General features: G+C 35.7%; 2 protein-coding genes and 1 pseudogene across 3 annotated transcripts; all 3 read left to right on the top strand.

Annotated features, from left to right (window-relative positions):
* The first annotated feature begins 38,926 nt into the window (after positions 1 to 38,926).
* LOC141720574 (putative methionine--tRNA ligase) lies at positions 38,927 to 41,928 on the top strand. Of its 2 annotated transcripts, none has more exons than XM_074523064.1 (8): positions 38,927 to 39,180; positions 39,275 to 39,340; positions 39,511 to 39,639; positions 39,749 to 39,880; positions 40,018 to 40,138; positions 40,403 to 40,638; positions 40,806 to 40,907; positions 41,445 to 41,928. In XM_074523064.1, the coding sequence occupies exons 1-8, from the start codon at positions 39,079 to 39,081 to the stop codon at positions 41,673 to 41,675; spliced, it is 1,119 nt and encodes a 372-aa protein (XP_074379165.1). In that variant the 5' UTR covers positions 38,927 to 39,078; the 3' UTR covers positions 41,676 to 41,928. The 2 variants fall into 2 exon arrangements, with proteins under 2 accessions (XP_074379165.1, XP_074379164.1); XM_074523063.1 differs by having other exon boundaries at positions 39,511 to 39,642; positions 39,740 to 39,880.
* Positions 41,929 to 42,475: 547 nt separating this feature from the next.
* On the top strand, positions 42,476 to 51,140 carry LOC141720573 (uncharacterized; annotated as a pseudogene).
* Positions 51,141 to 53,631: 2,491 nt separating this feature from the next.
* LOC141719322 (RPM1-interacting protein 4-like) lies at positions 53,632 to 58,196 on the top strand. Its single transcript, XM_074521693.1, has 3 exons — positions 53,632 to 53,751; positions 56,651 to 57,211; positions 57,823 to 58,196. Exons 1-3 carry the CDS (start codon positions 53,632 to 53,634, stop codon positions 57,943 to 57,945), a joined length of 804 nt encoding a protein of 267 aa, XP_074377794.1. The 3' UTR covers positions 57,946 to 58,196.
* Positions 58,197 to 72,089: the final 13,893 nt, after the last annotated feature.

Below are 72,089 nucleotides of genomic sequence, written 5' to 3'. Positions count from 1 at the left end.
TGCGTTACAGGGATTGTAACGCGTTCCTGTAATGCGTTACAGCCCGACTGTTTACATTAAAATTGATTTTCTGGGAGTTTCGTAACTCCGTTTTAGGCGTGCAATATACCGTTGGATTCGTTTTTCCGAGACGGATCTAACGGAGTGATCAATTTTAGTTTATATAAAATTTTTGAACTGTTTATATTTCCGGAAGTGTTTTAAAGCCGTTTTTAACTGTTTTAACTGCTTTTAAATGCTTTATGTGATGCATAGAGATGTATAATGCTTAGATTAATGTGCTAGATGATATAACATGCCTACCTTGATGTTTATTCATGTTGATATATGTGATATATGCTTAGTTTATCATGCGATGATAGATTTAGGTGAACTTAAATGAACATAAGGCGTTTGTTAGACAATCTAGTATAGTGAAATTGTTTCATAACCTTAATAACAATATTATGAATACAATCATGAGATTCTTGTGTTTATGAAACACGTAATTGAATATGAATTTCGATATGAGAGAAATGATGATTCTGTCAACAACAGATTTCTATCTGTAAGAAAGGGTTATTAAGTGACGCCTCTTGACAATGCTCCACCCGATCTGTGAATCATCTGATTATTGATTATTGATTTGAAATATTTAATTTAAAAGGAAGAATTTCTTTATAATATGATTATGATTGTAACGTAATATAATCCCTCTAAAATTAAATAATATCAAGTAGTAATTGGCCAATGACACAACGGGCTTGTGTCGGTCATAGCCTTCCAACATGATAGAAAGTAGTTCTTATTTTTGAATCATTGTCGGTTCGTGCTACAGCCGAGGGCTTTGATTTCAAAATAAGAAATACTTGTCTATTACATAGAGATGTGTACATTGAATAAGAATCTAAAGGTCGGTACGTGCTACAGCCGTGGGCCTTTGGGGACTGATTCAAACTGTACGGAATGTTGGGTTAGACTTGACTTAGAATATTGAGTTTGTCGTGCTACAGCCGAGACTCAATTATTCAAGAGGCTAAAGTTTGATTAGGGAATAACATAAGATGTAATTGACAAGAGTTGTCTGCCTATTGAACATTACATGGCGGTTCGTGCTACAGCCGGGGTTGTGTAATGGAATGTAGGATCCCTATTCCCACTAGCATTATGAATGCTTAATTTTTCACGTAGGGGGTTGAATAAATTAGGTAAACTAGTGGGAGCCACTTATGAATAAAGACCCGATTCATATAGTATTTTGAAATGAAATTGATTATTTGCTAAGTGTTGTTATGTGTTTATCATTTACAGATTTACTTTGTACGTTATGTCTTCTGCACTATCACTCAGGAGTATACTGGATGCTCACAAATTGATTGGTCCTAATTATGCTGACTGGCTTCGAAACTTGAGAATTGTTCTCAGGATTGAGAAGCTGGAATACGTGATTGACTCACCTAAGCCTACTGAACCTGCTAGTGATGCACATAATGATGAACATGTTGTGTATCATAAGTGGATAGATGATGCAAATGTTGCTCAATGCATCATGCTAGCTTCCATGAACATTGAGCTACAGAAGCAACATGAGCATATGGATGCTCACACTATCCTCATGCATCTACAAGAGTTGTATGATGTGGCGGGGAGGACAACTCGATATGAGATATCGAAGGAGTTGTTCGGTTGTAGGATGTCTGAGGGATCATCTGTGAATGACCATGTACTTAAGATGATCAATTTGATTGAACGTCTTGGACAACTTGGTTTTGCCATGGATGGGGAGCTAAGCCAAGACTTGGTCTTGCAATCGCTTCCGAGTTTGTTCTCGCAGTTTGTTGTGAACTTTCACATGAATAAGTTGGATGTCAGCCTGCCTGAACTCCACAACATGTTGAAGACTGCGGAATCGAATTTTCCCCCTAAGAAGAGTTCTGTTCTTCTAATTGGTGAAGGTTCCAATCCTAAGAAAAGGAAGAGGAACTCTTCCAAGAAGAAGAAAGTAGGTGAAGAAAAGCCGGTTCCACCAAAAGCTAAAGACCCCAAGAGCAAAGTTGTTTGCTTTCACTGTAACAAGGTGGGGCACTGGAAGAGGAACTGCAAGGTTTACTTTGCAGAATTGAATAAGAAGAAGGGTAGTGAGACTACCGCTTCTGATTCAGGTATGTTCATGATAGAAGTGAATATGTCATTAAATTAAATTTCTACTTGGGTATTAGTTACCGCCTGTGGTTCTCAAATCTGCAATTTGTTGCAGGGACCAAGGAGAAGTAGGACTCTTGAGGAAGAGGAGGTGATTCTACTGATGGGAAATGGAGCAAGAGTTGCTGCTGAAGATGTAGAATCATTTCATTTACATATGCCTACGGGCAAGACTATTATTTTAAATAATTGTTATTTTGTTCCCTCGATTGTGAGGAATATTATTCCATGTTTGACTTGGCTGGATTTTCATTTATTATTGAGAATAATGAATGTTCTATTCTTAGAAATAATATTCTTTATGGACGTGGTGCTTTAAATAATGGTCTGTATTTATGTGACATAATTTACTTCAGATTGAACAAACTAATAAAAGAAAAGGGATGATGAAAATCTCACTTTATAGTGGCATTGCAGTCTCCATTTAGTAGACATGGAGAGAGGACTGCAAATTTGCTAGGAATGGTACACACAGATGTATGTGGACCAATGTCTACGCAAGCCATGAGTGGATTTTTATACTTCATTACTTTCATAGATGATAGATCTGGATTCGGATATGTGTTTGATGAAACACAAGTCCGAGGCCTTTGAAAGGTTCAAAGAATATAAGTATGAAGTGGAGAAACAACCAAACATAGTATTATAACTCTTTGATCAGATCGAGGTGGTGAATACTTTAATGGAGTGTTTCTAGATTATCTCAAAGTAAATGGTATAGTCTCCCAGTGGACTCCTCCAGATTGGTATCTGAAAGGAGAAATCGAACTTTGTTAGACATAGTTCGGTCCATGATGAGCTATGCAAATCTTCCAGTATTCCTATGGGGTTATGCATTGGAAACCTCAGCATATTTACTGAATATGGTGCCTTCCAAATCTTTTCCTCAAACTCCGTATGAGATATGGAAAGAAAGGAAATCGAGTCTTAAACACGTTAAGATTTGGGGATGTCCAGCTTATGTCAAGTAAGTTGACCCAGATAAGCTGGAATATCGATCCGTAAAATGTAGTTTTGTGGGATATCCTAAAGAGACTTTAGGGTATTACTTTTGCACCGATCATCGGGTGTTTGTCTCCAGACATGCTACCTTCTTGGAAAAGGAGTTTATCCTTGAAGGAAATAGTGGGAGAAAATTAAACTTGATGAAGTTCAAGAAGCACAAACTACTACGGTTCAAGTGGAAACACCTGTTTGACTGAACAACCTTTTGTGGAACAGCCCATTCGTAGATCAGGGAGAGTGTCTCGCCAACCTGAGAGGTAATATGGCCTTGTCATTGAGAATGACAATGAGTTGTCGATCATTGATGATGACGACCCTGTGACCTATAATGAGGCTAAGAGTGGTGTTGAATCAGAGAAATGGCATAGTGCCATGAAATCCAGAATGGAATCTATGTATACGGTATACAAAAGATAGATTATAGCAGATGGCCAGGTGGAGACCTATAAGGCCAGGCTTGTGGCAAAAGGATTCAAACAAAGGCAATGGATTGACTTTGATGAAACCTTTTACCTGTAGCCCTGTTAAAATCAGTTCGGATTTTGCTTACGATTGCTGCTTACTACGACTATGAGATCTGGCAATTAGCCAGATGGTTTTCTTTCCAAGAGAAATGAAAACCTAGTGTGTAAGCTGCTGCGAACCATATGTGGTTTAAAGCAGGCCTCTCGAAAGATGGAACATTCGTTTTGATGAGACAATCAAAGAGTTTGATTTTATCAAAAACGTGGATGAACAATGCGTCTACAAAAGGGTTAGTGGGAGCGCAGTAACATTTCTTATATTGTATTGAATTAGAGTTGACACACATAACAACATAGCAGACACATTCATAAAGCTACTTTATGAAAGACACTTTGATCGTCATAAAGACAATATAGGTATTAGATACCAGAGTGATTGGCTTTAGTACAAGTGGGAGATTGAAAGGAATATGTCCTAAGTCCAATCATGTATGAGGATTTAGGAATAACTTTTATGTAATCTGTTTTGATTTCATTGATATTAATAAAAGACTTGTTTTGTTTTTATTACGGGCTTTATTTATTTAAGTGTTTAAATAAGATATACCATAGTTTAGAGTAAAGCTTTTTATGGATTATGATGAGATCATAATAGTGAGACCTAAAAAGATGATAACTCTAAACTTAAATAGTTCCTGGTCATAGGATTACTAACTGGTAATTAATAATCCGCAAAGATCGGTACATACTATGCTTGCTTCATTATGAAGGATGTTTGTTCTCATTGACATTTGTGTGGTGACACTATAGCTAGTATGTAGGTGCTTATTATAGAATAAGTTCACTGAACATGACTCGCACAGCTGAACAACTGATGGAGTTCACTCACGTGTCAGCAGTTGTTCACATAGTGATAGTTGTACAAGTATCCTTAGACTTGAGGTCATCATAGTCATCTTGTGTACACTGAACTATGCTTTGGTTTAGTTCTTAGTCTCCAGGGACAATTATTAGGGCTCTTCTGGGTATAGGAATTTGTACACGAAGATAGTGTATGATCAATAAAGGATCTACCCCTTCCAGTGAAGGAAGCGAATGTTCAAGGCTGATCCACTTATGCTAGTTCAGGAATCTCTGGCCAGAGTGAATGAAATTAGAAAGGAGTTTCTAATTTGCATAGAACTACGCATAGTAAATGGTAAGCAGGTGATTAAATTAGATAGGCTTGACACGAGATCCATGCCTTGTATTTAATCGGGACATTGTAGGGTAGAAGGAGTTTATTGTACGGTAACTATTCACTGAATAGGTTCTTGGTATTCTAAGCAGTGAATTCATATTATCCGGATAGTCGCGATATGCTGAGAAGTATCCCTCACGATGTAGAATAAATGTGATTAATTAATTAATCATATTTAATAAATTAGAGAATTTATATAAATAATGATAAAATAGTTTTATTATTATTTATTTCTACTACCGGCTTAATATTGAACCTACAGGGTCACACCATAAAAAGAGAATGATTTTATGGTGGAGGAATTAATTAATAATGACTAATAATTATTTATTTGTGAAATAAATAATTAATTGGCAAATTTAATAATTGATTAAATGAGATTTAATTGATTATAAATTAATTAAGAAAAGTTCTTAATATTATTAATTAAGGATTTAATTTTTGGAAATTAAATCAAGAGAGAGAATTATTTCTAAAGTGTTTAGAAAAAGGATTAATAATTAAAAGGTGTTTTAATTATTAATGAGAATAATAAATGGGATAATAATAATAATATTTATGGGAAAATTTCAGCTGAAAATTTTGCCTATAAATACACTATTATAGACCCTATTTTTATTGGAACCGAAGAACCCCAAAAACCCAAAAAGTTTGGAAAACCCAATTCTCTCCACCTCCTTCCTCCTCCTTAACATCGTTTTCTTGGTGGATACCGGTGGAGTGCTTCACACTTGAGGAGCAACTGCTAAGGATCTCTTATCGTTGTCTCCGAATTATTTTAAAGGTTAGATTCGATCCCTCGAATTTTTATTCACGATTTATATGCTATTATTTGGATTTTATATGTATAAAAAGTGTTTTGCCATGCCCCCGCTGTGATTAAAATCCAACAGTTAGTTCATGATTTGGGTGAGTCCGGTATGGTCTTGCTTGAGAAGTTTCGAGTGATGTCTGTGATTGAAAAGCTCCCTAAGTCTTGGGAAGAGTTTGCTCTCTCCCTGAAAAGACAGAAAGGAGAGATCACATGGACTAACTTGATGTTGGACATCTCAGTACGGGAGCAGCACAAGTCCAAATAGGGACATGTGTTGCCTATGGAACATGGGAGCTCGAAGGTAAATGTAGTGACTGTAGGATAGAAAAAAAGGTAGTCACTAAGAAGGCTAACACTAAACCTGACAAGAACAAGGCTAAGAAACCAAAGGCGAACAAACCATGTTGGTCTTGTGGACGGGTTGGTCATTGGAGCAAAGACTGTCCAAGTAAGAAAGCTAAGAAAACTGGAGTGGTAGCTCAAGCAAATACTGTGCTTGGACTTGGAACCACGAGTGGGCCAGTAGCTAACATGGTCATTGGTGAGGTTGTTGCCTCTGGAACCGATGACGAGTATGTTACTTACAACCTTGTACTACTTTCCACTTATCTGTCACATGAGTGGTTGATTGATACTAGAGCTAATGTATATATTTGTGCTGATGTTAGCTTGTTTGTATCTTATCAATAGAGTCATGGAGTGACAGTGACGATCGGGAATGCTAGTGTTGCACAAGTGCTTGGAATAGGAAACGTGGACTTGAAGTTTGCTTCTGGGCGGATTCTATCTCTCACTAGAGTGTATCATGTTCCCTCTATTCGTAGAAATATTATAAGTGGAAGTTGTTTAGTTAAAAACGGCTTTGAACTTTCTTTGAAGTGTAATAAAGTAGTTATTACTCATACTGGTACATTCTTTGGCAAGGGTTACTTGTCTGATGGTTTGTTTTTAATAAATATTGAACCCGTTTTGGGTGGTTTTATTAATGATAGTGTTGCACCTTCTGTTAATTGTGTAGAATCATCTGATTTGTGGCACTTACGACTTGGTCATTTAAATCTTGGTGCTCTAAAGAATATGTTGAATTTAGAGTTGATTCCAAAGTACGCCATTGATAAGAAATCTAAGTGTCAAGTGTGTGTAACTGCTAAACAAACAAGGAAACCTTTTCATATTGTTGTTAGGGATTCAGACTTGTTAGATTTAGTGCACTCAGACATATGTGAATTTGGTGGTGTGTTGACCAAAGATCACTGTAGATATTTCATTACCTTTATAGATGATTGTAGTAGATATTGTTATGTTTATTTGCTTAAATATAAGAATGAAGCACTAGATAAATTCATTATGTATAAAAATGAAGCTGAAACATAAATTGGCAAAGTACTTAAACGTTTGAGGTCTGATAGAGGTGGTGAGTATACGAGTACCTTGTTTAATGAATTTTTCGCAAACAATGATATAGTTCATGAGGTTACTCCACCATACACACCTGAGTCTAATGGGTGGCAGAACGAAAGAACAGAACTTTTAAAGACATGATTAACAGTATGATAATTAATTCTGGGTTGCCTAAGTACATGTGGGGAGAGGCTCTGGATACGGCTTGCCATATTCTGAATAGAGTCCCTCTGGAACATATGGACAAGACACCATATGAATTATGGAGAAAGCGTAGGACAAGTTTGAGTTATCTTCGTGTGTGGGGGTGCCTTGCTAAGGTGCTTTTCTCTGAACACAAGAGAAAGAAACTGGGTCCGAAAACTGTTGTTTGTATCTTTCTGGGCTATCTTGAAACCACAACTGCTATGAGATTTTTAGTATTAAAATCTGACATAGATGGTATTGTGGCGAATACGATAGTTGAGTTTCGTGATGCAACTTTCTTTGAGGAAGTATTTGCAATGAAGACTGGTATATATTTGGGTAGTTCTGAGAATGATCCCACTCACACATCAAGTTCTATTCCTGATCATGTGGAAAAGATGATAAATGTGGGGGTGGATCCTGGTAGTAGATCTACTCCTAACAAAGTAGAGGAACCTAGAAGGAGTAAGCGTGCAAAGGTAGTCAAGGACTTTGGAAGTGACTTTATCACTTACAATGTCGAGGATGAGCCTTTAACTTTTCGTCAAGCCAAGGATTCTTCGGAGTCAAGGCATTGGAAAGGCACTGTAAAGAGTGAAATTGACTCAATTGTTTCAAACGGAGCATGGAAGTTAGTTGATCTCCCTCCAGGGTGTTCTACTATTGGATGTAAATGGATTTCAAGAGGAAGCTAAACCCTGATGGCTCAATAAATAAGTACAAGGCTAGGCTAGTTGCTAAGGGCTTTAGGCAAATGGAAGGCATTGATTATTTTGATACATATTCTCCAGTTGCCCGAATGACAACAATCAGAATGCTTATTGCATTGGCTTCTGTACATGGTCTTATCATCCATCAAATGGATGTAAAGACAGCTTTTCTTCATGGTGACCTTGAAGAAGAGATTTATATGGATTAGCCTGAGGGATTTGTTGCTTCTGGTAATGAGAGGAAAGTATGTAGACTAGTCAGGTCCATCTATGGCCTTAAACAAGCACCTATAGACTGCATAAAAAGTTTGATGAAACTGTTTTAGACTTCGAATTATTTAGTTAATGAAAGTGACAAGTGTGTCTACTATAAGGTTAGAGGTAATGATTGTGTGATCGTTTGCTTGTATGTAGATGATATCTTGTTGTTTGGAACCAATATTGAGATTATTAACGAGACAAAGAGTTTCTTGAAGATGCACTTTGAGATGAAGGATATGGGTGAAGCTAGTGTGATTCTTGGGATCAAGTTGACTCAGTCAACTGATGGAATAATTTTGTCACAGTCTCATTATATAGAGAAATCTATACTTGAGAAGTATGGTTATTCAAATTATAGAATAGCTAGTACACCATATGATTCAAAAGTTGCCTTAGTCAAGAATAGTTCAGGAGTTCCTGTGTCTCAGTTAAGGTATTCTTAGATTATTGGGAGTTTGCAATATCTTGCTAATGTGACTAGGCCAAATATTTCTTATTCTGTGTCTAAGTTGGCTAGATATACAAGCTGTCCAAACAAGACTCATTGGGAGGCACTGGATAGAGTTCTTAGATATCTGAAGGGAACTATTTCCCTTGGCTTGCATTACCGGAGATTTCAGGGGGTACTCGAGGGGTACAGTGATGCAAGTTGGATAGCTAAGAAATCTGGTTCCAATGGAGTGACTGGATATGTGTTTACCCTTACGGGTGGAGCAGTGTCCTGAAAGTCTTCTAGACAGACTTTGATTACTTGGTCTACTTTTGAGGCTGAGTTGTGTGCACTTGATGCCACGGGGACGGAGGCTGAATGGTTATATGGACTCATGAGTATGTTACCAATAGTAAGCAAGCCGCTTCCTGCCATTTCTGTTCATTGTGATAGCCGTACAACTATCGACAAAGTCAGAAGTGTAAAGTATAATGCTAAAACAAAGAGACACATCCAAGTTAGACTAAATTCTATAAGGGGTCTTGTGTCTGATAGGATTATTGCTATAGAGTTTATAGGAACTCAGGATAATATAGCTAATCCGCTGACTAAAGGGATTGAGCATGCTATAGTCCTTAAGTCGAGGTTGGGGATGAGACTGGTAACCCATCATAATTCATCAACAGCGAGAACCCAATACACCTGAGAGGAGATCCCTCGAAGTGTATTCAATGTGGTAATAACAAGTTGTAAGGATGAATTGGTAGTACCTCTACCATATACATTTAGATACTTATGTATCTGAGTCTATTCCCTATAAACCTTAAGAGGTACTTGAACTGCTAGTTAGCAAGAGTTATTTGAACTCTGGATGGGGTCAAGTCGTTTGACGAGATGATAGCAGTACATCTCTGGAGATGCCCAGCTAAGCAAATGTAATTGTGTGGTCGCAATTAGAGGAAAGGGTTATTCCTCGAAACATTCGACGAACAGGATCGAGACATGACCATTAACGTCTCAAAGCCGTAGATTGGCACCATAGCCTTTGACTTGTCGTCGTCTATAGAGTGTGGTTACACCCAACGGATAAAGATTCAAGGTGAAACATTCCATCTGTATCCGGTAGCCATCGAAGTAGAGGACTTAGGAGGGTTCAAACCCGGGAGGGTACCGACTCTGAAAAGCAAGTCATGATAAAATCTGGTATGCAATTTAATTATGGATTTGTGGGGGATTGTTAGAAAATAGAAAGTTTGAGGCATATTTTATATATTTTCTTGATATGATTTCCGGAAACTAACACTTGGAGGTTGTTCCTTGACATGAGGACTTAAACTTTCATATTTGGATCTAAGATATTTTCTTAGTGAAATCCATGAATATATTGAGACAAAGTTGCTTGTTTGAAATGAGTTATGGGGATTTTGTCCCACATTGGTATTGTAAAAGAAAGATATTGAGTTTATAAAGCAACTTGTGTTAGTGTTCTTTACAACTACTAGCATAAGTGGAATGCTTGTGTGGCCTAGTGCTAGTGAGAACTCTTATATTTTTCTTTTCTATTACAAGTTTAATTCTTTATATTGATTATTTAATTATTAATATAAAATATATTGAGTAAGGATTATTTTAATCATACTCTGAATATATTTTATAATATTAATATTAATTAATCAGGATATAATATAAATAATAATAAAAACCCATTTTGTTTACTTTTTCTGTTTTGTTACTTGGTGTACCACATCGAGTAAAATAGAAGAAGAGCAACTTGAGATGCCTATATATTGAGAGGTATACTTGAGATTAAAATGACACAAGTCTCGGTGCCTACCTCGCAAACATATATGAGTTGCATAGGTTTTTTGGGCAAACTGAGGTGCGAGTCGCCGTTGATCATTGCTGGTTCTGTGGCCAAATTGATCTGTTGTTGTTTTATCCTGGAAGCGATATTGCTGCATTCCATCACAGCTTAAGTGGGGGGCAATAATCTCTTCAAGAACAGTCAAGTCCTCTTGAAGGGTTTGGCGACTCAGCTGTTGTGTTCTTCTTATCAGAATTTGGAAAGCGATAAGAGATAAGTTTTCTTTACTTTCTTTGTCATTTACAGTCTTTATAGTTTGTAGCCTTCTTGTTTTGTTTCGTTAGTTGGTTATTTGGTTATTTGCCTTGTTCTTGTTATTATATATATAACTGCCCATTGTTGCTCTGTAGTTAGAATTATACCCAACAGAGGAGACGTCAAGAGAGTTGACACAAATAACAATGTAGCAGACCCATTCACAAAACCACTTTCTCAAAGTCACTTTGATCGTCATAAAGACAAGATGGGTATTAGATACCAGAGTGATTGGCTTTAGTACAAGTGGGAGATTGAAAGAGATGTGTCCTAAGTCCAATCATGTATGATGATTTAGGAATAACGTTTATGTAATTTGTTTTGATTTCATTGATATTAATAAAAGACTTGTTTTGGTTTTATTGCGGGTTTATCTATTTAAGTGTTTAAATAAGATATACCATAGTTTAGAGTAAAGCTTTTTTATGGATTATGATGAGATCATAATAATGAGATCATAATAACGAGACCTAAAAGATGATAACTCTAAACTTAAATATTTCCTGGTCGTAGGATTACTAACTGGTAATTAGTAATCCGCAAAGATCGGTACATACTATGCTTGCTTCATTATGAAGGATGTCTGTTCTCATAGACATTTGTGTGGTGACACTATAGCTAGTATGTAGGTGCTTATTATAGAATAAGTTCACTGAACATGACTCACACAACTGAACAAATGATGGAGTTCACTCACGTGTCAGCAGTTGTTCACATAGTGATAGTTGTACAAGTATCCTTAGACTTGAGGTCATCATAGTCATCTTGTGTACACTGAACTATGCTTTGGTTTAGTTCTTAGTCTCCAGGGATAATTATAAGGGCTCTACTGGGTATAGGAATTTGTACACGAAGATAGTGTATGATCAATAAAGGATCTACCCCTTCCAGTGAAGGAAGAGAATGTTCAATGCTGATCCACTTATGCTAGTTCAGGAATCTCTGGCCAGAGTGAATGAAATTAGAAAGGAGTTTCTAATTTACATTAAATAGAACTAAGCATAGTGAATGGGAAAGCAAATGATTAAATAAGATAGGCTTGACACAAGTTCCATGCCTTGTATTTAATCGTGACATTGCAGGGTAGAAGGAATTGATTGTACGGTAACTACTCACTGAATATGTTCTTGGTATTCTAAGTAGTGAATTCGTATTATCCGGATAGTCGCGATATGCTGAGAAGTATCCCTCACGATGTAGAATAAATATGATTAATTTATTAATTAATCATATTTAATGAATTAGAGAATTTATATAAATAATGATAAAATAGTTTTATTATGTTAGGTCACACATACTGTAGAGGGGGGTGAATACAGTGTATAGCACAATCTGTTAGGAATATGTGTATTAGTTTGATGATGAGTTAAGCAAAACACTTAAGTAGAAATCTAGTGTTTGTAGCCTCAACAGATAAGACCATCTTGGCTATCCGTTGAAGGAGTAGATGTACTTAGCAATAAGTTTAGTATTGTAGCACATTTCACTCTCTGGTTTCAAGCTGTAATTCTTAGATGTTGTTAGGAAATAATCAATCATGTTGACTACTAATGGATGTACAAATAGGAGGGCTAATTGTAAATATTTCATGCCTTGTAATTTTGTATAAGTGAAGAAGTGTCAACGGATATTGAAGACCTTCAACGGATAAGAAACAAAGCTTGAACGGATGTCTCTATTACTTCAACGGATAATATCCATCAACGGATAAGTGCTTCAACGGATAAAGACTTCAACTGATAATGCATCAACGGATAAAGCTTCAACGGATAAAGCCTCAACGGATAAGGCATCAACGGATGAAAGCTTCAACGGATGTTTAGTTCCTTAGCAGTTGATAGTGACAATTCACAAGCTGACAGAGGCACATGGGTTGACAGAGACATACTGGAATGTGGAAGCCTCTAGGAGGAATCGAGAAAATGCAGCATTTCCATTCTGATGCAAACAAGGAAGTATTCAAAGATTTACAGATTATCCTAGATTGCATTGGATAGAGAAATGAAGAAGAAACATGTGAAGAATCTTTTCAATTGTATTTTACAGTTTGTCTTCACTTGTAAACTTGGTGATATATAAACCAAGTAGCAGCTAGTAATTAGATATGAATTTACTTGAGCTGTTTAGAAATATCAAAAGAGAAAATCATCTAGTTTGTACTAGGAAGCAGCTGTGATTTAATTCTTTGAATCACAGATTTTCTGAAATAACACATCTCTGGTGGAACAACAAATCCACCAGAAAAGTTTATAAGTTCTTTGTGCTCATTACATTTGTGTTTGAATATATATCTGTCTGCATCAGCTTCAAGCAATTCACACACATTTGATCACTCAAACACTTAGCCTTAGAAACTGCTCAAAACTTGAAAAAGTTTTAAGATTTACATTCAACCCCCCTTCTGTAAATCTCATTGTTAGTCCACTGGGAATAACAATTGGTATCAGAGCAAGCTCTTAACATACAAAGAGTTTAAAGATCTATTCTGCTAACATCATGAGTGCAAAGAAGAATTCTCCTGCTACCATCATGAGTAGGAAGGATATTGGTGTAAAGATCCCAGTCCTGGAAAAAGATAATTATCATCACTGAAAAGTGAAGATGCATTTACATCTTCTTTCTCAAGATGAAAGCTACATCAACTGTATTGAAAATGGTCCTCACATCCCTCACAAAGTAGCCACAGCTGCTACTGCAACAGTTGCTGTTGGACAGTCCATTCCCCAGCCAAAAGCAGAATGGACTATTGAAAACATGGAAGAAATCCGCAAGGATAAGAGAGCTATGAACATTTTGTTTAATGGCTTAGATCAAGATATGTTTGACAATGTCATCAATAGCCAAACTGCAAAGGAAGTTTGGGATACTGTACAAATCATCTGTGAAGGTACTGAGCAGGTCAGAGAGAACAAGATGCAGCTTCTTATTCAAAAGTATGAATATTTTCACTTTGAAGAAGGTGAATCATTAAATGATACCTTCAACAGGTTTCAGAAACTGTTGAATGGATTGAAGCTGTATGGTAGAGTGTACCAAGTCAAGGATTCCAACTTAAAATTTCTTAGGTCTCTGCCAAAGGAATGGAAGCCCATGACTGTCTCTTTGAGAAATTCTCAAGATTATAAGAACTTCACACTTGAAAGACTATATGGAATTCTGAAGACTTATGAACTTGGAATAGAGCAGGATGAGCTGTTGGAAAAGGGAAAGAGAAAAGGAGGAACAGTTGCTCTTGTAGCTGACAGTGAGAAGATGGAAGCCAGGAATGAGGAGAAGATAATGCCAAGTCTCAAAATTGGCACAAGCAAATCAGAATCAAGCAAGGGTAAAGAGCAAGTTGCTGAGGATGAAGACAATTCCAGTCAGGATGAATCTGATGATATTGAAGAACATTTGGCCTTTCTGTCCAGGAGGTTTGCAAAAATGAAGTTCAGGAAAAACACAAAGTTCACTAAGCCAAACAAAAATATGGTGGACAAATCAAAGTTCAAATGTTACAACTGTGGCATTAGTGGACACTTTGCAAGTGAGTGTAGGAAGCCAAATTCTGAGAAAAAGAAATTTGAGCAAGTTGATTACAAAAAGAAGTATTTTGATTTGCTCAAACAAAAGGAAAGAGCTTTTCTCACTCAAGATGATTGGGCAGCAGATGGGGTAAATGAAGATGATGATGTGGAATATGTCAATCTAGCCCTGATGGCTAATTCTGATGAAAATGAAACTAGTTCATCAAGCAACCAGGTAATTACTACTGATCTCTCTCAGCTTTCTAAACATGAATGCAATGAAGCCATAAATGATATGACCAATGAATTATATCATTTACGTGTTTCCCTTAAATCACTAGCTAAAGAAAACACTAGGATCAAGGAGAATAATGTGTTTTTAAGTGATAGGAATGTTGTGTTAGAGGATCAGGTAATTGAGCTTGAAAAGATAAAACTTAAATGCTTGACTGTTGAGAGTGAACTAGCAGAAGCTGTTAAGAAAGTAGAAATTCTTTCTACACAGTTAGAAAGTGAGCAAGAGGTAATCAAGGCCTGGAAAACATCTAGGGATGTTAGTGTTAAGATTGCAAAGGTTCAGGGAATTGAATCATTCTGTGAGGATGCCCGGAAGAAAAACAAAAAGGAGTTAGAATTAATTGATGGATTGTCAACGGATGTGGAATCAACGGATGATGAAAGTTATCCGTTGAAGGAAGAAAAGGAGCATCCGTTGAAGGCTCATCAATTAAAACAGGCAAGTTCTTTTAAAAATAAAAGTCTCAATAAAAAGAATGATTCAACTCTCAAGAACTTTGTCAAAGAAGGAGCTAGCACATCCAGAGATATCAGTAAGGTGAATATAGGACACATGACTTTAGATCAGCTAAAAGATAGGCTTAAGTTGGTTGAGGATAAGAAGGAAACTAAAAGAAAATCTAAAAGAAATGGGAAGGTAGGGATTAATAAACATAACAATTACACACCTGATAGGTATGCTCCTAGAAAAAGCTGTGTGCATTGTAAAAATGTTAATCACCTATCTGATAATTGCAAATCTGTTAAAAATACTCCCATGCCTTCAAATCCCTCCATGCCTAACATGTCTATGTCACCTCTGCATGCTATGCCTGTTATGTCTCACCAGAATCCCCATGCACATTTTGCAAACATGCCATATATTAATAATCCTTATTTTACTGCATTTAGTATGCCTCAAATGACATACAATATGCCTATATGGAATAACATGTTTGCACAACCTATGCCTTATCAAATTCAATCAAATGTGTTAAATGATTCTATGACTAACCCTACACTTCAACCAACCACATCTGAGACCAAGGTTGACCCAAAGTTACCTAAGTCAAAAGATGCAGGAGGAATGAAGTCTAGGAAAAAGACTAACAAGGCTGGACCCAAGGAAACTTGGGTACCAAAATCAACTTGATTGATTTTGTTATGTGCAGGGACAAAGAAGGAATCTATGGTACTTGGACAGTGGTTGTTCAAGACACATGATAGGAGATTTCACCTTACTCACAGAGTTTAAGGAGAGAGCTGGCCCTAGCATAACCTTTGGAGATGACAGCAAAGGATTCACTATGGGATATGGCTTAATTTCAAAAGAAAATGTCATCATTGATGAAGTTGCATTGGTTGATGGTCTCAAACACAATTTATTGAGCATCAATCAACTATGTGACAGAGGGAATACTGTTTCCTTCAACTCTGAAGCCTGTATTGTCACAAGTAAAAAGGACAATAAAGTGGTTCTAACTGGAGTTAGAAAAGGGAATGTGTACTTAGCTGATTTCAACTCTACAGATGCAGAATCCATTACTTGTCTTCTCAGCAAAGCAAGTACAGTTGAAAGTTGGCTATGGCACAAGAAGCTGTCCCATTTGAATTTCAAGACAATGAATGATCTAGTCAAAAAGGACTTAGTTAGAGGAATGCCTCTAGTGGAATTCATAAGGGATGGACTGTGTGATGCTTGTCAGAAAGGAAAGCAAAAGAAAGTATCATTCAGTAAGAAGCTTGAATCTGCAATTGATGAACCACTACAACTTCTACACATGGATCTTTTTGGACCAGTCAATGTATTGTCAATTTCAAGGAAAAGATACTGCCTAGTGATTGTAGATGATTTCTCAAAGTTTTTATGGGTTTATTTTCTTAGATCAAAGGATGAAGCTAGTGAAATCATCATCAATCATATCAAGCAAGTCAACAATCATCCTGATTTCAAAGTAAGGAATATTAGGAGTGACAATGGAACTGAGTTCAAGAATTCAACCATGAAGTTGTTCTGTGAAGAAAGTGGGATCATGCATGAGTTCTCAGCTCCAAGAACTCCACAACAAAATGGTGTGGTGGAAAGGAAGAACAGATCACTAATTGAAGCTGCAAGGACAATGCTTGAAGAGTCAAAACTCCCAACTTATTTTTGGGCTGAGGCTGTTAACTGTGCATGTTATACTCAGAATATTTCTCTAATCAATCAGGCAAAATGCATGACTCCCTATCAATTATTCAAGAGAAGAAAACCAACTTTAAACTTTCTACATGTCTTTGGTTGCAAATGCTACATCTTAAGGAATCAATCTGATCACAAAGGGAAGTTTGATGCAAAGGCTGATGAAGGAATATTTGTTGGTTATTCTGTTGGAAAATCATATAGGGTCTACAATCTAAGAACCAACATTGTCATGGAATCTGTACATGTTGTGTTTGATGATAAAAAGATTGATGGACTAACAGATGAGGGACATCATGAAGGACTCAAATTTGACAACATTGAGATATACTGTGATGATAGTGAAGATGAGAATGATAAAGAAGGCATCTCAAGAAGAATTCAGAATCTGCCTTTGGATAATGCACAGAATGCTGCATCCGTTGAAAGTCATAATTCAGCTTCCGTTGAAAGAAGCAATGCAGCATCCGTTGAAAGACAAAGTGCATCATCCGTTGAAGTTCATAATGAAGCATCCGTTGATCACAGTCTGTCAACGGATAATCAATTCACTTCATCAGTTGATAGAGCTCCCAATTCCTTTCAAAGGATCAGCAACTCAGGGGGAGTTTCAACAAATCAACATTCTATCTCACATCATGACAATACTGAGGCAACCTCATCTAGGGCTAATCTACCACCTCAAAGGAAATGGACCAAGAATCACCCTTTTGAACTGATCATTGGTGATGCTACATCAAAAGTACAAACTAGAAGGGCTACTCAAGATGAATGTCTGTATAGTAGCTTTCTATCACAGGAGGAACCTAAGCGAGTGGAAGAAGCTCTATTGGATCCAGATTGGATTTTAGCAATGCAAGAGGAGCTAAACCAATTTGAGAGGAACAAAGTATGGAAGCTGGTACCCAAGCCAAAGAACAAGAGTTCTATTGACACAAAATGGGTATTCAGAAACAAGATGGATGAAAATGGCATTGTCATAAGGAATAAAGCCAGATTGGTTGCTAAAGGCTATTCTCAACAAGAGGGAATAGATTTTGATGAAACATTTGCTCCAGTTGCCAGACTTGAAGCCATCAGAATCTTTCTAGCCTATACAGCTAATGCCAATTTCAAAGTCTATCAGATGGATGTCAAGAGTGCATTTCTAAATGGGGAATTGGAGGAAGAAGTTTATGTAAGCCAACCTCCAGGTTTTGAAGATCCAAATTTTCCAGACCATGTGTATTATCTGTTGAAAGCACTCTATGGACTAAAGCAAGCACCTAGAGCCTGGTATGAGACTTTGTCAAAGTTCCTTCTAGATAATCACTTCACAAGAGGTACTGTTGACAAAACTCTCTTCTTTAGAAATGTTAATGGCTCTAAGATACTTGTACAAATTTATGTAGATGATATTATATTTGGATCTATAGATGATAAGCTTTGTAAAAAGTTTGCTAAATTAATGCAAAGTAAATATGAAATGAGCATGATGGGAGAGCTAACTTACTTTCTTGGTTTACAAGTTAAACAAGTTAGTGGTGGAATTTTCATTAGTCAAACTAAATATATTTATGATCTTTTAAAGAAGTTTGACTTAATGGATTGTTCACCTGCAAAAACTCCCATGGCCACTACCACTAAGCTTGAATTAAACAAGGCTGAAAAGTCTGTGGATATTACAAGTTATAGAGGCATGGTTGGCTCACTTTTATATTTAACTGCTAGTAGACCTGATATAATATTTTCTACATGTCTCTGTGCTAGATTTCAAGCTGACCCTAAAGAATCTCACTTAGTGGCTATTAAAAGAATTTTCAGATATCTCAAGGGGACTCCAAATCTAGGAATTTGGTACCCTAGAGAGTCTGGTTTTGATCTAATTGGCTACTCAGATGCAGATTATGCAGGTTGTAAAATAGACAGGAAAAGCACAACAGGCACCTGTCAATTTCTAGGGAACAAGCTTGTATCATGGTTCAGCAAGAAGCAGAATTCTGTTTCCACATCAACAGCTGAAGCTGAGTACATTGCTGCTGGTAGTTGCTGTGCATAGATACTATGGATGAGGAATCAACTATTTGACTATGGTCTGACTGTTGACAAAATTCCAATATTATGTGACAACACAAGTGCCATTGCCATTACTGAAAATCCAGTGCAGTACTCAAGAACCAAGCACATTGATATCAAGTACCACTTCATTAGGGAACATGTAATGAAAGGTACAGTGGAACTTCATTTTGTTCCAAGTGAAAAGCAGATTGCAGACATATTTACCAAGCCACTTGATGAATCAACATTCACAAGATTAGTAAGTGAGTTAGGTATGCTTAATTATTCATAATCTATGTCATCTATATAATCTGTCTTGAAGCCTGAAATGAAATTTGTTGCAAGAAAAAAGTTGGCTTTAATTAAGACTTATCCTATCAACGGATATTCTCTATCCGTTGAAAGCCAAAATTGTTCTATCAACGGATGTTCATTATCCGTTGAAAGACAAATACATTTCTGGTAGTTTTATCCTTCAACGGATAAAATGGTGTTGTTCATCAACGGATAACTATTTCCCTTATCCGTTGAAGTGTCACGTCAGTTACTATAAGTGAGTCTCAGCCGTTGATTCTTTTATTCAACCATTGATACAGATATACAGTGTTGTATGTAATTGTATTTAAGGTAGTTTTCAGAATTTCTACAGTTTTATTTATTCTTGAACGGCTGTAACTTAAAATTATCATTCAATCATTTTTTTTACGTTTTAATTCAAGAAAGTATAAAAGCCCAATTGAACTCTTATTCTCACTTTACGCTTTCTTGCAATTCTTATTCTCTTTCTCTCTAAATTTCCAAGTTTTTCTCTGCAACCTCTACTCACAACAATGGCACCAGTAGTCAAAATTATGTCTCAAACAGGATTTGCTTATGAAAAGAATAATTTCATAGCCTTGGTTGAAAAGAATGAAGCCCATTCTGATTATCACAAGATGATGGACTTCATCAAAAACTGCAAACTAAGCTATGCAATGCTGGAAGCCCCAACCATCTACTGTGAGGTGATTGAGGAGATTTGGACAACTGCAGAGTTCAACTCCACAGATATGACTATTGCCTTCTCTCTCAAAGGTAAGGACTATTGCATTAATTGTGATGATATACAATCTTGCTTTAAGTTGCCTGAGAATAATGCCATGACACCACACACTGATAAAGATGTCTCTGCTATGCTAGATTCCATAGGCTATGCTTTTGATTCTGCTAGTTTAGGTAGTATTAGAAGGAAAGGCCTTAGGAAAGAATGGAGTTTTCTTGGAGATGCCTTTATTAAGGTTTTCTCTGGGAAGATTAGCAATTTTGATGCTATCACTTCATCTCTTGTTAATATGCTCTATATGCTAGTTTCTGATAGGCACTTTAATTTTAGCAACTGTGTTATGCTAGAATTAGGTTCCAGATTAGGTAACAAAGCTAATAGACCACATAACATCTACTATGCTAGATTCTTTATGTTATTGGCTAACCATGTTGCTGAAGGTTTGGTTATATCCAATGAGAATGATAAACTCAAATGCTGGGCACAAGAGAAAAGGGTCCTTGCAGACCTTTTGGGAATGAACCTCAACAGCCAGGTGCCATTGGTATACTTGCCAATCATGAATGCACCACAGGTAAGTGAGGTAAATATTTCTATAACTCCTACTATTTCCAACCCCAATGTTTCTTTGCCTTCTAGTGTGGCTATGGAACCTGTGTCTTTGTCCAAACAGGCTCCTACCAAAGCCACCAAATCTAAAGTTTCCAAAGTCAAGTCAAAGAAACCTACCTCTGTTGTTTCTCAAAAGACAACAGTTGTAACAACTACCATAAACCCTGAAGGGAGTGAACAGGGTGTGAGTGGTGAGGGGAGGGGTGAACATCAAAAAGCCCCCCAAGATAAGGTGGGAGAGGTGAGTGGTACCCAAACCAGCCAAGCCACAGTCTCTCAAAAGACTGTGGTGGTTCAAAAGGAGTCCAGCACATCCCTAGTTGCATCCTCCCAAAAGGATGTAACTATTGAAAATAGTCCCCAACCAGGGACACAGAACAAAAGAGGGAGGGACACTGAAGCCACACATTCACCATTTAAAGCCTTTTCAAGGAAGAAGAAGGCCAAAACCCTAGTTTCCACACAAGGGACACACACAGCACAGATACATCCACCAGTATTTGTGCCTTCTCAAATTCAGCTTGATGTGATTCCAGCAAATGTGGAATCACAGCCCCATTCTCTCAATATAGAAACACACCATTCATCAAACTCTCCAACACCCTCTCTGGATGTGGATATGATATTCACATCAATTCCTGATTCTCCCTCATTAAAACTCAGGGAGGAGCCCCACTCAAAACCTGATGATCATCATCTTTTAGATGATTTGTTGTATCATCAGCCAATTCTTTCAGATGTCGTTGAAGAATCTGTGTTACCTCACTTAAAATCAATCCACACAGATTCAACAATTATGTCACTTTCTATATCTACATCTTTTCCTTCTTCAACGGATATCTCTCATCCGTTGACAAGTGGTTGTTCTTCAACGGATAAGCTTAACAGCAGTTATCCGTTGATACCATCAGTTTCTACCTCAACGGATACTCCCTATCCGTTGATGGTCTCTACACACTTAACAGAAATAATTCCAACTGTAGAGAACATGGCAACTGTACAATCACTTTTAGGTTTGAGGGAAGGGAGTGATCTTTTGAGTGAGAGGCTGGGTTGCTCCCAGGCAAAAGGAGAGGTTGAGAGTCACCAAATGCATGCTATTTCTTCCAGCATGGCAAAAGTGAGTGAGAGGAGTGCCACCTTAGAAGGTGAGGGTGTGAGGGTGTGTGTGAGCCAGGGGGAGCCCCTGATGCAAGAACAGAGAGAAATTGAGAGAAAGGCAAGTACAGAAGCTATAAGGGTGGATCCAGCCATTGTTAGTGAGTTAATGAAAGTGGATGATGCAGATAAGGAAAGACAATTTCAGCAACATTACAAAGCTGTCATTGATAACATTTCCTTGGATGCTGACACTTTTACTCACCCTGTTTCAGCCTATCAATTATTGGCTGCACAGGGCAATGTGGAGGCAGAACAGACACTACACATTGTACACACTTCAGAATCTCTTCTCAGAGACAAAGCTGCTATCAACAGGCTGCCTTCTCAAGCTGGTGAGCCATCTGAAGAATTTGGAGTAAATTCTAATGATGATGACTCTAATTCTTTGCATGAGAGCATGAACTTAGGGGGAGTAGCAGGCCCAAGTTCTGTTCCTGATCTTCCTGCATGGGCATGGGCAAAACCATCAACACCAGGAGAGTTTGGTGTCACTTTGGTCAGACAAGTCATGACAATTCAGCAGGCCCTTCAGGAGACTCAGGATGCTGGTACCAAGGCAATTCTTCAAGCTCATCTGGAATCTCTGCATCTCTTGCAGTTGCAGCATTACCAGCAAAATCTAAGTGTGGATGAGCTCAAGCTGGACATTGCTGATCTGAAATCCTACAATGCTGAGAAATTGGATTCAGTTATACCCTATGGTACTATGCAAGATTTGTTGGGGAGACTGAGGAAAGCATCTGATACTGACAAGAGGCTGGCCAGATTGGAAGATAGGGTTCAAATCATTGAAGACTCTATGGTCACCATTCTTCAGAATCAACAAACTCAAACAAATCTACTCATGCAGCTGGAACAAGCACAAGGCTTGACCCCTACCCTTGATGATAACAAAAAGGGGGAGAATAAAAGGGAAGGGGAAGGAGAGCCATCTACAACAGTTCAGATTTCTCAAGTGCTAGTTCCTGTCATCACAACTTCTCCAACTATTCAAGTCAAAGGAAAGCTAGATGGAATTGATCTAATCCAGATAACAGCAGCTGAATTGCAAGTCAAAGAGCAAAGGAAGAAGATTGATGAAAAGATGCAACTAATATTTGGTTCTACAACTTCTCAATCACAATCTGTGAAGCATAGCACAAAAGTGGAATCAATTATTATGGAACTCAAGCCAGTAGGGAGGCATAAGGATGGAGAAACTTCTTCTAAAGATCTGCAACCTATGGTTCTCAAGCCCAATAACAGATCCAATAAGGACTCTACAAAGAATCCTCTAAAAGAGGTGGATTTTCCTCTTCCAAAAGCTGATGAAAACAAGCTTTTAGGTAGAAGTATTACATATCTCAAAGAGACCATGGATGAGGCTGTAAGGAGAAACATGGCTATTATCTTCAGAGAGGGAAAGAGCATATGTGTGATGCAAGGACATCCCAAATTCTCAATAGCCAAGAGGGAAGAAACCAAAAGGTTGAAGGAAGAAGCCAAACAGCTAAAGGCTGACAAAAGAGCACAAGCAAAGCTTGAAAAATAGCTAAAGTCAAGTCAGGCTGAAGAACAGAAAGAAATTGAAGTCAAAGGTGAAGATGAAGCTATGGGGGACATGGTTGGTACTGAGATGGAGGAAAGAAGTAAGGAAGAATGGCAGAAAGGGAAAAGAAAGAAGGTCAATGCAAAGAGAAAGAAGGTAGATAAGACTGAAGAAACCCAATCAATATCCAAACCACTATCCTCTATTCCTGAACCAATTGTACCTGACCCCTTCATGAACATTTATGGTGAAACAATCATTCCCAAGGAGGAACCAATTGATTGGGACACCATCAAATTGCCCACCTTCCTAACCTCTTCTCCACCATCAAAGAAGCAGAAAAGAAGAATCAAATCAATACCCTCTAAAGCCTCAATTAAATTCACACAGAAGCCTAAGCCTAAACCTCAAACCTCTAAAGATGATTATGTTCACATCTGTGACATAAAAGAATTTTCAGACATTGAACTCTATCTGGATGAGCTGGAGGAAGTAAGGGGAATAGCTGCCTACAGACAGCTACCAGAAAGACTAGTGTTCAAATACAAAGGAGCTGGGGAAAGAACATGGCCTCTTCACAGAATTCTGAATGAAGGCTACTCTACCTTGATTAGAGTCTACTCAGCCATACAAAAGGATTCTGGCTTTACCAGGACTGCCAAGACTGAGATTCTCAACAAGATTGCCAACATAAGGAAAACTTGGAGGGAGCCCAATGCTTTGCCTAGAACTTTACTCATTCAAGAAAGAGGAATTACAATTCACAAATCACCTCATTGGTTGATGGAGTTCAGAGACAACAAAGGAGTCAGAAGATTTTTCAGAATTGAAGATCAGCTAAAGATTGCCAGTAATGAAACTCTCAAGGATATGCAATCTAAGTTAGATATCAATGAAGAAGATGAAGCTGAATTTTACAGACAACTTCAACTTCAAATAGAGGAGAATGACAGGAGGCTAGGAAAGAAAACCAGGGATCAAAGGAAAAGAAAGTAATTTGCTCAGGCTAAAGGAGCACCCTTGGAAACAATGTAATTCTTCAATTCCATCTCAGCATATACATTTTTGTAGCACTTTTGAATTTCTGCTTTATTACAGTTTATATATTTGTTAAGTGTTTTGTTATCATCAAGCTAAACCCAAATTTATGCCTACAGTTCTAGTAGACATAAATAGGGGGAGATTGTTAGGAATATGTGTATTAGTTTGATGATGAGTTAAGCAAAACACTTAAGTAGAAATCTAGTGTTTGTAGCCTCAACGGATAAGACCATCTTGGCTATCCGTTGAAGGAGTAGCTGTACTTAGCAATAGGTTTAGTATTGTAGCACATTTCACTCTCAGGTTTCAAGCTGTAATTCTTAGATGTTGTTAGGAAATAATCAGTCATGTTGACTACTAATGGATGTACAAATAGGAGGGCTAATTGTAAATATTTCATGCCTTGTAATTTTGTATAAGTGAAGAAGTGTCAACGGATATTGAAGACCTTCAACGGATAAGAAACAAAGCTTCAACGGATGTCTCTATTGCTTCAACGGATAATATACATCAATGGATAAGTGCTTCAATGGATAAAGACTTCAACTGATAATGCATCAACGGATAAAGCTTCAACGAATAAAGCCTCAACGGATAAGGCAACAACGGATGAAAGCTTCAACGGATGCTTAGTTCATTAGCAGTTGATAGTGACAATTCACAAGTTGACAGAGGCACATGGGTTGATAGAGACATACTGGAATGTGGAAGCCTCTAGGAGGAATCGAGAAAATGCAACATTTCCATTATGATGCAAACAAGGAAGTATTCAAAGATTTACAGATTATCCTAGATTGCATTGGATAGAGAAATGAAGAAGAAACATGTGAAGAATCTTTTCAATTGTATTTTACAGTTTGTCTTCACTTGTAAACTTGGTGATATATAAACCAAGTAGCAGCTAGTAATTAGATATGAATTTTCCTGAGCTGTTTAGAAATATCAAAAGAGAAAATCATCTAGTTTGTACTAGGAAGCAGCTGTGATTTAATTCTTTGAATCACAGATTTTCTGAAATAACACATCTCTGGTGGAACAACAAATCCACCAGAAAAGTTTATAAGTTCTTTGTGCTCATTACATTTGTGTTTGAATATATATCTGTCTGCATCAGCTTCAAGCAATTCACACACATTTGATCACTCAAACACTTAGCCTTAGAAACTGCTCAAAACTTGAAAAAGTTTTGAGATTTACATTCAACCCCCCTTCTGTAAATCTCATTGTTAGTCCACTGGGAATAACACAATCAAATCGAATTCTAATAACACAAGTAACAGAAAAAAGACTTTATTCAAAGCAATAAATTCTGTTACAGTATGGAACTGTCCTCTCTCAGTGATGAACAAATATCACGAGAGCTGCTAGGGTTACGATGAATAATATTCTCGATAATGATAACACTTATAGTGTAAACCCTATGTCTGTGTTTATATACTACATAGTTACAAGATAATCGCTAATTGATATGAAATATAATTCTGCTTCCTAAAATATATCAATCAGATATCTTTTCTTCCAAGTATTCTATTCTTCATAGAATTCCTTCTTCATGCATATCTCTTCTTACGTTTGTCTTGATCTTTTTTTCCTTTCAATCAGCCGCCTTCCTTATCTGAATGTTTCCTTTAAGTCCTGATATTATCTTCTGATAAATATCTCCTGAACCTTAAGTACTGATGGCTTAAGTTCTGACTTCAATATAAGTGCTGATTTCAGTTAAGTACTGATTTATCCTATTTAAGTAAGATCTGAAAACTAAACATAAATCATATTAGTCATGACATTATCAAATATATCTAACAATCTCCCCCAACTTGTAAATTAGCATAATATACAAGTTTAACAGATATTTGATGATGTCAAAAACATTAAGTACAAATGCATGAGAATTAGACTAGATAACTACAACTTTCAGTCCTTAAAGCTTTACCAATTTTAACTACTGATAACAACTTCAGTCTGTATTCATATCAGAATTTGAGCAGTTGTAGATCTTGACTTGGCTTCACTTTCTGATCTCTCTGATGTCAGGAGTTGTTCTGAGATAGTTCTTTAACAAACATCTCTCAGCATATCTGAGTTCATCAATCATCCTCTTTTTAGCATCTTTAAGTTCTGCAGAATCTTCACCAGTTTGGAAGATAGCAGCCCTGAGATCATTAATTCTAGCTTTCCTTATGTCCTGATCCAGTCTGATCAAATACGCCTTGTCAGACTCAAAATTGAATTCTACAGCCTTGTAACCCAGAAATGTAGTTCTAATCTTAGCAGAGTTAGGCTCAATCTCAACTATATCACCCTTGTGATCTCTGTACTTTGGAAGATATGTGCTGTCAGACTTTACAGAATAAAGTCTTTTCTGTCTCTGAATTTGATTCTTTAAATAGTTTATAACACTTTCTGTTATTCTGTCATTCACTTGAAGTAAGAATAATACATGTTCTAATTCTTTAAAATACTTCAGTGGAATAGCATTTTCCCTTATATAATAAACCCTATCATCTTTCATGAAGTACAACAAGATGTGTTCTTTCAAGTAGGTATGGTAAACCATCTGTATAGATTCTAATTGATTCAATCTTTCAGGAGTTGCTCCAATACCTGGTTCACTTAAGGAAGTTGGATCATTGGTTGTGTTCTGTACTCTTCTTTCATCAGCACTACCCAATCCAGATTTATCTCTTGTTTCCTTTCCAGTAACCACTTGATACAGTCTTCAAAGGTTGAGTCTGTGTGGCTTTGGTGAATCCTGGTAGGAGTAACTTTGAAGGTTTAACATGAGCAATGTCAGAGGTTTCCTTTGATTTATCTTCTGATATCAAGTCAACTTGAGCTATGTCAGAGGTTACTTGCTTCTTTGTAATATCAGAACTAACTATATCTTGACTCTGAACAACTTGAGCCATGTCAGAGATTGTCTTAGAAATCTTCCTTGAAGTCAGAGTAAAATCAGCATCCTCAATAGTAATTTCTTCATTCACAGGAGGCACATAAACCTTTATAGGTTCACCAACTTTTTCTTTGCCCTTGGACCTTGGATCTATCTGCAATTGTGATTTAGCCTTAATTGCTTCAGGATTTGTTCTTTCTTTTATCACAATACCTTTGGCCTTTGGAAGTTTCTTTTTACTAACAGAAGCTTCAGATTTAGAATTGACATTTTCTGACTTAAGTCTAGCTTCTTCTTCCATCAGACTCTCAAAGTCCATTCCTGGATTTTCCTTAAGGAATTACTGTCTTGATAATTCTTCATCAAGATCCAAAAGTTCATCAGAACTTATCCTTTTACTAGTATCAGAAGTAATTCTTTTTCCATTATTAGAACTTGTTCTATGACCTGTAGCTTCAGCTCTTCTTAATGAGAAACCACTACCTTGACCATGACCTCCACCCATTCCAGAGTTTCCCTGGTCATCTTTTTCATCATCCTTCCCCTTCAGTGTCTTAAAAGTTTTGCATTTGGACTTAATTACCTTCTCCCCCTTTTTGGCATCAGCAGGAAATAGAAGAGAGACAAGCAATTCCACTGAGGATTGGATTTCATCGAGTTGAGATTGCTGAGAAGCTTGATTCTTCAAAATATCATCAATCTGAGACTGTTGCTTCTCTTGGGTCTTCTCAATGTAAGCAACTCTGTCAAAGGTAGGTTGGAAGAAAGTTTTCTTGTCAATCTTCTTAATCATTTCTTGCTTGAGCAATTCTTCCTGAATTTTATGTAACTCTGCATGAGTTGTTGAATGTAGACCTTGCAGATGTCTAGTACTCAATGCAGTGACTCGAAGTTATGTCTTGAAATCATCATTAATTAACATTTTATCAGCTTTTGCCAAGTGCTCAGCAAGAATCTTTTCAGATGGAACAAAGGTAACTGAGTTCCATTCCTTAGTCTACTCCTGTCCTCTACGAGTTTCACTCCAAGGTACTGGTGCTTCTCCTCTAACAAACTTCTTGACTAGTTCAGATTTAGAAACAGTCTGTTGAGGTGCATGTCCTGAAGGACCAGCTGCATCAGCATCTGTATTTATAGCAGCATCACCAGTATCATCAGCATTTGCAGCATCATAATTGACAGAATCAACATCTTCTGTTAAAAGAACAGTATGAGAAGCAATTGAGACTTCAACATCCTCCTCTAAGTGTTGATCTGCTTCCAAGTTCTGATCAACATCCATAGTTTGATGCTCACCTATATTCTGATCATCAACATCCAGATGCAGAGAAGGTGTTGCAAACAATTATGGAGTTTCATTAGCATCAGTAAGTGGTGTTGTTGATGGATTCATTGCTATTGGAGCTTCTAAATAGAGAACCTCAGGCACAACTAGATTGTGAATATCAATTTCAGCACTTGTGCCTGGGTCTTCGGTAGATACTGGTTCATGAATAGGAGACACAGGTGGTGTAGTTGCTTTATCTGTAGCAGCTCCCTGAGGTGGTGACAATGGAGATGTAGAAACAGTAGCTGTAGCAATTTCTGGCTCTTTTGAGATCAGAGATTCCTGATCTCCTTCTGTAGCTGCTTCATCCTCATCCTCTGAAACTGGCCTGTGAGCTCTCTATTTCTTGTATCTCTTTGAAGATGGAGATTCCTAGGGAGTTTTAACATAAGATATTCTTCTAAGCCTTTTGAGAAGCTTAGATCCCCCAATACCAGTATCCTTCTGAGAAGAGACTTTCTCAGCTTCTTTCATGACAGGTTCTGAGATAGGAACCTGTTCCTCACTATCTGACTCATCTCTCAGAACAATCCTCCTTCTCTTCTGTGGTGTATGAGGTACAGTCTTTGTCCTCTTGGGCTTGGAAGATGAAGGTTTCACAGTATGTGCTGATGATAAGGGTTGAGGTATCTGTGAAGGTTTGAGATGTGTTCTGACAGAGGGTTGAGTAGAGTGAGGTGTATGTGTGGTATGTTCTGATGAGTGGTGAGTTGTCTGGGTTGAGGTGGTGGGTTGTACATCAGGGTAAACAGATCTGTAGGTTAGAGGATCAGCATTTACCAAGATCTGTTTTACAGACTGAGGTATCTGTAAGGGTCTAACTACCTTTTTCTTAAGGTCAGCATTTACCAAGTCATTAAAAGCACATTTTGCAAGTTTAAAGGGTGGAAATAAAGAACTGGCTAGTTGAGGGTCAACAACACAACAAAAAGTATATATAAGCTGACAGAATCTAGCAAAGTATTCCACATTCCTATCCTCTATCATCATATCCCCTATAAATCCTAGCACGACACTTGCAAAATCAAAATGAGTTTGGTGAATAATAGCATACCCGATGTGCTGATTCATGATTGGAATGGCATTAAAGTTGGAACACTTATTGCCGAAGGCTTTAGTGATGCAGTCGAAGAAAAAGTTCCATTCCTTTCTGATATGTTCTCTTTTCAACTGTCCAAGCTTGGCCAAACTCTTCTCATACCCCAAATTGGCCATGAGCTGCTGTAGAACTGGTTCCTCCGGTGTTGAGAAAATGCAGCCTTCTGGTAAGTGAAGAGCTTTACGAACTGCTCCAGGAGTTACCACATGCTCAACATCTTTGACTTCGAAAATAATACTTGGAGTACTAGTAGCACCACCATTATCAAAATGCCCAGTCCGCCAAAATGTCAGAACTTGTTGGCTGGAAATGACTTGAGGCTGGGTCAATGCATACCCAATTTCACTGTGTGCTAGAAGATCTTGTACAAAGTGCAACTCAGATGGAGCTTCATCATGATTTAAGATTGCAGCATAGTTGTTGGGAACAAACTTGGCTCCATCTATAATCAAATCCTTCGGTGCCATGAGTAAAATTGTGAAATAAGTTTGCCTGTAAGGTGTTTGATAAAATGTCTGTATGAAAAACAACGTCAGGAGATGAGAGAGAATAGAAGTAAAGAAAGATAAAGTGTGAAAGTAAATAAAAGATTTTACAATCTTCTCTCTCTTTTACTTATACATGGTTAAAAAAGTAACCGTTGGACACCTGTCAGACATGCCGCAGTAAAGAATAATTAATGGGCACAGGAAAATAGTAATCATTACTTATCACATGCAGTTTTTTAAGGAAAAACCGTTCCACTTACCAAGTAATCCCATTAATCAGGGTAATTCAGTTTTAATTTAAAATTTAAACTGTTCCCACTTATTAAATCATTTTTACTATGAAACCAATATTCTGTAAAAATACATCAGGTGAGAGAATGACCAAAAAAATAAATCAAGGAATCAGGTACTGCCACGTCAGAATCAGAACTTGATTTGTATCAGTAATAAAATGGTCATCAGAATATTGATAAATCAGGATTTAAAAATGTATCAGAATTTCAAACAACTCAGAGACAACATCTTGCAAAAATATAAAAATTCCATTAATAAATTAAGAGAATACATTCATGAAATTGAAATTACAGCACAAGATTACAAGAGTGTCCTAAGCTACAAATCCTATCAGCATCAACTATTGTCCTAAGCTAAGAAGCCTGACAAAGCTGATGGTGAAGAGAAACATGGAGCAGAAACTATTTCTTCTTCCTGCTCTCAACAAAGAGAATAGCGAATCGTATGATTCGCTCCTGCTGTCGAAGACGACGAAGATGAAGTTCTCTTCGAACTGTCAACAGATCACGTTTAATAACCTCTGGAAATTGAATCCAGAGATTGTGAGGGATATTGGCGATAAGGTATGGAGTTGGAATTCCATTTATAAAGACATGTACAGTCTCATCGCCATAATTGTAAAACCAGCCAAATGCAACCATTTTTGGTGTTAAGAATAAAACGAGAGTGAGTTTGTGAGGAATTTAGAGATGTGCTGGCTGGAGTGAAGTGTTGGTTTATATAGGCAATGGAATGCCAGGAGACGCAAGGAAAATTTAATGATGACAGGTAGAAATAATTCTACCTCGTCTCCCTAGACTGAGGAGAATAAAAACAGCCATTGGAAGTGTAAAACGGGGTTTAATGCGCACAAGAAACAAGTAAATATTACTGTGCATGGACGTGTACCACTAACCCTAATTATACTGACTGTTAATATTCCACCCAAACATATTCTGATTTATAATAAGACTGTTTCAGATTTTAACCTCAAATAAGTCAAGTAAAGTATCAGAATTTAATATCAGCACTTAGACTTATATCAGAACTTAATAGTCATCAGAATATGATTTCTTAACTTGAAAAGTGGAATGCCTATTTCTGTAATTCTTCACACAAACTCTGATTTCAGTTCTTCAGAACTTAATCATCAGAACTTCCATCAGAACTTGTCCTCAGAATTTATGCAATCTGACACATAAACTGTTCATCTACAACATTGATCGCCACAGTAATTTTCATCATTCATATGGAGTGTCAGTGTGTGCATTAAGCTAAATATCAGACAAGGAGTAAAGTCTGATTCACTTCAGTACATCTTAGAAATAAGGCATAACTAAGAACTTTACTTAAAATCTGTCGTTATTCTGAAGCCTACTATTGAATGAGTTCATACATGAGTCCACCTCAACTGTTTTGTGCTTATTTTATGCATCTTTTAAAATTCCATTTTACAGTGGCTTCTCAGTATAAGTGAGTCACGACTGCTTATCAGAATTTATGCTATTATCAGAGTATTTCTCCAGTAATCATAGAGTGTGAAAAGTCACCAAGAAAAATATTTATTTTTGTTTTTCTGATGCATATTATTTAATACCAGCAATACACTTGGGTCGTCCCTTCCACAATTTTTACTCTAGATCTCAAAGGAGTACCTGATTTATATTCCCTTTTCTTTTTCTTTTTCTTTTGATAAGTGAGGTTTATCAACACTTAGTACATCCAACAGATTTACTAACATCAGAACTTAACAGATGAGAAGCATGATTCCAGTTGTTGACTTAGTAATAAGATAGACAAAGTAAACGTAACTAAGCTCAATATCAGAATTTGCTTGTGTCAATAGATTTCCACATAAATAATTTCTTCTAATATGGGATCTCTAGTATATTAAAGACTACTTGGTCAGCATCTAGCACATTTATCCTCATAGGATTGAATAGTCACAGAAACAGTAATTGTACTATCAAAGTTTAGAAATACACATCAGACAACAAGCAGTACTTAAGCAATTTTCAATTAGGCACAGAATACACAAAGAGAGTAATATCTGTAAATACTGATCATAAAGTCTGATGTATCAGAACAAAACTAAGCAGATTTAGAGAAAGAACCTGAAACCATTCCAAGTTCATTTACCAATCTTTTAAAAGTAGCTTCACACAGTGGTTTTGTGAAGATATTTGCTAGTTGTTGATCTGTTGGAACAAAGTGCAATTCCACTGTACCTTCATCCACATGTTCCCTTATGAAGTGGTACCTTATGCTGATATGCTTTGTCATTGAGTGTTGAACTGGATTACCTGTCATAGCAATAGCACTTTGATTATCACAGTAAATAGGGATTTTAAAATATGTTAACCCATAATCCAGTAACTGATTCTTCATCCAAAGAATATGTGCACAACAGCTTCCTGCAACAATGTATTCTGCTTCTGCAGTTGATGTGGTAATTGACTTTTGTTTCTTGCTAAACCAAGAAACCAATCTGCCTCCAAGAAATTGGCAGCTTCCACTTGTGCTCTTCCTGTCAATTTTGCAACCTGCAAAATCTGCATCTGAGTTACCTATTAGTTTAAAATCCGATTCTCTGGGATACCACAATCCCAGATTAGTTGTTCCCTTAAGATACTTGAATATTCTTTTCACAGCTGTTAAGTGAGGTTCTCTTGGATCTGCTTGAAATCTTGCACAAAGACAGGTAGCATACATGATATCAGGTCTACTAGCAGTTCTGATACTCCCCCTGAAACTATGCTCTCTGAGTTGGATCCTTCAGTATTTAAATTTTTAGATTTATCAGAACTTGGCTTATCAGAACTTGATGAATTAGAACTTGAAGAGCCAGTTGTATGTTCTGATGCTTCTTGAAATGTGGTTGCATCTTCAGTATGCTCTCCCTGCACAGGTACATCTTCCTTTGGTGTAGTCACCACAGTTTCAATAACATCAGAGCCTAATCCATCAGAGTTTGCTGTATCAGGATTTAGACTATTAGGATTTTCAGTATCAGAATTTAAGTCTTCATTTTCAAATCTCAGCTGATCATGATCATTGAAATCTTCAAGTCCAGTAATTTTCTTATCATCAAAGGAGACATTGATAGATTTCATGACCACCCTTGTTCTCAAGTTAAAGACTCTGAAGGCTTTTGTGGAAAATGGATATCCAACAAAGATTCATTCATCAGCTTTTAAGTCAAATTTCGATAGCTATTCAGGATGAGTCTTAAGAACAAAACACTTGCATCCAAATACATGAAAATATTTTTGAGATTTGGCTTCTTTTTCTTCACCATCTCATATGATGTCTTTCCATGCTTGTCAATGAGTGTTGCATTTTGAGTAAAACAAGCAGTCTGCACAGCTTCAGCCCAGAAATAGGTTGGAAGCTTTGCTTCATCAAGCATAGTTTGTGCAGCTTTAATAAGAGTTCTATTCTTTCTTTCAACAATTCCATTTTGTTGTGGAGTTTCAGGAGCAGAAAATTCCTGCTTGATTCCATGGTTTTTGCAGAACTCTTCCATTATCAAATTCTTGAACTCAGTGCCATTATCACTTCTTATAATCTTCACTGAATCTTTGACCAATTTATCCAGTTGCTTGACATGATCAATCAAGATAGATGCAGTTTCACTTTTTGTGTGCAAGAAATACACTCATGTGTATCTGGTGAATTCATCCACTATGACCATAACATATTTCTTCTTTGCAATAGACATGATATTTACTGGACCAAATAGATCAACATGTAGAAGGTGATAAGGCTCAAGAATTGATGATTCAGTCTTGCTCTTGAATGAAGATTTCCTTTGTTTAGCCTTCTGACAATAATCACAAAGGCCATCAAGAGCAAATACTATCTTTGGGAGTCCTCTCACAAGATCTTTCTTGACTAATTCATTTATATTGTTGAAATTTAAGTGAGAGAGTTTCTTGTGCCAGTTCCAGCTTTCTTCAATTGATGCTCTACTAATCAGACAGACTGCAGAACCATCAGTACTTGTTGAAAGCTTGGCTTCATAAATGTTACCACGCCTGTATCCTTTCAGAACAACTTTGCCTGTAGATTTACTTACAACTTCATAGTGTTCTTCAAAGAAATCCACATGATAACCTCTGTCACAGATTTGACTAACACTCAGCAGATTGTGTTTAAGTCCTGGGACTAGAGCTACTTCTTTAATGATGACATTTCCAAGATTGATATTGCCATATCCCAATGTTTTTCCATTGTTGCCATCTCCATAAGAAACACTTGGGCCACCTTCTCCACAAAGTCTGATAGCAGAGCTTTATTTCCAGTCATATGTCCTGAACATCCACTGTCCAGAACTAGGATATTTTTCATGTTGCCCTGCAATCACAAAGACCACTAATGATTAGTTTTAAGGACCCAGACTTGCTTGGATTCTTTGGCCTTATTAAGTCAGTTAACATTTGCAGTGGATTTAGCATCAGAGTTTATGTTAACATTTTTCTTATCAGAATTTACACTATCAGACTTTGAATCAGAACTTACACTAGAAAGAACAATGCTAACTTTCTTTAAAGAAGGTTTTATTTGATAATAATCATAGTAAAGACTATGATATTCTTTACAAGTATAAATGGAATGCCATAAAATACCACAATGAAAACAAGGATTTTGTGGCTTATATCTGACAAACTGACTCTTAACTCCTGACTTTGAAGGTAAGGAGTTTATGTTCTTATTCTTCCTGCAAAAAAAAGCCAGATGGTTAGAACTTCCACAGTCATGACACGTTTTTCTAGGAGCATCAGAAACAGGCTTATAATCATTGCTTTTATTCACACCTTCCTTTCCATTCCTATTTTTCCTAGGTGATTTTACCTTGTTTGCATTCTTAACATCTTTCAGCTTATGCTTAAGCTGCTTCTTTGTCATTAAGCCTACGTTTACTTCAGTTGTCTTTTCCTGTTTTAGTTTGTCAGAAGTTAATTCCTTTTTAACTTCTGATTTCTCAGTATCAGACTTTACAGCAACAAACTTAACAGGTTTTAACTTTGGCTTTTATTTAAAAACTATAGGCTTAATATCTACAGTTCCTTTATCATTCTTATCCTCTCCATAACCTAAGCCCTCTTTCCAGTTTTCACTACTTAATAAATTATGAGTTGTTCTGCCAGAGTTAGTCCAAGTCCTGATAATCTCTCTTTCCTTTTCTAACTCAGCTTTTAGAGATTCATTCATTTTAAGTACTTCATCCCTAACATAGAAAGCATCATCTCTATCTTTCTGAGTTTGATGGAACATGACCAACTCTTTTTCTAAATAATCATTCCTCTTTTTACAAGCAAGATTTTCAGAAGTTAATCTTTCACATGTTAAAGTTTGGTCTCTATAGCTAATGAACATGGTTTTAAGATATCTTCTCAACTCATTTATATCATCAGTATGAAAGGCATAAGTAGTTTGAGGTACCTTTAACTCAGCAGCTTCAGAACTGCTTTCAGCACTTGCCATATCAGCATTTGCCATCAAGGCATAGTTCTCCTCACTTTCAGAATCTGAGGTGTCTGTCCAGCTTTTCTTCTTTGTGACAAGAGCCTTGCCTTTGTCACTCTTCACTTTCTTACAATCAGGAGATATGTGGCCTTTCTCACCACAATTGTAACATTTGACATTTGTATAATCTCCTCTGTCAGACTTTCCTCCTTTGCCTTCAGATTTTCTGAAATTCTTCTTATCAGAACTTGCACCTCTCCTGGAAAAATTCTTTCCCTTCCTGAACTTCCTGTATGCAATCTTCGTGATTCCTTTCACCATAAGAGCACACAGCTTCATCATCTCTTCATCAACATCCGTCTCAGGCAAGCTTTCAGTTTCTGAGTCATCATCACTATCAGAACTTGATGACTCAGTATCAAACTTTGTGAAGAGAGCTTTACCCTTGCCTTTCCTTGAGGTAGCTGCCTTGGGAGATTCTTCTTCAGCCTTAAGAGTAACTGTCCTTGACTTTCCTTCTTTCCTCTTGCTTCTTTGTTCCATCTCAAGTTCATGAGTCTTGAGCATCCCATAAATTTCATCAAGAGTCGTTTCATCAAGATTATAGTTGTCTCTTATAGTTGTTGCCTTCAAATCCCAACTTTCAGGAAGAGCTAACAGGAATTTAAGGTTTGAATCTTCAAGATCATACTCCTTATCAACCAGTGACAAATCATTCAAGAGCTTGACAAATCTGTCATATAAATCAGTCAATGACTCATTTGGCTTTGAGTCAAAGTGTTCATACTCATGTGTGAGTATTGTCTTCCTGTTCTTCTTGATCGAATCAGTTCCCTGACATCTTGTTTCCAAGGCATCCCATATCTCCTTTGCAGTCTTGCAGTTAATTACCCTATTTGACATTACATTATCAATGGCACTATGTAATAAGTGTCGTACCTTCACATTCTTAGCAATTGAAGCGATATCTTCAGCAGTGTAATCACTCTTCTCCTTTGGTACAGACTTTGCTGCTTCACCTGCAACTGCAACAGCGAGCTTTATTGGATTGTGAGGTCCTTCCTTGATTCTGTCAAGATATTATGGATCTGTAGCTTCCAGAAATAGAGTCATCCTCACCTTCCATATGGGATATTCAGACGGTTTCAATATGGGAACTCTAATAGTCTCATATCGACTATGGATTTGTGTCTTTGGTGATTTTTTAGTTTTGGTGGGCTTGGTTGGAGTTTCTGCTTCAGACATGATTATTTTTGGATCTTAAACTATTTGTGTGTTAACAGATAGGCTCTGATACCACTTGTTAGGTCACACAAACTGTAGAGGGGGTGAATACAGTGTATAGCACAATCAAATCGAATTCTAATAACACAAGTAACAGAAAACATACTTTATTCAAAGCAATAAACTCTGTTACAGTATGGAACTGTCCTCTCTCAGTGATGAACAAATATCACGAGAGCTGCTAGGGTTACGATGAATAATATTCTCGATAATGATAACACTTATAGTGTAAACCCTATGTCTGTGTTTATATACTACACAGTTACAAGATAATCGCTAATTGATATGGAATATAATTATGTTTCCTAAAATATATCAATCAGATATCTTTTCTTCCAAGTATTCTATTCTTCATATAATTCCTTCTTCATGCATATCTCTTCTTACGTTTGTCTTGATCTTCTTTTCCTTTCAATCAGCCGCCTTCCTTATCTGAATGTTTCCTTTAAGTCCTGATATTATCTTCTGATAAATATCTCCTGAACCTTAAGTATTGATGACTTAGGTTCTGACTTCAGTATAAGTGCTGATTTCAGTTAAGTACTGATTTTTCGCATGGATCCTGCGGAGGGTTTCAGTTTTTTTAAGATTTAAATTTACGTTTTCGTTGTGTTTATGTGCTAAAAACCCTTCATCCGCTTTATTCAGGATACGAATACATATATTTCGGACGGATATCAGATTTTTTTATAGCCCTAATATACATATACCAATTAATAACAATATATATATATAAATATAAAATTCTAAGGAGTCCACCTTTTAATTGGAGTCCTCGGAGTCAATCTATGTTCTGTAAATAAAATATCTTCTAAACGTGTTATCTTGCAAAACATATTTTCAAATATCATTATTTCAATAAAATCATGCAAATCTCATATATTTACAAATACACTATGTATGTTCAGCAACATGAACATTTATGTTCTGCAAACTAAGCATGTTTTGTAGAATAATATATTCTGCAACGTTCTACTTGTAAAATCTATGCAATCTGCAAGATATTCAATAAAATTGTGATAAAATCATGCAAATCTCGTATATTTACAAGTACAATATGTATGTTCAGCAACATGAATATTTATTTTCTGCAAACTAAGCATGTTTTGTAGAATAATATATTTTGCAACGTTCTACTTCTAAAATCTATGCAATCTGCAATATATATATGTATAAACTGCAAAATCAAGATAATTAAAAAAATAAAGTTTGAATTACATAACATATTAAAAAAACACATAAAATATGCTTGTTTATCTAGCATGCTCATCATCTTTTTTCACATAGAATTAATTATATTTACCGCATATTTCCCTCGTTCGCATCAATATCATCTTCATATATCATCATATTAACAAAATAAAAAAAAATACTATTTTATAGATAGTGAATTTGTATAATCCATAAAAAAACAATATAAATAATATTATGAAAATAAAAAAAAATTCATAGTGAGACGTGATACAAATATTACATACTCACAATGATATGTTCTCTTCAATTTTTATTATATTAAAAATAAAATTAATAATATATAAGTATCTTAAACAATAAGATAAATTTTTCTGTAAATAAGCATCTTTGTAATAATATTTAAGGGGGCGTATTATTTAAATAGATTGATATTTGCGGAGGTATCTTATTAATTACATGCGTACCCGGGTTGAGTTGATATAATAAAAATTTCGAAATATTTTATACATTTGCATAAAAATAATGCATCTCACAAATTCTTCAAAATCTCTTAAATTTTACTCAGATTTCAAGAGGGTTAAATGACAGTTAGGTCACTCAACTCACTACTAATTTTCAGTTGGGTCATCCAACTCAAAAAGCTGTCAGTCAACTCACAAATCTCTTTAAAATTTTCACATAGGTTACTTTCTTGGATGAAAAATGACTCAGCAGTCTGACCTCATCTAACCGGAAGAACCCAGTATATCATCCCTCTTTTATAAACTCTCCCCCTTTTATACAAAATTAGGGTTCATATCAAGCTCAAAGCATCTGCTATGTCCAGTACGAAAAGCAGCTTCAGGATATGGCTCCATGATACCTGATGCACCAGGTGCTGAATCACACCTCCTAACCAAAAATTTGGGTGATAAAGTTGGTAACTGTGTGGAGCAGTATATAGAAGCCATGGAGAAGGTTGTACTATGTCTTCTGTTTATTACTGCTGCTTCACCTTTTAGATTGCTCCTTGCTCGTGTGGAACTAAATCTTTATGTTTGTTCTATCTTAGGTCAAGCTAAAGCAGGGCCTGAAGCTTGCAATGAGCATTTCTGGCGAGGGAAATGCATATCTTCAAGTACTGAAACCTAAACTAGAGGGCTCTATGTTTTATGTTTTCATTAAAATTGAACAGTAGCATATTATTTTCTTCACCAGTGGGACTCTCATAATATTTGGCATGAAATCAGCCATATGGATGTCTTGTAGTAGATGCTGAAGATTGTACTTTATTTAAATTTTATACAGGAAAGTCAATTCTGGAAGCTTTACAAGGAAGACAAGACTTCCTGTTCTATAGTTTTGAGAACTGCAGCAGGACTGGTCTATCTGCTTGCTTGCCTGTTAGAACCTTTTATGCCATCTTTCTCTGTTGAGGTATATTAGGTGATATTAGTTTTTTATATACTATTTATTTTTTTTCAAAATATTACAGTTCGTCCATGAGTTACCAATACTTTTATCTTACTGCCGGGTACTAAAACAGCTGAACATGCCTCCTGAAACACAAGTTTCACTTGCAGATGAAAACGGAGATATTGACAGGTCCAAAAGACCATGGGAGTTCTTACCTGCTGGTCACAAGATTGGGACTCCTTCACCATTATTTAAGGAGCTGGTACGTTATTTTCTGTGTTTTTTCTTAGTTTATTGTTGTTATTATTTTGTACTTTTTCTTTAGAATCTCATACCTGGGATTTTGGAAAGAAATTTGGGTGATATTTTAATTGTTTGGCGGGATTAATAAATTTGCAGTCAGACAAGGATGTGGAGTCTTTCAGGCAAAAGTTTGCTGGGAGCCAGGCTGATAGAATTGTGAAGGCAGAGGCTGAAGCAAAGCAAATTACTGAACAACTAAAAAAGGCAAAAGTATCAGGTTATAATTTAAGAGATGAATTTAACTTGACGAGTCTTTTAATGTAGATGCTCTGTTTATGTGTTCTTTGTTTTATTATCATCTTCAAAAACCTATAAAAAGATTGCTCGCCTGTAATTGCTTCATTATGCATTAGGTGGTATGTTTGTTAGTGCTGCTGCAATATTCCATTTTTTTCGTTCCAGCTAAACTTCTTTTAGTGTTGCACCAACACCCAGCCACATAAAATTACATTATGATAACTCCTTTGATGTATTTTAACAGATGGTAATGTAAAAAAAGAACGTACCAAAAAATCCGCTTCTGAAAATAAACCCAAGCCCGCAGCTGAACAAGAAGTCTCCATAAGTAGACTTGATATCCGTGTTGGTCTCATCACAAAGGTTCAGAAGCATCCTGATGCTGATTCTTTATATGTGGAAGAGATAGATGTGGGTGAGGGTCAACCTCGAACAGTTGTTAGCGGGCTTGTTAAATTTATTCTTCTTGAAGAAATGCAGGTCTGGTTTCTAACCTTCTCTGATCCTGCACATCTGATCTTTGTACATCCACATCCACATCCAAACCCACACACAGACATGCATGTATTACATAGATATTACTCAATTTGTTAAATAATGTATGAGATTTGTTGTTTAATCTTATTTGAGATGCCTTCCTTTTCCAGAACCGTAAGGTCTTTGTTCTATGCAATTTGAAGCCTGCAACCATGAGGGGTATTAAGTCGCATGCTATGGTTCTTGCTGTGTCAAATGAGGATCACACCAAGGTAATTCTATATATTATATAGTAAATATAAAATACTAATAATTAAGAATAAATGGTTGCTCGTCCTTTCTTGATTTACCCAAAAATTTTTTTCTGCGAGTGCAGGTATATGTATTTAAGTTTAATTATATATTTATTTCGCACATGGTGTTTTTTGATGCATCATTAATACAAGCCTATAGGCCACTCCTTATATGAAGTTTTGATTTTAAATTTTTTTATACCAGTTCTTTTCCGGAAAGTCTGCATTAGCAGTAAATCTGGGAGTAGTGTTAAAATTTAAATATAAATTCGAGAATCATTTTGTAGAATGAACTTCAAGAAATCTGTTATTTTTTGTTTCTTCATTTTTTTTGTGACAGTTTCCTGTTACAAATTTATGTTTCACTCCATTCTGCTGTTTGGTTTGTGAGGTGCTTAGTATCGTTATATACGTATTTGGAAGCATTATTATGTTCCTGATATTGTGTTCAGTCCTGGAGCCCAAGGGGATCCATGTATTCTTGACCTAAAACCATGTTATGATTCTGGCATTCAGGTTGAATTGGTTGATCCACCACAATCTGCACCTGTTGGGGAAAGATTGACATTTTCTGGCTTTGAAGGTGACCCTGATGATGTTCTTAACCCGAAGAAAAAGGTCTGGGAAACCATTCAGCCCGATTTACACACCAACAAGGAATTGATAGCCTGCTACAAAAATTTGCCTTTCACTACATCAGTCGGAGTTTGCAAGGTCTCATCAATTTCTGATGGATCAATACGATAGATACGTCTACAGAAAAGCTAAATCTTCTTGGCCTAATATTTTTTTTAACAAAGTTAAGATTTTCTGATCGAGGTTCCTCTACACCTTATTATTGCGGGAAGCATACTTCAGATGATTTTATCACCTGTAAATTGTCCACTTTACAGGAATTTTATGCAGTTATATTCGAACTTTGATATTAGGCTTCAATTAGAGAAGTATGTTGTATCTCCTGTTTGTGAAATGTTCAATAGAACTAATGTGAGTTGCCAGACTTCATTATTCATTATCATTTGGTTATACTTTTCGAATTTTTGTGAGACGCTACTGCTTTATATAATTTTGCGAGTCTTCTACTTGTTCATTTAAATCCTAAATAATAATTCTATTATTTGTAAAATTATGTATACGTAATATATAAATAAAAGAGTGATATGTATATAGTATAATAATTATCATATCCCAAAGTTTTAATCCAACATGACCGAGACTTAAAAGAACTATGCTATGTAAATTTGTTTGAAAATCGAATATTGATCCAAATCTATGAATTAAGTTACAAATTTATTTTTTGATAGATTTTGTTGAAAGTTTTAAATCGAATTATAGTTAAAACTTTTTAGAATAACAGTCTTGATATCGAAAATAATATATTATTTTAACGAGTTTATTATTTTACCGAAAATAAAATTATATTATTTTCATGAAAGTGAAAAAAATATTATTTTAACGAAATTATTATTGAAGATTTGGAAATGTAATCGGATCGGAATGACCCGACCCATCAATTTAACACCATTGAGTGAAATGTTCTGTTATTCTGTTGTGCTGCTGCTCTGCTAAAACCCAAGAAACCACTTCCCAAACCTCACTCCCCAAAAATGATCAAAAACAAAAACAAAGACACACAAAAGCAACAAGAAGAGCTTCTAAAAACCCTAGGCGACTTCACAAGCAAGCAAAACTGGGACGATTTCTTCACAATCCGCGGCACAGATGACTCGTTCGAGTGGTACGCCGAGTGGCCTCAACTCAGCTCCCCTCTCCTCACTCACCTCTCCAGTTACCAGTCCCAATCACCTCAGATTCTCGTTCCCGGTTGCGGTAACTCGAAACTCTCGGAACATTTGTATGATGCAGGGTTTTGGTATATTACTAATGTCGATTTCTCGAAAGTTGTGATTTCGGATATGTTGAGGAGGAATGTTAGGGATAGGCCTGGGATGCGGTGGCGCGTTATGGATATGACTCAATTGCAGGTCTATTTATGGATTTATTGTATTTAATCGTAAATGTGTTTATTAGTTTGAAGTTAAATGACATTTCTATATTTATCTGATAAGCGTGTAATGTTTCGAGAGACTAATGTGAAACTGATTGAGCTGTGGTTATCGGAGATATGTGATTATTTACTAGTGATAGTGTTTATTTCGTTTTCGATACGTATGGACTATATTATGAAGTTGATTGAGCTATAGTTATCTTATCTGATAAGTGTGTAATGTTTCGAGAGACTAGCTTAGCAAAAAAAGAAATAATTAAAGTTTCGAGAAACTAATGTAAATTTGATTGAGCTGTGCTTATCGGAGAGATGTGAAAATTGACTAATGATAGCGTTGATTTAGGATTAAACAGTTAGACTATATGATGAAGTTAAGCGAGCTATATTTGTCGGAGATGTGTGATTGTTGACTAGTGATAGTGTTGATGTCGAATTTGACAGTCAGGCAGACTATGTAGTTAAGTTGATTGAGCTATACAGCGTATACTAGTCCCCGAAATGTGACTATTGACTAGTGATAGTGTTGATTACGGATGTGATTTTTTCTGACAATCTGAAAATATTTTTACATACTTATCGTTCTTAGTTGTAGAAATGAGAGAGTTTTTTTTTATAGTGTGCAGTTTAGAGTGTGCGGAATCGAGTGCACTCTGGAAAGCTGTATGTTAAATGTTGAAATATTTGTATTATATGTATATGGATTACCTAAATAGTTAAGTGCGAATGCTTTAGCATGATGTTGTCGGTTAACATTTGATATTCTAGAGTTGAATCTGTTTATTGTACTGGGATTCAAGTAGAATGAGAACTAGAGTTTTGTTATCGTTTTGTGGAAATTATGTTTTTGTAGTCACTTTTCAGCTTTATTTATCATGATAGTGTTGATTTCATATGGTTTAGGTAATTAGGTAACCCTCTGGTTGGCACTATTAGTTTGCATTTTATATTGTAGCCTGGAGATGTGTAGAATTGAGTAAATTGGTATTAGTTAAGAATGTATAATGTGTATATATATTGTAATCTGGAGCTATGTCGAATTCAGTGGATTGGGATTAATAAAGAATGTTTCAAATTACAGTATTAACTTCCAGAAATGATACAACAGTATGTTTTGACATTCTTATTGAAATGCTTTTAGTTATTATACCTTTAACATGAAAATTACTATTATGTCCATTTTATATTTTTTCCTCGCTTCTTATAGTCATTTACTAGATATAAACTTCAAAGCAAAGTTTGCATGATCCAGTTACACTGTTTAATGAAGAAAGAACACCGAGAGTGGAAGAGAAGAAAAGATGGTGCACAAACACACTCAGAATAAAATTAGATGTTATTATCCTTGGCAAAATCTATATCTGTGTAGTTGGTAATTGGCTATAGATAATGCAGCAAAGCTTTAGATTTACCTTCTGAGATGCCTATTGGGCTTACACTTCCCGAAAAAAGATGAAGATGAAGAAGAGCTAGCCCCTTCATTCGAATCCTCAGATATTTTTTTTTCAGTTTTCAGATGAAACATTTGATGTTATTCTTGACAAGGGAGGGTTAGATGCTTTGATGGAGCCAGAACTTGGTTCAGATCTTGGAAATCGATACTTGTCAGAGGTGTTTTTAACATTCTTTTTACCTCTCAATATATTTGGTTTCGATAAGTGAAAGATTGATTAATTTGATTATGGATGAGATTAATTTTACAGTGATTCTTTTCCATCCAGGTAAATAGAGTTCTAAAAGATGGTGGAAAATTTATCTGTCTGACCTTGGCAGAGGCTAATGTGTTGGGTACTGCTGTGTTGCTATTCTTAAATTTTTTTTTTCTAAGTGGTGCCGGAGTTGCTTTATCTTCTCTACGTGTCTGATACATGCTGATGGCAAATTCCTCATTTTTTTATTCAATTATGTGCTACTTCTTAGGATTGCTTTTTCCTAAGTTTCGATATGGATGGAATATGAGCCTTCAAGCTATACCTCAGAAGCCTTCCAAAAAACCTAGTTTGACAACCTTTATGCTGATTGCCAAGAAAGAGAGTTCATTAGGATTGCAGCAAGTAACATCATCAATTCATTCTTCCACTGGTTTATATGGGGATCAGGTAATATATTGTATCTTCCTTACATTCAGTTTGATGATGAGTTTGGTTTAGTGGGAATGGATGAATGGGGTGTATTTGACGAATAATTTTCCAAACATTTCGACTTTCATTCTCCGTTAATTAGTTATTACTATAATGTAAATTGATTATGGCATGTCTTTTTTGTGAATGTTGTTACTCTTGACTCAATATTTCACCTCAAGTTACCAGTGTTGGACCTCGACACTCAGACATAGCCACATAGGTATGGACACAAGTTTTTTTTTTCCAATAAATCGCCCTAGTTCGACACTCGGCCAGCTATCAATTTGAATATTTCCAGCCAAGTCCGAGTAACATAGGTTGTGATTATGTCATGACTCATCCTAGTAAATGTATTATGTTTTTATATTTTGTATAACCTCCACGATTGATTGACACCGTTACATATTTTTAGGCTCGGGGACTCTTTGAAGCACTTGAAGCTGAGAACAAGTTACGTACAGCATACGTAAATGGTTCTGATATACTGTACTCTCTAGAAGATCTGTGACTAGGAGCTAAAGGAGACCTATCAGAGCTTAGACCGGGACGTCGTGTCCTGCTTACCTTGGGTGAACCAGGGTGCTCCCAGTTCTTGTATAAAGCCGTTCTTGATGCGCAACAACAGTCTGACCCTTTCTTATATCATTGTGGTGTTTTTCTTGTTCCCAAGGTCAGTCTGGCATCCTTTTTCTTGTTTGCTCGGTGGTAATTAATTCTCTACAAAAAAGGTAGAAATAACACGTAGAGAATTATGGTTGATTTATCCCTTCCTAGACAACGAACAATAGGATACATTTCAGAATAAGTCAGCAATTCCTGGTCAAAGCATTTAATCATGCTGTACAATTAGCGTTTCCATTTTGTAGTTCTGTTAATAGTCATTATATGTGCATTTACTATAATGTTCTATAATAAAAATGTCTAACTAAATGTTAGAATTCAGACTCGTGCTCATGAATGGATCTTCTCTTCAGAAGAAGGACAATGGACAATCATTGAAAGTTCAAAGGCTGCTCGTCTCATAATAGTAGGATTCTCCAACTTAGAATTATATGTCTAGGAAAAGTTTGCGTTGTAATATCCTGGGCGATGTGTACTAAATTTTTCTTTTTCATGCTAAAAAATTCAGGTATTACTAGACTCCAGCCATGCTAGTGCCAGCACAGAAGATATACAAGTAAGTTCTTTGTCCGTGTTCATTTGCTGATTGCAGCTCTTCTAAGTTGTGCTAACCAACCGTACATTGACCTTTACATGTATTGGGTAATTGTTTTCTTTCAGAAGGACCTATCACCTTTAGTGAAACAATTAGAACTAGGGAAAAACGAATCTGGAGCCCTAATCCCGTAAGTTATCTCAATTGTTTGAAATTGTCTTTGTCTACTTACCGTACGACTTAAGTTATAGGATTTTTTTCTGTTCTTAAGGCTGTTATTATCGTACTCGCTCTTTATACCTGTCAAGTGCACATGCAATTATTTTAAGCAAAACTAGTTAGACCGCAATTTACTAATCTTCTCAGTGTTCCTAAATTGTGATTGATGCCCTCTGTTTCTTTCTATTTATTACAGGTTCATGGCTGCAGGTGATGGGATTAAAAAAAGAAATGTTGTTCACCAGGTTCAGAACTATCTTACGAATCTATTATCTTTCTAATAAATGAAATCTATCTATTATCTTATTTAATGCGCCAGGGATAAGCTCTAAAATAAGAAAAATTGCGAGAGAGGAAAATAAGAAAAAAATGAGTGGAAAGAAAATCATCTTAAAGTTAGGTACCTGCATAAAGATGTAGTTTCTAACTTTCTAGACTATGCTCAGTTGATGTATGATACCTTCTTTAATCAAATGTGCAACATATTGTCTACTGTAATTTGAGCCATCTGTTACAACAATTCCATCAGTGATGTAAGAAGCGAAAGACATTTATCTGACCACAGAATTAGCCGAGTAAGAAAGTGGTACTGTTTACAAAATGCTCGTCTCTAAAAGTGGTTAGATGCTTGGTTTTGAATTCCTTGTTTAATTACAAATTGCATTCGAAGCTTAAAACCTTATTAATATTTGCGATCATCTGGTGAATTTTTGGTTTTACAATTTTGCATGAATTTTGTATATCTAGTATAGGGATGACCTTGAACTTCTGAACTTATATTTAGTTTACTGTTGATGTGACTGTCATTGATTTGATTGATGATTTGAGATGCATAAATCTACCAATTTACATTTGTTAGAGAAGTGCATATGTTTTGATTAGCTCTAGTGTTTGTGATCTTTTCTAATGTTTGATTTTGTTTTCTAGGTTGATTCTGCCTTGACTGGTCCAGTTATCGTTGATGATGTTATCTATGAAAATGTTGATGATGATGTTAGTTGTCTATTTCCATCAGAAGAGTTGATATTTCGTCGTCTTACATTTGAAAGATCTATGGGTTTAGTTCAGTCAGAAGCTTTGCTAACAAAAGAAGAATATAAAAAAACTGTCAATGAGAAAGAGCCCAAAAAATCTCGTTCATCTTCGAAATCTAAAAGGAGAGGGAATCAGAAAGGAAATTCTTCCAATGTGTCAACTGTAAATGGTAATGTCTCTCGTTCTTCTGTTATGTTTGTATACATCTGTAATTTATGTCATTGGGTTGAAGATAACACCCCGTTGCCAGGCTGGTTTTTTTATTTTCTATTAACGGAGGATGCAAATATCTTTTTCTTTCTTGCATTTAGCTTTGCAAAATGCTTGCCTTTGTCGTAATCAGTAAATAAATATGTACGACGCATGGTTCCTTTTGTGGATTATTGTTCAACCCAATCAACATAACTACGAGGTTCTACATGTTCTAAAGGTGGATATGTTTTTAAATAAAACTTCAATATATTGTTCCTGCAACATTTGTATATACTGATAGTAGATGCTAATTTAAGTACACCATTTATCAAATTTATAATATTACTTCTCAAAACCAGTTCTGTCAGTGTCCACCTCTGTATCGAGTAAGTACCTAATTGTAAGAAATTCTCTTTAACTAATAAATTTTTGACAAGGGGATGGGCTGTCTTTGGAAAAAGATTTGATATCCACCCTTCAGTTGCTTCCTCCCCTCTTTTCTTATATGGGAAAACAAAGTTGAATGAACATACGTTGTCTATGCCAACACAAAATGTGTTTCTATTTGTTGCACAAAAATGTTACTGCTAAATATCTGTCATCTGATTTGGAAGTATTTTCACATTTTGTATTTCTTTGCTTTGTTTAATAATGTTATATAAGAAAACAGTGCTCTGGAAATTGATCACGACTATTTGGCGAGTTCCTATCACACTGGAATAGTTTCTGGGCTTATGTTGATATCTTCCTTCCTCGAAACTGTGTCGTTTAGTGGAGGAAAGGTGAGGATCAGTTTGAATTGTTTTTTGTCTATGTCATCACATATAAACAATAATTTAAGTATGTAACTGCTTGAGAGTTATAAGAATCTCAGACGACCACCTAATCTTTGAAAACCTGTGCGTATAGGGTTCATTTCTTCGAGGGAGTTTTATTTTCTGGTTACCAATGATTTGATTTTGAGATACCTTTTTGTGATAGGTGAAATCAGTTGTAATTGGTCTTGGAGCAGGGTTGCTTCCTATGTTTTTTCATCGGAGCCTTCCTTGTTTAAGCGTTGAGGTATTTCCTGTCAATATTGCTTTTTCATAAATATTGTGTTATGTGATTTATTATATATGTATTTTCTAATGTTTTTAGGTAGTTGAATTAGATGCTGTTATCCTTGGTCTTGCTAGAGATTACTTTGGTTACAAAGAAAGTGATCATATGAAGGTATTTTCTTGAATTTGTACATCTTTATCTAGATGTTACTAGAAAATTATATTTTGTGGCCATGAAAGTTTAGTTAGAGAAATAGAATGACATCAGTGCCCTAGAGAATGAGGGAAGACCTCTTCGACTATGAATTGAGGAATCCAGAAAGTACTAGGACTTTGGTGGTCTATTCCCAATAATTTAAAATAAAATACCAAATAAAATCAGGGGTTCTGTTCATGCGTAAGATTGGTAGAAACCCACAATTTAAGCATGCAATTATAATTTTGATCCATAATACTTCAAGTAGGTGTACTAATGAAGAATCAGTTGCTTATATTATATATAGAGAGATAGGTGTTAGGACTTTGAAGCTAAGTAAGAACCCATGAAAGAAGAGAGCTATATTTTCATTGATATCTGCTTCCTTATAATACAATTATATCAGTAAATTAATTGCTAATATTACTCCACAATTTCATAGCTACAATATTTTGCGCACGCCTCATATATATATTAGGAAGCAAAATTATATTCGATATCAATTAGAAGATTATCTTGTAACAGTGTAGTATATAAACACAGACATAGGGTTTACACTATATGTGTTATCTTAATCGAGATTATTATTAATTGTAACCCTAGCAGCTCTCGTGATAATTTGTTCATCACTGAGAGAGGTCAGTTCTTTGTAACAGAGTTTATTGTGTTAAATAAAATCTGTGTTTTGTAATAATTAGTTACGATAACGTAACCCATGTAACAATATATAGATTCTATAATATTCATACTGCAGTATGTGATGTAATTTTTTTTTAATCTCCTCAATCATTGTTTCACTAAATAAATGGTATGTTGTATCTTTATTGTTTTTTATCTTCTTACAATGTCCTTGCTTGGTGATGTTTCAGCTGCATATCACAGACGGGATCCAGTTTTTAAGGGACGTTGTAGCTTCTAATGGAGCTGCTGATGGGGTGAATTCCAATGACAAAAGTTGCTCTCTTTCCAATGTGAATGCCGATGATTCCAAAGCAGAAGGGAAACAGATTGACAAAATTGGCTTACTTATAGTTGATGTTGATTCATCTGATTCGAGGTAAGTGCAAATCTATTATAATTAATATTATTTAGTTACATGTATATACATCTATTGCAAAGCAGGAACCAGATATAAGTGACTTTGATTTTGTCATGCAGCTCAGGGATGACCTGCCCGGCTGCAGATTTTGTTGAAGAGTCTTTTCTGTTGACTGTTAGAGATTCTTTGTCCGAATCAGGTCTTTTTGTTGTTAATTTGGTGTCAAGGTCAGCATCTACTAAGGACTTGGTTCTAGCAAGAATGAAAAAGGTGACTGAGTTTTTTATTTTTATTTTTTTAAAACTTTACTAACGGCCAATTACCAATAATAAGAAAAGAATGGTAAGAGATTGAACTAATTAAGAACTCTTGCTTGTTATTTCTTTCCGAATAAGTCACTGTTAAATTTGTGTTTTTACTTTTTAGAATAGAATAATTGATGTGTGCATTGGTAAGAACTAGGCAAAGTAGAAACAATCCTTTGAGAATTCAATTATGCTTTGGTTATATGCGGTACATGAGCCAGGGTGGCTTGTGCATGTAAAAGCAGGGCGGCAAACTATAGTGTTAGTCTCTATATGACCAGGTTATTTCATCAGTACCCTGCTTGTATTGTATCTGAGTCAAGATAGCCAAACTGTGGGTAAGTTTCTGTTTGGTTGTCAGCTAAATGGTTTCCCCTTGGAAAATATTTTCAGGTGTTTGGCAAACTATTTTCACTTCAGCTGGAAGAAGATGTCAATGAGGTCATTTTTGCTCTTAAAACGAAAGATTGCATTAAAGAAGACGGTTTTCCCGAAGCCTCTCAACAACTTGGTAAACTATTGAAGCTAAAACACCCAGAACTACTCCAAAACATTACAGATGTCGTGAAGAAGATCAAACATCTCAAATGATACTTGATCTGGCAAGTGAAAAAAAATCGGAAAGATGCAAAAATGTGTTGAATGTGTAAAATTCAAGCCTACCATTTGATGGACAGGCTATGTTACATGTCAAGGAAAAAGAGTCGCGTTAAGCCCCTTGTTGTACTCGTAGAATTTCTTCATGTATTTAGCGTCAAGCGTTATAGTTTTGCTAGTTGATATATTGTGTACTATGAGAGAACATAATGTACTTTCTCATCCAATTTATCTTGTGGCCAGGATTAAGATGGCCATTGGTCAGTGTTATTTATACAGATACTACTAAATAGTACTCTCTCTGGCTCCATAGATTCTTAACATTTGAAATGGACTGATCGACCTGCATTATAAGGCTCACTATTATTGTTACATAAATTAGTTTATAAATTAAAAAAAGAAAATTTTAAAAATAAGTTATGAAAATATATTTAAATAAAAGCCTTAAAATGCGTGTCGAATTCTTTATTCAAATGATTAGGACGAAGGAAGTAAGTTTTACTTGAATAAAATAAAATAATTATATTAACTGTCATTGCATATTATGAGATTTACAATTTAAATTTTTAAATTATAAACTTTTGTCATTATTCTTAAATTGCTTGATTTTAATCGGGGTAAAGAAGTGCAGAACTCAAATATTGACAAACTGCTCCGTTACGTCCCTGTCCTGTGGCAAGGACTTGGGGATGACTTTAAACAATGTAAGAAGAAGAGTTGGTTAATGGGCGTGGAATAAAAATAAGGTGGCAACACCACGTGGATTGACTTTGTACTTTTGTCCCCGACAAATATTTGTCAGGAGCTCTTATGTAACATACAGCTCTATTACCATCAGATCTCTGTATTTCAAGAGCTTAGATTAAAGTGTATTTTAAGAGTTTAGATTAAAGAATATTTTTATGCTGATCCGTTATAATTTTTCGATCCGCTTGTATACTTCACAATCCTTGAATAGTCATTCGATGAAAAATTATTTATTTATTTGTCCCGGGAAAACGCTAACTTGGATCGGTAATTTTTAATTTTTTTTTAATCTGGACCCCTTTATATTATACAGGCAAACAGTTGCCGGGACAGGACCGTGTACTTATTAGAAGAAGAAACAAGCATGTTTATAACAGTTTTGGTGTGCTTGTAACTTATAGTGTCGGTTACCCGGTAACTTCTCTCTCTCTCTCCTCTTTTGTGAAACAAGACAAATGTACTGAATCTTCATTCTCTTGCTTGGGGTTCTCTCAAAAGGAGTTCTTTTAAGACAACAATTATAATGACAGTGATTTACACTCTTTTCTTGATCTATTTTTATTTAGGAACTTAAAATGTTTTATTTACTGCTTTATATATCAATGCAAATATGATAACTTCTCTTGATTGTTTGATCATGCAACCCCTTTTTGTTTGATGTGGATTTGCTTTCTTGATATATGTAGTTCTTGGATTATTGGGTTTTGATGTTTCTTGATCATGGATATCTATATATGGACATGTGTGTATTATTTTGGTTAGAAGTCACTGTTGATGGGCTGAGGTAGAAATAGGATTGATAGGTTTCTGATTCTGAGTTGGTTTTGATAAATAAGGTCAATTACTAAATTTTTAGATGCTAATGCACACATGGCGAAATCCGCTTTGCTTGAAAGAGATTAATTTTGTAGTTAAGTTTTCTATTTGGTGATAGATGATTTTATACATCCATATGTCTAAATTTGGCATTTGTATTCTGGTACAATTTTACTTCATTAATGAAAGAGTAGGATCTTCTGTACTTTTAGCTATTCTGGTGTAATCTAATCAATTTTAGGTTGAGTGGCTGAGGGAATTGATTGTAATGGAATTTAAGTTCACTTGCTCCGGTATAGTTCTATGGTGCTTGTTTATGTAAACGTGTTGTGTTTTACATTGATGCATTATCGCGTCCTAAATGATTGTATTGTGGCAGGAGGATCATAATCTGAGTTTTTTTTTCGAAAATATTATGCATTTCATCAAAAACACTTAATCCAGCTTGACAAACCCCAAAACTGGTGATACGATTAGGTTGACAAACAAATAAACGAGCTAAACGAATAGCTGTTTTGTTTCCAGATCGCTTAACATACATAATATAAATATTCTTTAAACCAAAAAAGATTACAATAATTTCCCGAGAAATCCATCCTACACCATCTCCAAAATCAGTAACATCATAATTGACATTCACACAATTAATTCCAGTAGTAATCCAATATTCTGAACTTACAGATGCCCTCGTAATATTACGAACAATCTTTCGTTGTGAAAGGTGAGCTTTTGCGATTTTTACTACCAATTCAGACTCGATTCGAGCTTTCAAGATTCCCGAAATACCAATTGAATCATTCTCAACGATACAAACCAATAAATCAAAAATACCAAAAATATACGGACCACTCCAAAAAGGAGGACAAACAACCATTCCAAAAGGAGGACAAACAAAACACCCAAAAAGATTGGGTAAAAATAAGGATGATTATTGAAAGAAAAATAAAAAACTGATTATTAGATGGGGGAGAAGAAGATGAAAGTGATTTTGGGAGAAGGAGGAGGACTTAATTGATGAAGAAGGAGTAGATGTGAATATTTTTAAGGCGGCTAATTAGGGTTTCGGGGTCGACTCTCATCGAGAGAGAGAGAGATATGTTTTTCGTTTCGTGCTTTTGGGGCTTCTCCTTTTTCTGTAATTCTCTCTTCTCTTGCTACACTGATCAGATCTGGCATATGCTCATCTAGTTTAGAATATAATTTGTCGTCGAGATAGTTAATTATGATATGATGAGCAATGCATGGTATGTGATGTTTTTTGGTACTGATCATGCGGCAGTTAGTTGCCTTATTTTTGAAGGCAGTGCTAGAAGTGAGACTGTTCAATTTGCATTTTCCACAATTTTTCTGGTGCGTGCACACATATTTCTGTTGCTCAGTGCTCATCTTGTCTACTTATTGCCTTTGCCTCTATATTATTTTGAATGACGAGTTAGTTTTCAAAATAAGTCTATTTATAGGCACATGTAAATATAAATATTAGTAGCAGAATCACTCTATTTTTGGGGGCTGACTGTTTGCCTGATGATATTACTCTTCTCTCTGCTCACGATTCCTTGTGCGATTCCTTTTAGTGTACCCGACAATTTTAAGATAATAAAGCTATCTTTAATTAGGTTTGCTGTAGTCTTAAACAGAGCAAATGATAAAGCTTTAATCTTACTTCCAAATATCTAATGCTCGATTTTGTGCATACAGCTCTATGTTGTGTCGGTCCTTAAATTACTTGAACATCATTAAAGTTCAAAAGTTTGAGCGATGCCTCGGCAATTTTGGATGAAGTGCAAGATATCTCAATTTGGTTGTCTTAAGAAATAGTTGTGCATTACGTCCAATTGCAATTGCTAGTGACAAGAATCAACCTTTTTTAACAAGTTGCCACAAATAAGAAAAAGGAAGAGTACGAAGTAACTTGTTTATAACGAATTTTTTTAGAGTCACGTGCTTAGAGAGCGGTTCGCGAACAAGCTCGAGCTCGGCTCGTTAAGGGCTCGTTCGGCTCGGTTTGTTAAGTGCTCGAGCTCGAACACAAAAATGTGTTCGTTAAGAAAACGAGCTCGAGCCGAGCTTTTGGCATGTTCGGCTCGAGCTCGGCTCGAGCTCGGCTCGAGCTCGGCTCGATTCGGCTCGAGCTCGGCTCGGTTCGGCTCGAAAAAAAATTAAAAAAAAAATTATTTTTTATATATTTAATTATTATGAATTTTATTCAGATTTTTTATAAATATTTTTAAATTATTGAACTATACGAATGTCAAAATACATATTTTAGTAATTTGAAAAAATTCAGATATTAAAAATTAATTTTTTAATTTGATATTTTAATAATTAACAAGTGATTTGACTATTACTTGTAACTAGTATTTATTTCCTGATCAGTGTTTCGATTTTTTGAAATTATTTATAAATGATCCAACCGTACGGATGTCAAGATCTATATATTTAAGTGATATAATAAAAAATTTATAAAAAATAAATATATTTGGTTTGCTATTTTAACGGTAAACTAGTAGTTTGACTAGTACTTCTTCCATATTAATGTTTCGATTTTTTAAAAAATATTTATGAATGATCCAGCCGTACGGATGTTAATATCTATATTATTTAGTAATATGACAAAAATTTTAGAAAAAATAAATGTATTTGATTTGTTATTTTCACAGTCAACAGGTGTTTTGACCTTTACTTGTAACTAGTGTTTAGTCTCATATTAATGTTTCAATTTTTAAAAAATATTTATGAATGATCCAACCGTACGGATGTTAATATCTATATATTTTAGTGACATGATAAAAAATTTAGAAAAAAATAAATTTATTTTGTTTATTATTTTGACAATCGACCAATTGTTTGAATAGTTGTTAGAACTAGTGTTTAGTCTCATATTAATGTTTCAATTTTTTTAAAAATATTTATGAATGATCCAACCGTACGGATGTTAAGATCTATATATTTTAGTGACATGACAAAAGTTTTAGAAAAAAATAAATGCATTTGGTTTGTTATTTTAACAGTCAACCGGTGTTTTGACCTTTACTTCTAACTAGTGTTTAGTCTCGTATTAATGTTTTGATTTTTTTAAAAATATTTATAGATGATCCAACTGTACGGATGTTAATATCTATATATTTTAGTGACATGATAAAAATTTTAGAAAAAAATAAATTTATTTTGTTTGTTATTTTGACAATCAACCACTTCTTTGAACAATACTTGTAACTAGTGTTTAGTCTCGTATTCATATTTTGATTTTTTTAAAATATTTATAGATGATCCAACCGTACGGATGTTAAGATCTATATATTTTAGTGACATGACAAAAGTTTTAGAAAAAAATAAATGTATTTGGTTTGTTATTTTAACAGTCAACCGGTGTTTTGACCTTTACTTGTAACTAGTGTTTAGTCTCGTATTAATGTTTTGATTTTTTAAATAATATTTATAGACGATCCAATCGTACGGATGTTAATATCTATATATTTTAGTGACATGATAAAAATTTTAGAAAAAAATAAATTTATTTTGTTTGTTATTTTGACAATCAACCACTTGTTTGAACAATACTTGTAACTAGTGTTTAGTCTCGTATTCATGTTTTGATTTTTTTTAAAAATATTTATAGATGATCCAACCGTACGGATGTTAAGATCTATATATTTTAGTGACATGACAAAAGTTTTAGAAAAAAATAAATGTATTTGATTTGTTATTTTAACAGTCAACCGGTGTTTTGACTTGTACTTGTAATTAGTGTTTAGTATCGTATTAATGTTTCGATTTTTTAAAAAATATTTATGAATGATCCAACCGTACGGATGTTAAGATCAATATTTTTTAGTGATATGACAAAATTTTTAGAAAAAAATAAAAGTATTTGGTTTGTTATTTTAACAGTCAACCGGTGTTTTGACCAGAATTTTTTAATTAGGCTCGGCTCGGCTCGGCTCGGCTCGGCTCGGCTCGGCTCGGCTCGACTCGGCTCGTTTTGATGGAGAAAGCTCGTGTTCGGCTCGGTTCGACTCGACTCGATTTTGTTCGATAAAAGCTCGTGTTCGGCTCGTTCGTTAACGAGCTCGAGCTCGAACACAGGTTTTTGTTCGTTAAGAAAGCTCGGCTCGGCTCGTCAGAAAAAAAATTAAAGCTCGGCTCGGTTCGATCAAAACTCGACTCGCTCGGTTCGTGAACAGCTCTACATGTGCTGATAGGTAGTATTGGTATATCTTCTGGACTAAATAGTTCCTTGTTCCTGCAGCAACGATCACAGTTACCAAAAAATGAAGACGACGTTCCTTACGCTGTCTCTTTTGAGAATGCCAGTGAAGGGAAAAGTGGCAATATGATGAAACCAAGTAATCCTGATCTGGTTTCCAGTGACAAATCTCCAGTTCAACTTACTTCTTTGGAAGGAAAAGCCGAACTAGAGGATGTAAATGGACCAGAAACAGAAAGGTCAAGGCACAAGCGTCAAATGAGTCGAGAAGATGGTGAACTAACACCAGTCCATATTACTGATATTGAGTCCTCTCATCAACATCATGGCGGGGTTACAGCTGAGAATATTGAGTCTGAATCTGAGGCAAACAAGGATCTAGATGGAACTGGACCAAGTCACCAGCGCCGGCTGAGCGGGGAAGACAGAGACATCAAAAAACCATGCAATTCCCCATTGCGTCATGACACTATTGGAAAGAAAGGAAATGCAGACTCACCCCGTCATCGGTTAGGAGGCGGAAGTACTGATAGCCCTAAAAGGGTTTCTGGGCAGAATTCACGTCCTGACCGCAGCGTTGAACAGTCACCACTGCATCCACACCACTAAACAAGGACCGGAAACAAAGGCACTGTTGTTTCTTCTCCATCCTGGGAAAGAAAGAGTTCTTGTGAAGGTACGCATGGTATAGCTCCGTTCACTCCAGGAGGATCCCGGTTACGATCATCTGTTACTGGGGGCGATGAAATTGTAATATTCCTGCTCTCATCTCCTAGTCACTTGGCCTGGAAAAATGATTACATTACTTCAATACGCCTGTCAAAAGTGTTAACTTCTAGGAATAGTTTATGTAGATCCACATTTTTCCTTTGCTGTATTGTTAAAAAAATAAATGAAACTAATTCTCCTCTTGTTAATGCTCTTAGCAATGATGGGAGTGTCAGCAGTTTATTGCCTCCCCCTCTCCCTCTGCATATATAAGCAATTTGCAGATGGCTGAAATAAATCTCTCTTCGACATGACATCATTTTCAGGAATTCTTTAGCTCTATAGTTCTAGACTCCTTTCAGATATGTGGAAGTGATTTAATGGATAATGCAGTGAAGCGTATTCTGAGGACTCCCTCTACCTAAAGTGTTACATTGCCTCGTATCTAAACTATGCTCATGACAATTTCCTTTCCTCATGTATTGACTTAATGTTGTATTTGACAGCCTGATCACGGTCCTGTAGTTCCAAAGTTTGGTGATTGGGATGAAAGTGATCCATCAGCAGGTGAAGGCTACACTCATATATTCAACAAAGTGCGAGAAGGGAAACTACAGAGTTTTCCTTAACAAAGTTTTCTTATTACAGGGTTGTTTTTGCTTTCCATGGGGCAGAAAATGATATCTTCTTGACACATATATCAAAAGAGTTTGCCAGGGTGTGTATACACTACTGTATATAGTTCAGAACTCAAGGCTCTCTTGGGCAAATGCAGTCAAACTTTTTAGCATGTGCATTTTCTACTTGAGTTCAGTCTTTTCTTAAGAAAATATATTGTACTTTCTGCTAAGAAAATCACATTTCCTCTTCATTAAACTGCAGTCACTGGAAAATCAGTATTAACTTCAGGAATATTATTTGTGCATCATTTGTGTAATTACAATTAACCTAAGGTCCAGATATTTTTTTGTTCATTATAGACAACACAATTTTATAATATTTTATATGTTTTATAAGATATTATTATATTATTGAAAATCTTGAAAATGATATATCCTCTACAATAATAATTTTATAAAATATATTTTATAATATTTTAATTGTAAAATATATATATGATTTTTAAATATTTTGAAGAAACAGTGATTTTTACATGACTTCAACTCTTTAACTCCGTGGATAAACACTTTTATTTCTACCCAATATACTCGGAGAATATTACAAGGATTATTAGTTTATAATAAATCAATTTAGCATAACATACGGGAAGGATAAAATGTAGGTAGCCTTAATGAAGAGGCTGTTTATATAAAAACAATATGGTATTATATAATCCTAATCTAATGCAAAGTTTTTGTTAAACGTCCTACGGTTGCTTAGAAAGTTGCAAGAGGAGACACCTCGTACAAGGAGGAGGGAGTAGGAACAGCCCTGTACCTATACCTGTTGTCAATTGAAAGTAAATACATTAAATAAGTAAACAACAAGATGATTTATGTAAGATATAGCCATTTCAGCTATAATTTAATGCTTATCTTATCACCATATCTAAACAAATTAGCTATCTAATATCGATACCAAACAAAAAATTATCTAAACTTGTGGATCTAAATAAAACAGGTACAAACACAACCAAAACACTATTGCACTTGATGATGAAACACAGATTTTCACTTCTATCTTCTCGAATACGACAATTTAAGTGGCATGATATTAGAGAAATTTCCTTTTTAATCATAATTTGAATGAAAATTTGCTCCAACTATCACATCATGTAAACACAGATTCAAATGGCATTTATAAAAAAAGTGAAACTTTACTGTTTTTCTTAGTGGATCGCTAATGATTGGGCATGTGGGCTGTTGTTTGATTTCTATTTCTTCTAAAAATGCATTTTAAAAAATTGATTTATTTTTTACATTCTTTTTTAAGTCTAAAATTATTAAAAACGGAAACTGAAAATGCATTTTTATGATAACACAAATAAAAAATGCGTTCGTGTGTGATATAAATGACAATTTTTCCGAATTTGATAATTTGACCATTTTCATTCAAATTGTGATAAAAAGAGCTAACACCTTACGCCTCACTTCACTCCTAGTACATCAAAGTCACAGTAGTCAACAATCAAGGTGTTGTAGCAACATTTCGAGTGTTTAATGCTTTTGGTGTAGGAATGGTGGCCAGAAATGCAAGGGACGACTTGGTTCTAGCTAAGACAGTTTGTAAACAAAAGATGGTTGCCATGGCCATCAGAGAGGCTCTCAGCTGGATTGAAGCTCAAGCATGGAAAAAAACCATGGCCAGATTGCTTGGTGGCAGTTCAAGCGATTAGAAGTAATAAGGTTGGGATGGTGTCACCGTTTGGGGGAGTTATAAAGGACTTTTTCTTTTCCAAATTGAGTTTTATATGGGATTGGAGTGGATATTGCTTGTAAAGTTGATTTAGCTAATTAATAAAATCTTTTTGTTCAGTCAAAAAAAAATTCCCATTAATTTTTCATTTTTACCTTATTTAATAAGAAAATCCATCTTTCCCATTTGCATGACAATTTATGAGTATCATCATATAAATGACAATTTTGTTATCAAAAAATCATCTTTTTATCTCTACCTTGCTGAGATTGAAAATTACAGCCAGCTTAAAATTGAATGTATTAAGATTGTCTCTTTGAACATATATGTTTCGTTTCAAAAGATAGATTTCAAATGAGATAGTTGAGCTGATAGATTTCAAATGAGATAGTTGAGCTGTCATTTAAATTCTTAGTTTATACTTACATATAAATTCTTAGTTTATACTTACATATAAATTCAGAATTTTGAATAAAATCAAAACTTAAGCTACAACATATCTTGCAATGTGACTCTAACAATTATAAACTAATCATGCAATAATACTTTAAAAAAAAATATGAACAAAAAAACTTTCCCATTAAATTCCTTTATACATGAAAAAAATGTAAAAAGACAAATTTTTTAAAATAATTACTTAGTTAAATTCTGGTGGATGATATTTTTATTAAACCTAATCAAGCAACAATACTTTTACAAAAATAAAAAATATTTAACAAAAAAAAGATAAAGGTTGCAGGTAAAATTCCTTCATAAATGAACATAAATACAGAAAGGATCTGATCGTAGATAAAGACTTAAACCTGTGCGGAGACAAGCGTTAGCCCACGAATTTTTTTCCTTGGTCCCGGAACCTGGGGGTTGCTCTAATTCCTTCATTTTCTCCGTATGAGACTTAACTTTCTAGTTGGTATCACACGTGTCTCTCAACCCATCACATAAGTGACTACAACCATCAGCTTTTGGCAAACTAAGTCATTGCAAGAATCAACTAACAATAATATGCCATATATGGAATTTGTGAAATCAAGGATGTAAATAATATTAAATCTTTCTTTATTACAGAAGTAATTTTATTTGTAATATAATTAAAAAGGCAAAACCTGACAGGATTCACCGTTAGAAGCACTTTGAAAGATAAGAAAAATCATGTGATTTATTCAGCTAGTGACTATAAATGGCAGGAAATGGTTGGGAGACATCAAAATGAAATATAATATCATTTAGCCAAACTATTTAAAAATGGTAAAATCAATGAGGGTAATTTTTCAAGAATTTCAAAATTTCTGCAGAGTTAAGTTAAAAAAGCTTAGCTTTATATTGTCTAATTTATTAGATCCCATCTTTTCCTTGATTAAGTCATTAAATCTATAGATAAGCTTATATATTTCTTCATTTTAACAAACGCTCCATATTCAGATGAGCTGTTTATATCTATCTCGTAAATAACTAGAAAAAGTAGTATCTATACAGAATATGTTCAATATTATAAGGAATCTCTCCATACTAACCAGTAGTAACACATATGAAGATTATAAATGTATTTCCTTTTAAAACAATATAAGCTATACTTTAATTTACTTCTCTAGTGAACTAAATTTTTTCTTGAAAGTAGAAAGTCTATGAGTTTATAAGTTTTGCAGTTCTAGAGGATTAATTCATGTACTTTTTGAGTAACTTATTAACTGAGGTTCATGTATGAGAAATATTCTTGAAAATGTTAGGTAGACCTAACCCAATAAATATGACAATCTTATAAGTTTTGTAATCATAAAAAATGATAAAATTATTTCATTGCAATTGTGATTTTTATACATATGTTTTGTGTGAGTAAGTTGTGTGGAGTTATGAAAAAAATTTATTTTTTTTGTAATCTCCAACATTTTATTAGACATCTAAATTCTTAGAAAGCAATTGAGAGGTTTAGAGATGACTTTCACAATAATATGTTACAATCTAAATTTTCTCGCATGACGGGAAAGAATTATAATTAATGAAGTATCAAAATAAAGGTAGGGTCTTTCTAATGTGTGCCTTATAAATAATTTTCGATGAGTTGACTAATTTTAGTTGAGATTGATTTTTGTGCATAGATGAGAGCGATAATTATTATTGAGATTAGAGACAATAAAAAAATTAAGTTGTTAATGTGTGGCCATGGACAAATACTAGAAAAATTGATTTGGGTATTATATAAATCTGGGAAGATTGTGGAAAATGGATCCTAAGAACCATAACTAATTTCTCACCACAATAATTAAGACTTTGAAGGACAATCTAAAGATCGTCAAGTAGGCTCTCTTTTTTATATATGAACTGGTGGATGGAGTAAATTTCTAAAGAATTTTCATGATATATTAACATTAGAGCAGACATGAGAAACTCTAAGTAAGTCCTATAAAGGTGAAGAAAAAGAAAAAATGGTGAGATTTCAAGTTTTAAGAGATCAATTTGGTTCATTCAAGATGAAGAACATTGAAACATTAATGAAATATTATGATCAAACAATTTCAATTATGAATTAATTGATATGTTTTATATTGTAAAGAGGATGAGAGGTTACATTATAATAAAACTACCAAATAATCTAATATCTTTTCCGTGTAATTTTAGATAATTAATGCTAGGGTTAGCGGTACTTCGAGAGTTTTAATGGCTGCTCTTGTGTTAGTCCCTTAACAATATAACAAGAATTACAGAAGGGGGGTTGAATAAAATTCTTGAAACTTTTTCTTCAATAAAAATGTTCTAACTCAAATATATATATATAGTGTGAATTGATTAGCAGAATGCGGAATAAAAATTTAAATGAATCAAAACACAAGTAATTAAAAACAAGAGTCTTTAAAAACTTTCTGGTGGATTTGAATGATTCCACCAGAGATATATATTATATATCGAGAGAACCCTGTGTGCAAAATGCTCACAGCTGCTTACAATAATTGAACAACGAAGGCTACAGAGAAATGCTAAGAATTCTGCTTACAAATGTTTCTCTACTATGTTGCTTAGATCGATAGTTTCTTAGTTGCTACTTCCTGGTGTATATATCACTAAGATTACAAAGTAATGAGACAGGATAATAAAACAAAACTATCTAGTCTATTACAATGCTACTTCATTACTCTATTCCAGCATCTTTGAATATCTTCATAATAGCATGGAAATGGCAATGCTTCTTTGTTCTCGAAAACCCAGTTGAATATGCTACCACATTCAATTTGCATCCACTCGACGCATGTGACTGTGTTGTCACTGTCAACATATATTATTCTTTATCCGTCGGGTTCATGATCATCCGTCGAGTTATTGATCATCCGTCATTGATCATCTGTCGGGTTGTCTAGTTGATCATCCGTCGACTTCAATGTAGTTTATCCGTCGGGTAGCAATCTGGTACTTGACTATATTTCATTTATGCAGAATTACAAGACATCATCTATGTACAATTAATCAACCTATTCTGCATATCTAGTTAAAGTCAACATGACTTGAATACTACTTACAGATTCTATACAATGGTGTATGCAGAAATGTGCTACAGTCTTATTGTTACATAAGCTACTCACTCGATGGATAATGAGTTATCATCCGTCGGGACTATAGATCTTATCCGTCGAGCGCTACATAATTTCACTAAATAAAATCTACCAAGGTGTTTTGTTCATGAAATCATCAAGTACACAACATATACACAACAATCTCCCCCAATTTATGTCTACTGGAATTGTAGCCATAAATTAAGAGATACTTGATGATAACAAAATACCCTAAAAATATAACTTTAAAAGAAAGTAGATATTACTGAAAAGTGCTTCAATTAGTAAAAATTGTACAAAGTTTTGCTCACAGTCATTTTCAAGATGCTCCTCTAGCCTGAGCAGATTTATCTAGTTCCTTGAAGGTCTGGATCTCTTTCCAAGCTTTCTGTTATTTTCTTCAATCTGATTTTGGAGCTGCCTGTGGAATTTCGGTTCATCAGATTCTGAGAGATTTAGCTATCCTTGCATTTCCAAAAGAGTCTCATTGCTGGAGATGCTCAATTGGTCTTCAAATCTGAAAAAATCTTCTCACACCTTTGTCATCCATGAACTCCATCAGCCAGTAGGGCCTTAGATGCACTCTTCTCCCTGTGTAAGGGATGATCAAAGTCTTTGGGAGTGCATGCTTGGCTCTAACACTCCTTAGTTCTTCAATCTTCTTCAGTACCAATCTTTTTGCAGTAATATTGAACCCAAAATTCTTCTTGAAGGATGAATAAACTTTAATCAGTACAGCTTGGCTTTCTTGAAGGATCCTATGAAGTGGCCACTGAATCTCCTTTCCTCCTTTGTACTTGAACACTAACCTTTCAGGTAGGATTCTGTATGCATCAATTCCTCTCACTTCATCTAGTTCATCTAGATAGAGGTTTAGATCAGAAAATTCTTTGATGTCACACAAGTACATGTAGTCTCCCCTATTGACTTTGGGCTGAGCTTTGACTACATATTTGGATTTGAGAGGTGACAGCTTCACTTTTTTGACTGCTCTTGACTTTGTTCTCCTTGGCTTGGTGAGGATTGATAGATTGAAGTCAGGAATTGGTATGTTCTCCCATTCTATTGGCTCATCCTTGGGCACAATAGGTTCACCATGAATATTCCTGTAGGGATCCACCACCCTGATATCTTCAAATACCATAGAGGGCTTTGATGCTTGAGTTGTAGATGGTGTGGATTCCTTAGAAAATTGATCTTCCAATTCCTTGTCAACAATATCCAGTTTCCTTTTAGTTCTTTTAGCCAATTTCTTGGTTCTTGGAGATCTCTTCTGTTGTTCAACTTGCTTCTTTGATTCAATAAGTTCAGATGACTGAACAGGAATTTGTTGTGATGAATTTACAGCATGTAGCTTGGCTAATATAGCAATTTGCTCTTTCTTCTGTTTAGTCTTTTTAGCATCCAGAGCAGCTTGCTTCTTTTTCTGCTTCAATCTAGCCTTTTCTTCTCTCTTTGCTTGAGCAAATTGAGGATGTCCAGCCACCACACAAATTTCTTTCCCATTCCTGAAAATCTTGGCAATTCTCATTTTAGAAGCTGAATCAGCCGGATCTTTGTAGAAGGCAATTGATCTTGACAGAAGCTTCTTTTCATCAGGCTTGGGTGTCTCATACACAGTATCCAAAGGGTTCTTCAATGATGATTTTGAGTAATTTACCCTTGGTTTCAGAATTGTTTCAGCCTTTGGAGATTTGATGCAGGAAGGCTGTCCTCTTTCCAGATAGTTCATGCTCATCACATTCACACTAACTTGCTTGACTTGAGAGTGATGGATGACTGACTTAACTGGCTCCTTGACAAGTTCAAACTTCTTCTGTATTTCCTCATCAATCTTCTCCCAGTTGACTAAACTCAACTTTTCCTTATCAGCTGCTCTTATGTTGGCTGCTGCTGCATTGATCAGATCTATACTATCTGTAACTGATGGCTTTGAGATAGTAATTGAAGGCACAATTACTTTACTGATTTGAATTTGAAGCCTCTCCCTCTCACTCGATCCTTTCTCCCCCTTTTTGTTATCATCAAGTTGAGTAGAGGAGGGGGTTTGAGCAGCCACCAGTTTTTGAAGTAGATCTGTCTGTTGGGCTTGATGAAGATGAATGGCAGTTAAAGATGCTTCCATGGCTGACATTCTTGTGTCCAAGGCATCTATCTTGGTTGACAGATCAGAATTTTTCCTTAATTGCCTCTTGATGTCAAGCATTGTAGCCTCTGGAAGTTTAGAATCTATCCTGTCTGAAAGGGCCTTCTTCATTTCCTCAATATCACCCTTCATGGTGTTTACATCCATGGTATGTTGAAAGCCCTGGATTTGTTGAAGTTGCAGGGAGGCTAGATGTGCCTGAAGGAGCTTCTTGGTGTTTGCATTGGTAGTGGTTTGAAGAGCAGTATTTGTCTGATTGATTAACTGGATCAGGGTTGTCTTGAAGTAATGCTCATCACAGTGCTTGGAGAAAGCCCATGATGGCATACCTAATCTTGAACTTGAGCCTACTTCTCCCCCTATATCCATTGCTTCATCTTCACTATCCCCACTCCCATCACCAAAACAATCAGCTGAACCACCAGTCTCATAATCTACATCACCAGCTGCAGAAGGTAAAGCTGTGATGGCATCCTTAGCTCTCATCATGGACTGTGTGGTATGCACCAAATTCAGCATCCTTTCTGCATTGTCATTGCCCTGTTCAGCTAGAAGTTGATAAGCTGGAACAGGGTGAGTAAATGCCTCAGCATCAAGGGAAGTAGAATCTATAACATCTTTAGGATGCTGAGATAGTCCTTCCCTGTCTGCATCCTGGACATTCATTAACTCACTAGCAATGGCATCCATCCTTATAGCTCCAGTACCTGCATTTCTCTCGTTTTCTCTCTTTTGTTACATCAGGGTCTCACCCTGGCTCCCCACCCTCACACCCTCACCTTCAACTACTAAGGTGGGACTCCTCTCACTCTCTTTTGCCAATCCTGAAGAAATGGATTGCAGAGTTTCACTCATTTCCTCTCTTTTTTCCTGGGAGCAACCCAGACTCTTACTCAAAACACTCTTCTCTTTTTATTCCTAAGAGTGACTGTACAACCACTAAATCTTCTGTACTTGAGATAAATGAAGTTTGAAGCTGTGCAGAGAGACTCGATGGATGAGTGATATTTATCGAGTGGGTGGTTTTGCTATCCGACGGATAACTGCTGTCAAGCTTATCCGTCGGGATACAGTCACTACTCGACGGATGAGCAATATCCGTCGAGAGAGTAAAAATGAATGAGCTGGGAATAGAAACTATTGTTGACTCTGTGCTGATTGAGGATATTTGGGGAACAGATGATATAATAGTTCCTGAAAGAATTGGCAAGTGAGCCAACAAATCATCTAGAAGATGATGCTCAATTGTACTAGATTTTGGCTTCCCCAACAGAGTTAAAGAGGGGGAATCAGGAATTGATGTGTTTATCATATCCACATCCAGAGAATTTGTTGGTGAGTTTGGTGTTTGTGGTGCTTCTATAACTAGAGATTTTGGCTGTGACTCCACATTTATTGGAGCCACATCAAACTGAATTTGTGAAGGTGCAGTGACTGTGTCTTTAGCACCAGTTTGCACAGTGTGTGTACCCTGTGCATCCCCAATGGTTTTTGATTTCTTCTTTCTGGCATAAGTTTGGGTCGAGCTTGTGTCCCTAACCCTCTTGGCCTGTGCTCTTGGTTGAGAGTTTTGTTCAATAGCTACATCCTTTTGGGAGGATTTAGCTAGAAGTGAGCTTTTGTCCTTTTTAAGCACTACAGTTTGTTGGGAAACTGCAGTGTGGCTAGGCTGGGATTCACTCAACTCTCCAACCTTATTCTCGGGGTTTCTTTTATGTTCACACCTTCCCTCACCTAACTTACCCTCCTTTACACTCCCCTCTTTGGTTTTAGTGGATTTTTCAACTGGCATCTTTTGGGAGATACCAGAGGGGGCTTTCTTTGATTTGGATTTTGAAATAATTGTAGGTTTGGTAGCTTGGGTAGGCAACAGTTTGGTCATTGACACAGTTGCCACAGCCACACTTGAACTCAAAGAAATTGTAGAGGTTGGAATAGTTGTAGGGATGGGTGAACTTACCTGAGGTGGTTGCATTACAGGAAAGTAGAACATTGGCACATCCTTGTGATGATTGGCCCTGTTCAAATCTGCAATGAGCCTTCTCTCTTGAACCCAACAATCTAATTTGTTGTTAGGGTTTTCAAGCACAATCTCTTCACAAAGGTGGTTAGCTAACATCATAAGAAATCTAGCATAATACACATTCTTACCTCTTTTATTTAACTCTCCAATTTTAAAGCCTAACTCAAACAAGACAAGGTCACTAAAATTAAAATACTTATCTGTAACTAGCATGTAGAGCATGTTAAGCATGAAAATATTCACTGAATCAAAATTACTGATCTTTCCTGAGAAAACCTTTGTAACTACATCACACATGAAACTCCATTCTTTTCTAAGACCCATTCTCCTAATGTCACTCAATTTAGAAGTAGGAAGTGCATAGTTCATGGAATTAAGCATATTGATTATATCAGTGTCAGTGTGTGGTGAGGTCACATTATCATCAGGAATTTTGAAACATGCTTTTATCACATCACTATTGATACAGTATTCTTTATCTTTAATGGTCAGTGTGATGGTCTTATCTGTAGAGTTGTAGGTAGCAGCGTTCCACATCTCCTCAACAACTTCACAGAAGATTGTGGGTGATTCCAGCATGGCATAGTTAAGCTTGCAATTCTTCACAAAGTCCATCATCTTGTGATAGTCACCAGATTGCTGAATACCCTTGTTAACCAGTACAGTGAAATTGTTCTTCTCATAAATGAACCCAGTTTGAGACATAATCTTTACAACAGGTGCCACTGTTAGAGAATAAGAGCTTGAAGAGAAAGAGAGTAAGTGCTTTAAGAGAGAATGAAATTAGAGTAGTTGAATTGAGAATGATAAAAGAAAAACAATTGAAATGAAATAAGCTTTTATACTATCTCAAAAAATAACTGTTAAAAATAATAAAGTAAAATAAAGTAACCAATAGAAATTGCCTAAAATAGCCGTTTAAAAATAAACTGTAAAAATTCCACCCATTATCCGTCGTGTTATGCTTACAAACTGTAAGTATACTCGATGGATAATGTACAGCGAATTAACGGCTGAGATTAAGACAATTCGACGGATGAGGATAAACTGTTATCCGTCGAGACATAAAATATTCCATAAAAATAATTGATTTTTATTAGTAAATAATATACCGACGGATGATCAAATTCGATGGATAAAGATCATCCGTCGAGATGTAAATTTTGACTTAGCCAATATTTCATCCAAGACTGAAAAATCAATTAAATTTCTGGCTGCATTTCAACTTGCAAATTAACTCATATAGATTTAAGAGTAATTAAGCATACCTAACTCACTTACCAACCTTGAAAAGGTGGATTCATCCAGTGGCTTGGTAAAGATATCTGCAAGCTACTTCTCACTTAGAACAAAATGTAGCTCCACATTACCATTCATTACATGTTCCCTTATGAAGTGGTACTTGATATCTATGTGCTTTGTCCTTGAATGTTGTACTGGATTTTCAGTGATGGCAATTGTACTTGTGTTATCACAGAAAATAAGAATCCTCTCAACTTGTAAACCATAGTCTAGCAATTAATTTTTCATCCATAATATCTGTGCACAGGAACTACCAGCAGCAATATATTCAGCTTCAGCTGTAGAAGTAGAAACTGAATTTTGCTTTTTACTGAACCAGGACACAAGCTTATTTCCTAGAAATTGACAGGTTCCTGTCGTACTTTTTCTATCAATTCTACAACCTGCATAATCTGCATCTAAATAACCAGTTAGATCAAAACCAGAATCTCTAGGGTACCAAATGCCAAGTTTTGTTGTTCCCTTGAGATATCTGAAAATTCTCTTAATAGCTATTAAGTGAGATTCTCTAGGATCAGCCTGAAATCTAGCACATAAACATGTAGCAAACATTATATCTGGCCTACTAGCTGTTAAGTACAAAAGTGAGTCAACCATGCCTCTATAACTTGAAATATCCACAGACATTTCAGTAGTATTTAATTCAAGCTTAGTTGCAGTGGCCATGGGAGTTTTTGCAGATGTGCAATCCATTAGATCAAAATTCTTTAAAAGATCAAAAATGTATTTAGTTTGACTAATGAATATTCCATCACTAACTTGCTTAACTTGTAAACCAAGAAAGTAAGTTAGTTCTCCCATCATACTCATTTCATACTTACTTTGTATCAGTTTGGCAAACTTTTTGCAAAGTTTCTCATCTGTAGAGCCAAAAATAATATCATCTACATAAATTTGAACAAGCATACTAGAGCCATTAACATTTCTGAAAAATAAAGTTTTATCTACAGTACCTCTTGTGAAGTGATTTTCCAAAAGGAACTTTGATAAAGTGTCATACCAGCCTCTAGGTGCTTGCTTCAGTCCATACAGTGCTTTCAAAAGATAATAGACATGATCTGGAAAATTTGAATCTTCAAAACCAGGAGGTTGACTGACATAGACTTCTTCCTCCAAATCTACATTTAGAAAGGCAGTTTTGACATCCATTTGATAGACTTTGAAATTGGCATGGGCTGCATAGGCTAAGAAGATTCTGATGGCTTCAAGTCTTGCAACAGGAGCAAATGTTTCATCAAAATCTATACCTTCTTGTTGACGATAGCCCTTAGAAATCAATCTAGCTTTGTTCCTGACTACTATGCCATTTTTATCCATCTTGTTTCTGAATACCCATTTGGTGTCTATTGGATTCTTTCCTTTAGGCTTGGGCACCAGCTTCCATACATTATTCCTTTCAAATTGGTTTAGCTCCTCCTGCATAGCTAAAATCCAACCAGGATCCAACAAAACTTCTTCTACCTTCTTTGGCTCTTCCTTGGAAAGAAAGCTACTGTATAGACATTCTTCTTGAGTTGCTCTCCTTTTTTGAACTCTAGAAGAAACATCACCAATAATAAGCTCAAAGGGGTGATCTTTTGTCCATTTTCTTTGTTGAGGTAGATTAGCTCTAGATGAAGAAACCTCATTGTTGTCTTGATGTGTGATTGAGTTTTGATTGTTAGAAACTCCCCCTAAGTTTGTGGATCTTTGATTTGAGAAAGGGGAACTTTCTGTAGGTGATCTATCTTGACTTCCTGCTCCTTTTGATAACCCGACAGATGGTGAATTTTGAGTACCGACGGATGAAGCTGGTTGTCTCCCGACGGATAACGCAGATTGCCTCCCGACGGATGAAGCATTATGCAACTCGACAGATGTTGAGTTTTGTGCTTCATTGGTAGTAGATTTATCAGCATTATCCTTAGACACTGTTTCTTGATCACTTTCATCATCCCTGTCATCACTAACCATCTCCACATTATCGAATTTGAGGCTCTCATGGTAATCTCTATCTTTCAGTCCTTCAATCTTTTTATCATCAAACACAACATGTATTGATTCCACAACAATGTTGGTTCTTAGATTGTAGACTCTGTATGCTTTACCAACAGCATACCCAACACAAATTCCTTCATCTGCTTTAGCATCAAACTTCCCATTTTGATCAGTTTGATTTCTCAGAATATAACACTTGCAGCCAAAGACATGAAGAAAATTTAAAGTTGGCTTCTTGTTCTTGAACAATTGATAGGGAGTCATGCATCTTGCTTGATTAACCAGAGAGATATTCTGAGTGTAACATGCAGTATTTACAGCTTCAACCCAGAAATAGGTTGGCAGTTTAGATTCTTCAAGCATTGTCCTTGCAGCTTCAATAAGTGATCTGTTCGTTCTTTCCACTACTCCATTCTGTTGTGGAGTTCTTGCTGCTGAAAATTCATGCAGAATCCCATTTTCCTCATAAAATGCTCTCATGACAGAATTCTTGAACTCAGTTCCATTGTCACTCCTGATTCTTCTAACCTTGAAATCAGGATGATTATTGACTTGCCTTATGTGATTGATGATGATTTCACTAGCCTCATCTTTAGACTTTAGGAAATATGTCCAAGAGAACTTTGAGAAATCATCTACAATTACTAGGTAAAATCTTTTCCTTGAGATGGACAACACATTGACTGGTCCAAACAGATCCATGTGAAGCAGTTGCAAAGGCTCTTCAATTATTGAGTCAAGTTTCTTTCTGAATGATGCTTTAATCTGCTTCCCTTTTTGGCAGGCATCACACAGTCCATCCTTAGAAAACTCCACTAGTGGAATGCCTCTAACCAGTTCTTTCTTTACTAGCTCATTCATTATCTTGAAGTTTAAATGGGATAGCTTCTTGTGCCATAGCCAACTTTTATCTTAACTTGCTTTACTGAGAAGACAAGTAACAGATTCTGCATTAGATGAGTTAAAATCAACTAGTTTTACATTTCCTTTTCTCACACCAGTGAGAACCACTTTGTTGCTTCTTTTGTTAGTTACAACACAGGCTTCTGAGTTAAAGGTTACTAAGTTGCCTTTATCACAAAGCTGGCTGACACTCAACAAGTTATGTTTGAGACCATCCACTAAGGCAACCTCCCCAATGATGACATTGTCCTTTGAAATCAAGCCATATCCCACAGTATAACCCTTGCTGTCATCTCCAAAAGTAATACTTGGGCCAGCTCTCTCCTTGAACTCTATGAGCAGGGTAGAATCACCAGTCACGTGTCTTGAACAACCACTATCCAAGTACCAAAGATTCTTTCTGTTTCCCTACACACATCAAAATCAAATCAAGTTGATTTTGGTACCCAAGTTTCCTTGGGTCCTGCCTTGTTAGCTTTCTTATTCTGTTTCTTAGGCTTTATCTCATTTGACTTAGGGATATCAGAT

The sequence above is a fragment of the Apium graveolens genome, chromosome 4 (genome assembly GCF_009905375.1).
Source record: "Apium graveolens cultivar Ventura chromosome 4, ASM990537v1, whole genome shotgun sequence".
Classification (NCBI taxonomy): Eukaryota; Viridiplantae; Streptophyta; class Magnoliopsida; order Apiales; family Apiaceae; genus Apium; species Apium graveolens.
This window is presented reverse-complemented; position numbering and strand designations above follow the sequence as displayed.

Excerpts from the sequence above, each read along its gene's own strand:
- LOC141720574 (XM_074523063.1), top strand. The coding sequence starts at position 39,079 with ATGATACCTGATGCACCAGGTGCTGAATCACACCTCCTAACCAAAAAT. Across the intron at positions 39,341-39,510 it reads AGGGAAATGCATATCTTCAA|GAAAGTCAATTCTGGAAGCT; the intron begins GTACTGAAACCT and ends AATTTTATACAG. Across the intron at positions 40,139-40,402 it reads AAAAAAGGCAAAAGTATCAG|ATGGTAATGTAAAAAAAGAA; the intron begins GTTATAATTTAA and ends GTATTTTAACAG.
- LOC141719322 (XM_074521693.1), top strand. The coding sequence starts at position 53,632 with ATGAGCAATGCATGGTATGTGATGTTTTTTGGTACTGATCATGCGGCA. Across the intron at positions 53,752-56,650 it reads CATTTTCCACAATTTTTCTG|CAACGATCACAGTTACCAAA; the intron begins GTGCGTGCACAC and ends TTGTTCCTGCAG. Across the intron at positions 57,212-57,822 it reads AGTCACCACTGCATCCACAC|CCTGATCACGGTCCTGTAGT; the intron begins CACTAAACAAGG and ends TGTATTTGACAG.